The sequence below is a fragment of the Elgaria multicarinata genome, chromosome 11 (genome assembly GCF_023053635.1).
Source record: "Elgaria multicarinata webbii isolate HBS135686 ecotype San Diego chromosome 11, rElgMul1.1.pri, whole genome shotgun sequence".
Lineage (NCBI taxonomy): Eukaryota > Metazoa > Chordata > Lepidosauria > Squamata > Anguidae > Elgaria > Elgaria multicarinata.
In genome coordinates, this window is record NC_086181.1 from 39,244,410 (window position 1) to 39,316,150 (window position 71,741).

Consider the following 71,741-nt stretch of genomic DNA (forward strand, 5'->3'; position numbering starts at 1 on the left):
ATCTAAACTGAGCTTGTTTGAATGAAGCTAATTGTCAAGATGACTCTGTAGGGAGACATGGGAGAGGCGAATGCAAGATGGATGTTTGCCAGCCAGATGATGGCGACTATGATGGTGCTCTCACACAGGGCAATGGAAGTGCAAACTCTGAAGTGCACAGGAAATGACCCTCTTCATATTCCACATGAATGGTACCAGGCGGGTGAACTCCTTGTTGGTGGGACTGCATCTCTCGTTCATTACATGTTCCCTTACATTTTGTTTGACAAGCACCCTTCTCAGGAAGCCCTTACCTTCCCATTGTAAGGAATCCCATAAAATGAGATTTGATTACAGCTTAAGTATATTCCATGTTTCTGTGGCCGCAAGTTGCTTTCATCACTTGAAAAAGGGGGCATTATTATTATTATCATCATCATCATCATCAGTAGCAGTGGTAGTATTTTTACAAAATGGAATGTATGAACTTGATTTATAACAGAACAAAACATTTGTTCGGTTAACCTAGACTGATGTTTCCTCCAAATAGAAATTAAGGTTAGAAAAGGACCCATAGGTCCCAAGTAAAACTTTTCTCTAAAATTTAAGAATGCATAGCCATGCATCCTTAGTTAAGGTTCAACGGGAGGGGAGCATTTTACCATGATAAAGGGGATAATTGGGGGGTTGGTTATTCTAACAGTCATACAGTCAAAAATGTTTCACTAATCTTCCTAAAATGTACACATGGAAGGCAAGGGCGGAACCAAGGATAATCTTGCAAAATATTATTTGTATATTTGCACTTGGAATGTTGAGGGGGAGGAGGGATTACTGCCATCTGGATTAAAAGCAACAGCAGCAGCAGCAAGCAGCAGCTATGAATTTCTGGGACGTGTGTGTGTGTTTGTATGTATGTATGTGAACAAGCAATCCCCACAACATGACCAGACCCCACCTCAAGGAAGCTATGGAATTGAATGGAAGTGAAGCTTTAGTTCATAACTAGGCCTTTCCTTGAGTTTTGCCACCTGAAGTCTGAGAATCAGACTCAGCATAATTCTTGCCTCCCTTTTGAGAGAAGAAGAGTCCTCTTTTCTCTTTTGGAACATGTTTTACCTTGGCTTTGAGACTATTTTGGGCTATTTTTTTCCAAGGCTAGCTTCTCTGACCCAGGCACTTGGCCTGCCCCCAATTTGATGGTACTCACTGATGAAGGTTGTTCTTCTCAGCACTTTTCATTTTAAAATATTTTCTTCAAAAACGACCTGGATTAATTTTTCCTACCTGGACTTTGCTAAGTTCTACTACTCGGATTCCAGGAAAAAACTCTTTCAACCTTCCTCTCGGTCCATGATAACCTGATTTTCAGATCTATCCTCAGAATAAGTAGCTATACATTCTTTTTAATCCCCCACCCTCCCATACACACACAGACTGTTCCCTTCCTTTTTTCTAACGGTTTTGACCGTATTTATTAGATAACTAGCCTGATACCCATTGAAAAATCAACGGCTTTATTTATAGCCGTTTAATGTGTCCCTTTGGCATTTGTAGGATGATGATAGAAAAGGCTATCATTTTCACGGCTCTTGATATCAAGAAAGCGGTTTTCATTTGAAGAATCTTTACAGGAAATATTAACTGGATTGTAAGGAGGAAACTGCACTTCAATTAAATATTTCTGTATAAACAATATTTTTTGTAAATACTTTTTCATTTCCTAGTATATGGCCTTGTTCCTCACTGTCTTGAAAGAAAAGTTTTAAATTTTCTTGGAACTTTGTTCTGGTGCTGTCCATGGCAAAATACCTGCTCTCTGAGGAAAACACCCACATTGTTGAAGGATTGTCTTTGTGCTTTATTGATGGTAATAACAAAAGCTGGGATGATGGGGAACTGTCATCTTTTTAGTGCGAAAGGTAAGTCAATATCAGTGGGTGCGATGTCTATTCGGGGCAGAAACACTGTGTGACCTTTGTGAGTGCCAGTAAGGATTTGTGCTTTAATGAAATTTGTGCAGAGTTCCCTGATGATCAGATGTGTACCATTACACAAAACCATTTTGCCGTTCAAGTTCCTAATAAGCATAATTAGAGCGCCAACTTTCAAATGAAGAGCGTGAGGTGGCATTCCTGAGGGTGTCTGTGCGTTAAGGCACTCAATTTGATAAGTACTGTGGTTTTCTGGGTCGTCAGTAATGATGAAGTCAGCACTTTTGTAAATTTTTGTTTTTGTTGGAAGGAGGTCCAGTATGTGATTGTTGAGTGTCAGGGCATCTTTATTTTTGCTGGTAACAATAATCTTCTCGGACAGTCCTTCGACATCATCCACATTAATCGAGGATCCATAGATGGCATTGATGATGTCTATCTCTTCTAAAAATTCTGCTGGAATTTCCACATTGTTGTCAGTCGGTTTATTGTCAGTGGAAACTGTCCTGTCCCCAATTCTGAGAAACCATTCATTAAAATCGTCCTGTCCCTTTGACCTCATATTAGTTGACAGTTTTACCAACTTGAAATGACTCCACAGAGGGGAACTCTTGATGGAAGCACCAATAGTATCTGCTTTATTACCCCGCAGAACTACAAGAAGGGTCTGCTGGAAGTCACCACCCAGAACCAACACCTTCCTTCCAAAAGGTACCTTGCTACCCATCAGCTCCTGTAGGAGAAGGTCAATACACCATAGTGCATGGCACATTAGCATTGCTGCCTCATCAATTATGATGAGAGATGCTTCCTTCAGAATTTTTGCCTCCACCGATTGCAGTTTCATGTGGGACGTGGAAGTGTCTGTGATGGGAATTGGTAATTTGAACCCACTATGTACAGTTGTTCCTCCTTTCAATAAATCTGCTGGTATATTATTTGTTTTATTTATTTATTTTATTACACTTATATACCGCTCCCATAGCCAGGGCTCTCTGGGTGGCTCTGGTATACCGGTTGTGGCATAAGGTAAAGCAATCTTTTTCTTCCTGCACACATAGTTTATTAGTGTGTTGTACAGGTAGATTTTGCCACTTCCTCCGGGTCCTTCCAGAAAGAAGCATCTCAGTTGTCGTCCACTCTCGGTGTTTTCTACTGCAGCGACAATTTCATCAAACGCTTCTTTGTGAACTTCATTTAGACTAATTATCCTTTCCTTAGCCTCAGCAGCCTCTTGGTCCACTTCAAACTCCACCTCAACCAGGAGAGGGCCAGGGTCAGGCAAATCAAAGTCCTTGCATTTTAACCCATGACTGAGTAACTTTTTTGGATGTCTTGGAGCACAAGTAACTCCGCCATATCGTCCGTGTGCTGTCGCCTGTAATCTTCCGTCATATCTTCTTTGAACTTGGTCCATCAATTATATTGGTCCATCTTGGCCCTGGGGAAGAAGAAGAACCGAGGGGACAGGAGCAGGCAGAAGTAACATCGGGGCCTGCTTCTGCTGGACTCTTCCCCCCCCCCCACAGGGCAAACTGCCATCTTGGCCCTGTGGGGAAGAAGAACCGAGGGGACAGGAGCAGGCAGAAGTAACATCGGGGCCTGCTCCTGCTGGACTCTTCCCCCACAAACACAGGGCAAACTGCCATCTGGCCCTGTGGGGAAGAAGAACCGAGGGGACAGGAGCAGGCAGAAGTAACATCAAGGCCTGCTCCTGCTGGACTCTTCCCCCCCCACAGGGCAAACTGCCATCTTGGCCCTGTGGGGAAGAAGAAGGACCGAGGGGACAGGAGCAGGCAGAAGTAACATCGGGGCCTGCTCCTGCTGGACTCTTCCCCCACACACACAGGGCAAACTGCCATCTTGGCCCTGTGGGGAAAAAGAACCGAGGGGACAGGAGCAGGCAGAAGTAACATCAAGGCCTGCTCCTGCTGGACTCTTCCCCCCCCCCACAGGGCAAACTGCCATCTTGGCCCTGTGGGGAAGAAGAAGGACCGAGGGGACAGGAGCAGGCAGAAGTAACATCGGGGCCTGCTCCTGCTGGACTCTTCCCCCCGCCCCACAGGGCAAACTGCCATCTTGGCCCTGTGGGGAAGAAGAAGGACCGAGGGGACAGGAGCAGGCAGAAGTAACATCGGGGCCTGCTCCTGCTGGACTCTCTCTCTCTCTCTCTCTCTCTCTCTCTCTCTTTCTTTCTCTCTCCTCCCTCCCTCCCTCCTTCACTCCTTTTCCTTGTGTGTCATGTCTTTATTAGACTGTAAGCCTGAGGGCAGGGACTGTCTTTTTTCCTAAGTGTAAGCCGCTCTGAGAGCCTTTTTTGGCTGAGGAGCGGGGTATAAGTATGATAAATAAATAAATATAAATAAACTTCTCCCACAAAGTCAAGGCGTCTGCTGGCAAGTTCAACACACAAATAAAGGTGAAGATTTGGCATATAGCTGCTGGACCCTGAACAGCTGCAGCTTCTGTCAGACATCTCTCCCACTCGCAGTCATCGTCCAGCAAATGACATTGACTTGCTGCCTCCTTGAAACTTGAAGAAACCTGCCCACCAACTGTTTGAATGTCTTTAAAGCTTTTTGCTTCTTTCACGTTGAGGAGTAAGAGACGCAAATAAAAGTGCTCAGTATCTTTGGGACTAACGGCATACATTCTTGGGATGACCTTCTGTTTGCCTACCTTCCTCGGTTTCCACTGTCCTTTTGAAAAGATGTAATGGTATGGGAAGTCAGTATACAGAAGCTCCCTGGCACTGGGATTTTCCTTATTCAGCTCAAACCAAGCCTCAAGCGTTGTTTTTGTTGAAAAAGCTCACTGTAGAGCTTCTTGCTCCTGTCCAGGGACAAAGTACACAGGTTGTTGTTCGGGCAGATGGACAGCCAGCAGGATAATAGCATGTGAGCGGTCACGCATTTTGTTCTCTAACAATTACCACATGGCCTTGGGAGCACTTACACATCTAGCTTCCAAATAGTTCATGATCTCATCATAAATGAATGTTTCATCAGCTGATGTTATGGCAACATTGGCACAGTCGTACCCTTTGTACACATATTTAAAAATATACTTAATGGATTTAATTGATGTACATACTTCCACATTGATATGAGCGTTGTATCTAAGTGTGAGGAAGGGGTTGTATGGCACGATCCATCTGTTGTCAACTTTATGTTTCCCAACTTCCATCTCGGCTCCTGGCCTTCTCTGATACAAAGAGTACCCAGAAACATTCAGTAAGGTCCTCTCCTGAAAATTCTTTGGGAATTCCTTGGTACATTTGGCACCTTCCATGCAAGGTGCATAAGGATTCTCACTACCACAAGGCCCATGCACCATACACCATTTGACGATTTCACCCCTCTCTGCCTAATACTCTATAGCACTCAGGTAGTTGTCTTCACCGGGAGTGCAACTCAGGACATGGGATACATCCCAGCTGGAGCAGACATGGTCTACAATGAGCCCCCACACCATCTCATGTTCTGACTCTGTACCATGTGTACAGCGTGAGAGGGCTCTGAACAGACAGTTCCCATTGCCAGTCACAGAGACAATACAATGGAACACAACTCCCATTTCCATAAGTAGGCTCTCCATAGTAAGGGTGTAACTGAATCAAAATCAAGAATCAAGAATTAAATAGAAATGCCCAGTCAGTAACCAAATTAACCGTGTTTCTGCCTGAGCTCAACATGGCGTATACCTGCAACAAGTGCAAGCTGGTGGCACTTTTGGAAGAAAAAGTGAGAGGACTTGAGCGGTGAGTGTCCACCCTTCAAAGAATAAGAGAAGACGAGGAGTTCTTAGACCGAATGGTGGAACTGCAACAGCAACAAGAAGCACACGAGATTGAAGAGCAACAGCCAGCTGAAGCAGAAGTGGAGTATGCTGAGGGGAGGAAAGCCAATGAAGAAGAAACTCTCTGGAAAAGTGTGACAGGTAGGAGCAGAAGAACTAGAAGGCATTCTGCACCGGTGGAACCATTAGAGTTAAGCAACCACTTTCAGCTTCTGGAGGATGAGTCTGAAGGACAGTTTGCAGAGGAAGAAGTACAGCAGACACAGTGCAACAATGAACAAGAGGCAGAAGGTAGGTCAACCAAGAAGAAGAGAAGAGTAGTCATTGTGGGAGACTCCCTGCTGTGTGGGATTGAAACCCAAGTATGTCGTGAAGATCCATGGACTCACCAGGTGTGCTGTCTCCCTGGAGCACAGATTAGAGATGTGACTGAAGGGTTACCGAAGCTCATAAAGTCCACGGACACATACCCCTTTCTTCTCATCCATGTGGGAACAAATGATGTCACCAAGCAGAGCTACAAAGAAATCATTTCAGACTTTGAAGCTCTGGGGAGGAAACTGAAGAACTTTGGGGCCCAGGTAGTTTTCTCATCCATCCTCCCGGTTCTTGGAAGAGGATTAGAAAGGGAAAGAAAAATACTCCGGATGAACAACTGGCTATGAAGGTGGTGCCGACGTGAGAGTTTTGGATTCTGGGACCACGGGCTACGCTACTTGGAACATGGACTGCTGGCAATAGAAGGGTTGCACCTCACAAGGGCTGGAAAGAATGTGTTCAGCCACAGCATGAAGAACTTGATCAGGAGGGCTTTAAACTGAATCTTACGGGGGCGGGAGACGTAAACCTCGAGGCAAGGGATGAAGGCCAAGGCACCACAGTACAGAGAACAGCTCCAATAGTGCCCCAAAATAGTGTCCACAACAATGTAGGAACAAAGCCAGACTATAAAACACATGGTCTTCGATGTCTATATACTAATGCCCAGAGCATGGGAAACAAACAGAACGAACTTGAACTCTTATTACATGAAGGCAAATACGACTTGATAGGTATAACTGAAACATGGTGGGATGACTCCCATGACTGGAATATAGCAATTGAAGGATATAACTTGTTCAAAAAGAACAGAAGAAATAGAAAGGGAGGTGGAGTTGCATTATATGTTAAAAATACCTATCCCTGCACAGAAATACAGGCGGATGAGATTGGGAGCCCCGTCGAGAGCGTCTGGATTAAAATAAATGGGGCTAGGAATAAAAAGAATATGATAATCGGAGTCTACTACCGACCACCCAATCAAGGAGAAGACGAGGACGAAACTTTTGAGAAACAAATTACCAGTGTTTCAAGGAAGTGTGATGTAGTAGTGATGGGGGACTTCAATTACCCTGATATCTGTTGGGAGACCAATGCTGCCAAAAGCGGCCCTTCCAAGAAATTCCTGACATGTGTGGGTGATAACTTTCTCCTACAGAAAGTGGAGGAAGGAACTAGAGGATCAGCAATCCTTGACTTGATATTGACCAATAGGGATGACTTAGTGGATAAAGTGGCAGTTACGGGAACTCTGGGGGAAAGTGACCACATCATACTTGAATTCTTGATTATAAAGGAGACAAAAGTTGAGTGTAGGCATACACGTACTCTGGATTTTAGGAAAGCTGATTTTAATAAACTCAGAACTATGATAAGTAAGGTTCCATGGCAAATGAGATTAATGAGAAAAGGAGTGCAGGATGGGTGGGAGTATTTAAAAAAGGAAATTTTAAAGGCACGGTTACAAACAATTCCAACAAGGAGAAAAGATAGAAGACAACAGAGGAAACCAATGTGGCTCCACAAAAAGCTTAGAGATGACCTGAAAACAAAAAGGGATACATATAGGAAGTGGAAGGAAGGCCAGGCTACAAAAAAAGAGTACAGACAAGTGGCGCAGAAGTGCCAAAATGGCGTCAGGAAGGCAAAAGCTCAGAATGAGCTGAGATTAGCGAGGGATGCTAAAAGCAATAAAAAGGCTTTCTTCAGATATGTGAGTAGTAAAAGACAGAGGAAAGAAATGGTGGTTCAACTGCTTAATGCGGATGGCAATTGTTAACAGATGACAAAGAAAAGGCTGAAGTGCTCAATTCCTACTTTGCCTCAGTCTTCTCCCAAAAGCGGGTCTATGACCCCCCTGGAAAAAGTGAAGCAGAAGTTGAGGGGGCAGGATTGCAGTTTGAGATTGATAAACAAATGGTCAAAGAACAACTAATTTCCTTGAATGAGTTCAAATCTCCAGGGCCCAATGAACTGCATCCTAGAGTAATGAAGGAGCTAGCAGAAGAACTCTCAGAACCTTTGTCTATTATCTTTGCAAAATCATGGAAGATGGGTGAGGTGCCGGACGACTGCAGGAGGGCTAACGTTGTCCCTAACTTCAAAAAGGGCAAAAAGGAGGAACCTGGGAACTACAGACCAGTCAGTCTGACATCCATCCCTGGGAAAATTCTGGAGCAGATTATAAAGAAGTCAATCTGTAAACACCTGGAAATCAATGCGGTGATCACTAGAAGCCAACATGGATTTGTCAAGAACAAGTCCTGTCAGACTAATTTGATCTCATTTTTTGATCGGGTAACCTCCCTTGTGGACTGTGGGAATGCTGTGGACATCATATATCTTGACTTCAGCAAAGCTTTTGACAAAGTGCCCCATGATATTCTGATTAACAAACTAGCTAAAAGTGGGCTAGATGGAACAACTATTACGTGGATTCACAGTTGGTTACAGAATTGGACTCAAAGAGTACTTATCAATGGAACCTTCTCAAACTGGGGAGAGGCAATGAGTGGGGTACTGCAGGGCTCAGTCCTGGGCCCAGTGCTCTTCAACATTTTTATTAATGATTTGGACGAGGAGGTGCAGGGAACACTTATCAAATTGGCAGATGACACCAAATTGGGTGGGATAGCTAATTCCCTGGAAGACAGAAACAAACTTCAAAGTGATCTTGATAGGCTGGAGTGCTGGGCTGAAAACAGCAGGATGAAATTTAATAGGGATAATTGCCAAGTTCTACATTTAGGAAATAGAAACCAAATGCACAGTTACAAGATGGGGGATACTTGGCTCAGCAATACTACAAACAAGAAGGGTCTTGGAATTGTTGTAGACAGCAAGCTGAATATGAGCCAACAGTATGATATGGCTGCAAGAAAGGCAAATGCTATTTTGGGCTTCATTAATAGAAGTATAGCTTCCAAATCACGTGAGATACTGGTTCCTCACTATTTGGCCCTGGTTAGGCCTCATCAAGAGTATTGCGTCCAGTTCTGGGCTCCACAATTCAAGAAGGATGCAGACAAGCTGGAGCGTGTTCAGAGGAGGGCAACCAGGATGATCAGGGGTCTGGAAACAAAGCCCTATGAAGAGAGACTGAAAGAATTGGGCATGTTTAGCCTGGAGAAGAGAAGATTGAGGGGAGACATGATAGCACTCTTCAAATACTTAAAACGCTGCCAGACAGAGGAGGGACAGGATCTCTTCTCAATCCTCCCAGAGTGTAGGACATGGAGTAACAGGTTCAAGTTAAAGGAAGCCAGATTCCAGCTGGACATCAGGAAAAACTTCCTGACAGTTAGAGCAGTACGACAATGGAATCAGTTACCTAGGGAGGTTGTGGGCTCTCCCACACTTGAGGCCTTCAAGAGGCAGCTGGAGAAGCATCTGTCAGGGATGCTTTAGGGTGGATTCCTGCATTGAGCAGGGGATTGGACTTGATGGCCTTGTAGGCCCCTTCCAACTCTGCTATTCTATGATTCTGATTCTAAAGCCAAGTGAAAGCTCTTAATTAAGGGATGAGCATCAGTGAAACAAAGAAGCACTCTCGATGCGAGAGGACATCAAATGGACCTTGCTGGCAGGCTGATGAAATCAGGTGCATTATACAACTTGCGCAGTAGCAAGTATGCGCATTGTCGGCGAGACGCCACGTGCGTCGAGCCAGAAGCCCCCAGCTGTGCCTGGCATGACTTCATCATAAAAAAGTATGAACTCTTTATGACAATGGAAAGGACTTCTTTTGCCATTTCAGATTTTTTTTTTTTTGGAAAGCCCCCTTTTTTGGGACCTCCATGGGAATTTTCGGTCACCAAGTAGTCCTGCACCCATGCGGGTCAGGGGCTAACTGCCTGCAAACTTTCAGCTTCCTAGTCTTTGAGATATTTTGGTCTGGACAGAGGACAGAGGAACTGGCTATTATTAGATAGGATAATGACTGCTAAGTAGGGTAATTAACTAAAGACAGAATCATTAAATTTGGATTAGGATGTGGGTGTGGTTTGGAAATAAATTGGTGAATCTCCATTGTGGTGCAAATGTTCCCATTTTAGTATCTGTGTAAGAGGGGGGGGAGGGATCATGAAAAAACTACGAGCCGCTCTCTTTTTTGCATTTTTCACACCATTGCAAATATTAAATTAAATTGAAGGAGAAATACTGATTTGGGGGAAGTGAAAGACATGGAAAATTAATTTTATTTGAGGTGGTTTGGATGAGAAATTAATTGGCTTACTTTGTTTTCTCTGGAATTTCAACAAATCTAAAACCTGCATGCATAGATAAAAGTTAATGTGTTTTTAATTTATTTATCTACTACATTGATATACAGCTCAATATATTGATTCCAGAATGGTGTAGAATGAAAGATACAAATGGTTGATCTACACCAAGCAGGATATTCCACTATGAAAGCAGTATGAAAGCAGCATATAAAAGGCAGGAGCCACGCTACTGCTTTATAGTGGTAGAGAAGTGTGCTGACAACTGTTGGGGCACATGACACATACCATATACCACTTTCATACCACTTTCTAGTGTTATATCCTGCTTAATCTCTTGGGTCCTGAATCTCTTGGATGCCTAGCAATGCTCCTGCTGGCACTACAGTCCAGGAACTGTAAGCCATGACATATATTTATTTATTTATTTATTTATTTTATTACATTTTTATACCACCCAATAGCCTAAGCTCTTTGAGCGGTTCACATTTCCCCTGTTTCCTTGGGGACTTGGTCATGACTGACTTTTGCTAGACTCTGTCCTATCCTTGCAGTCAGTGACTAAATTCACAACAGAATTCTCCTGTCAAACTACAGAAAGACACTTTTTTTTTTCAGTGTGATGACAAAGTTCTACCAGTACATCTTGGCCTTGGTGTTTGCAATTAACGAGATCAATGAGAATCCCGAGATCTTGCCCAATGTCACTCTCGGGTTCCAGATCTATGACAGCTTATTTGATGGAATGATGACCTACCGTACCAGCCTGGATCTACTCTTCAAATCACAGAAGATGGTGCCCAACTACAAATGTGGCTTCCACAAAAATCTTATAGGAGTCATTGGTGGACTGAGTCTTGATATCTCTTCAAGCATGGCACATGTATTGGGTCTTTACAAGATTCCACAGGTAGGATCTCGGGATGTGGTCTTTCCTACACCCTTCTTCACACAGCAGCCAATGTAGCCTACTCCAATAATGCCTGGCCATCTGGACATTCTGTCTTGAGCTGATGGGAGTTGTAGTCCAAAATTTCTAGAGGGAACCAAGTTACCTCATCTTGATATAAACATTAGAGACGTTTGCCTTTAGGATAGATTATAGTGTAGTACTGAGTTTGGCCATTCAGAATTGATAGCGTCACTTTTCTTACTATCCAATTGAGTTTTCTTGTTTTCTTACTTGGAGTTGTGCTTCTGGATTCTTGACCAAATTAGGATTTGTTACATGAGCTGATACAGGATGTTTTTTCAGGATTTTCTTTTTGGGCAAGTTCTATATGTTTCATTTTACAGCGACTAGATGGCACTATGGTACCATAATGTAGTACTAAGTTTGCCCATTCAGAATTGATAGCATCTCTTTTCTTATGCCCCGATTGAGTTTTGCTTGTTTCCTTTCCTTCTTCTGCTTCTGGATTCTTTGCTAAATTGAGATTTGTTCCTTTACATGGCTGTTTTTTCAGGGTTTTATTTTTGGCAAGTTCTATAGGTTTTGTTTTACAGCCACTAGAGGGCAATATGGTATAGGGCAATTACGGAAGTACACCCAGCCAGTCAAGTCCTTCCTAGCACTTCCTAAAGATAAACCACACTTTCCCAAAGCTTTACAAAGCTGGGGTAAAGGTCCTTAAGCATGGGAAGTGCCTTGGAGGTTGACCTCATTGAATAAAGGACCTGCAAACATCTGTGAGTAACCAATCTTGATTGCAGGATATAAGTCCCATGTGGAGAAGACCATTTTCCACCCTAAAACAGAGAGAAAACAGGAAGATGATAATAAGATCCATATGTCTACACCAGTTCAATATCTTGGGGTAGTCCTAGGGTCATTCCTGTGCATATAAAAGATGTATAGCGGATTCCGGGGACAACCTCAGATGACCAAGGACTTTCCCCGGGACATAGGGTTACCGCACAAAACCTGATTTTTTCTGCAGTCCTGGGACCATCCCGCAAAGCGTGGGCCATGTGGTCACTGCTCCTGGGTCCTCCCATCATACCTATGTGTAGCGGGAACCATAAAGTGGGCACGGAGCTCGACGGGGACAGTCTGTGCCAATTGGGGTGGGGTGGGGAGTGGATTCAGGGGGTTGGTTTTTTACCTTTTTTGTGGAGGAGCACAATTGCGCTGCTTCTCCCTCTTCAGAAAAAAATGGCGGCTGCAACCTCCTTCCAGGATGTCGCACAGCCATCAAGATGCTAGGGAGTGGATCGCCAAAGCTGGTAAGTCTGCGACCTAACCCTCCCTCCCTCTACACCCTATGGTGTAGACATGCCCTATGTATGTTGCTTTGGGGTGTGCTCATAAGACTCTCATGAATAAAGAAGTCTGATTCCAAATCCTTTCTTTTTTTCTTTCTTCTCCCTCCCCCCCCTCTCTCTCTCTCTCTTTATCCCTTTCTTTCTTATATGTTTCTTTCATTGTTCCTTTAGATTTCTTATGGCTCATTTGAAACAGCAGTGAGTGATGAATCCCATTTCCCGTCCTTTTACCGCATGGTCCCCAATGAAGCCCTTCAGTACCAGGGAATTGTTGAACTGCTTCAGCATTTTGAGTGGAAATGGGTCGGGCTCATTACGCTGGATGATGTAGGTGGAGAATACTTCTTGCAGACCATAGAACCAATGTTTTCTCAGAATGGAATATGTTCAGAATTCACAGAAAAATTCCGAGCAAATTGGCAGTTCTTTGATGTGGCTGACATGCTCAATGTTGCAATGAGTCATCTTCCCATTTTCATGGAGACAAAAGCCACTGCAGTTATTATATATGGAGAAAGTACAACCATTCTATGGTTGGCTGCTATTATACTGATAATAACAGTTTTTCCTATAACAGAGCATGAGTATGAAGGGACAACCTCTTCAAGAAGAGTGTGGATTACTATAGCCCAAATTGATTTCACCTTACATAGCCTTCAAAAGGCTTTTGATATGCAAATGTTCCATGGTGCAATTTCCTTCACAATTCATTCCAAAGAGGTTCCAGGCTTCCAAAATTTTCTTCAAATTATCACACCTTCTGGGTCAAAAGCAGATGGTTTTATCAAAGATTTCTGGGAGCAAGCTTTTGAGTGTGAAATACCAAATTCTGATGCAAGAAGAGAAAACAATGAAACATGTACTGGGCAGGAATCGCTGCAAAGCCTCACTTCACCTTTCTTTGAAATGAGCATGACGGGGCACAGTTACAATATCTACAATGCTGTCTATGCTGTGGCACATGCCTTACACACCACATACATATCTCTGTCCAACCACAGACCAATGGAGGGAGGGATGAAGCAGGAACCTCAGAATATTGGATCCTGGCAGGTAATAATAATAATAATAATAATAATAATAATAATATTTCTTACCCACCTCTCCCTCTGGATCAAGGCAAGGAACAACACCAAATACAAAACACCATAAAGTACATAAAACTGATTAAAAACACATACAACTAATACGTTCTTAAAAGGCACCTTAAAATTCAACTGGGGGCATGTCTACACCAGCCATTTATCCCAGGATCGTCCTGGGATCATTCCTGTGCATCCATTGCCACATAAGGGATACCAGGATCAGGCAGGGACGATCCTTCCATTTTCCTAGGAAAACTCTTAGGTGTAGAAAGGGCCTGGGTAGGCCTGCCGGAAGAGTTCAGTCTTTATGGCTTTCTAAAATTCTGGAACACTGTTAAGTTGATGAATCTCTCCCTGCAGGCCATTCCGCAATCTGGGAGCAGCAGAAGAGAAGGCCCTCTGGGTAACAGTTGTGAGCCTAGTTTCTGCTGACTGAAGTAAATTCTTCCCAGAGGACCTAAGTGTGTGTGGTAGATTGTACGAGAGAAAGCAATCCCATGGGTAACTTGAACCCAAAACAGGCAGGGCTTTAAAGGTAATGTATACTTTATACTATAACCTCACAACTATACAATGGTGTAACCTGCAGCACTCAGGATGCTATTGAGCACTCAATTTCTATAGAACCTGAACACCCACCCCTTGTCTGGCTCAGTTTCTTTATTTTCTTCCTTCCATTGAAAACTTTTGCTGCCATACAACCATAACGTTTAGAACCTTATCTCCCTTCCACGATTTCATTTGCAAGTTTTCTCAACACCAATTGATGATGACACACTTTTTGTGATTTGCGTTGGTTTCCCCATAAGTGGTGTGTAAAACACAGAATACTATCTATTTTTCTAGGGAGGTAGTGGGCTCTCCCTCACTAGAGATATTCAAGATGCAACTGGACAGCCATCTGTCAGCTATGCTTAAAGGTGAACTCCTTCACTGAGCAAGGTGTTTGATTTGATGGCCTTATATGCCCCATCCATCTCTACTATTCTCTCTAATGTAAAAGGGATCTTCCTCAAATGGTTTCTGTTGTAGAGGAAAATAATCTCAATTCATCAGCACAGTTAATCCAAACGTAGGGACTTGCTGAGCCGGCCTGGAGGCGGGGCTACAGCGCACTAACTTTAACGCATGCCACCCAGCCTCCTAGACAGCCGACGCGCAGGGACGACGGAAGCCCTGCAGCGTCGGCCATTTTTTTTGTTTTGTTTTAAAGGGGCCACGTGGGGCCCGAAGCCGCTGGAGAAGGTAAGGGTTTTATTTACTTAAGCTCCCCCATCCGCCCTCCGTCGCCGTCGCTGTCGTCGCCCTCTGCCATCCCCTCGCCATCCCCGTCATCACCCTCCGCCATCCCCTCGCCATCTCCCGTGTGTCGCCCTCCGCCATCCCCTCGCCGTCTCCCGTGTATCGCCCTCCGCCCCCCCTCGCCGTCTCCCGTGTGTCGCCCTCCGTCCCCCCTCGCCGTCTCCCGTATGTCGCCCTCCGCCATCCCCTCGCCGTCTCCCGTGTGTCGCCCTCTGCCCCCCCCCTCTCCTGCCGGTCCAGCTTTCCCTCCCCCATCTCCCCCCCGGGATCAACCCCCCCTGGCGTGATGGGCACAGCACTCGTATGAGCGCTGTGCCAAGTCCATGGCTTTTTGCGGCTACTCGTGAGTAAGCGAGTAGCCACAAAAAGCCAAGGACCTTCCTAGACTTATGGCGTGAGAAAAAGGCATGCCATAAGCGACTTCGCTTATGGCGCGTTAGAGGAGGCCTCAGTGCGGCCTGGGCCCGGATACCCCTGTGCGTCATCTGGACGCACAGCAGGGAAACCGGGTCTCAAAGCACGCTAAGGCCTCATCTAGCAACGCCCGTAGTATACTTTCACTAACTCTCTTTCTCTCTCCACCTAGCTCCACTCCTTGATTCAAAGGATCTCATTCAACAACAGCGCTGGAGATGAAATTATGTTTAATGAACGTGGGAAAGTAGCAGGTAGATTTGATGTGACAAACCTGATCACTTTCCCAAATAACTCCTATATCAGGGTGAAAGTGGGAAGGCTGGATCCTCACGCTCCTCCAGGGGAAGTATTGACCATAGCTAAAGACAAAATCAACTGGCACAGAACCATGACTCAGGTTGGAAAATAATATCACTCCAATATTAATATTGATTTCTATCCAATGAAACAAGAATGGCAATATATGTAAAGATAACAAGGGAAGCATTTCTTCACACAAGGCATAATTATATTTGAAGCTCACTGGAATTCTTTGCTGTGTGTTTAAAAAAGAGTAATTTAATAAGTGGATGATGGGTCTTCCAGTGGAGACAAGCCATGGTAATGAAAAGGCAATATCCAGAAAGGACATTTCAGACTACAATGGAACACTGCCTAACACTTTCTTGTACGATCTCTGTGACAAATGTCCTGACTTTGAATGCTAAGCTTGAATGCAAAGCTTTAATAAGGAAAATTAAGGAAAATCTAATCCTCTAGATTTTGTATCATGCTTACTACATCAAATTTCTAATCTTCTAGACTACATGTAATGTACAACAAGGATTCCTTCCACTGAATGTGACATCTGTGTACTTACACATCCAATGTTCTTTCACCTTGCTGTTTATTAGTAGATCAATGGATATGAGATTGTTGGCCAAACATGTTCGTCATACTAAGCTCTTGTGATTTTTCTGTACAGGTGCCACCTCTTTCTCTCTGTAATGACAACTGCCAACCTGGTTACAGCAAGAAAAAGAAAGAGGGGGTGAAATTTTGCTGCTATGATTGTGCTCCATGTCCAGATGGGATGTTCTCAAAAGAACAGGGTAGGACAGATTATGTTGAGCTTTGTAAAAGATACATCTTATTTCATGAAACAAACTTTTCTGCAGGGTCTGTAGTCAATTACTACCTTGAGCATTTTCAAAAACGATGTCTTTATTTTCTTTTTACTGTTTATACATTAACATTATTTTATTTCCATTTCCACTTGATTATCTTGAAGAAAAGACCTTGCGAAACACAAGTAATAAATTTTAGCAATAATAAACAAAAACAGCATCCCACATAATTCTGTGATTTTAGCTACTTCAATTGTGTCTGCCCCTTCCAGCTAATGAAACCCTTCACTGTCTATTCTTCTTATCCTTTCCATGAAGGTGCGGATTGAGAGACTAGCTCTGGTACCGATAAAAGTGATTAAAATCTTTAATAATTCTTGTCTGTGTCCAGAATGCTCAACGTTTCAGATTAAAAATAATCCTTCCTCAGGAGCTGACGCTGGAAACGTTATTCTTATATGTTAAATATTTTCTGGAGCCTTTTTCCTTTTTGAGCGTTCGTCTGAACTGCTTCTAATCAAAGAGTTCTGGCTCGTAGCTACAAGTCAGGAACAAAATCCCTCCCCAACCTCCCAAAATGTGGGGCAAGTACATACATTCTCCATTCAGCACATACTCCTGTTAATTTCAGAGGCTGGTTTAATCATATTTAGTAAAGGGAAATACATTCCATATATCACATAACTGGTATGAATATAAAAGTGAACTATTAGCTCACATAGCGTGAACGAACTTGAAAGAAGGTGAATTGCTAGAATAGGACGAGACAAAAAAGATTGCTTCTATATGAAAGGGATTGTTTGGGGACAGGTTGGTATTTCTCATCAAAATCGCTGTGGTTAAGGCAATGCAGTAATGACGATAGTTTTGTTTCTTATTAAATTGACATATGTTTGTTTATTTTCAGACATGGAAACTTGTGTCAATTGTCCAGAGGGTCACTATCCAAACAAATTCCAGGACAGATGCATTCCTAAGATTCCAAATTTCCTAGCTTTTGAAGAAACGTTAGCCATCATTTCCATTTCTTCAGGACTTCTATTGTCTCTGATCACAGCTCTGGTGCTTGGCATCTTCATTAGGCAACGGGACACTGCCATGGTCAAAGCAAACAATCGAAGCCTCACCTACATTCTCCTCATTTCCCTCCTCTTGTGTTTCCTCTGTTCCTTCCTGTTCTTCGGAAAGCCTAAGAAGGGGACCTGCCTTCTTCGACAAACTGCTTTTGGCATTGTCTTCTCTGTGTCGCTCTCAACCATCTTGGCAAAAACTGTGTCTGTGGTTTTGGCATTCATGGCTACAAAACCAGGATCATGGATGAGGAAGTGGGTGGGGAAAAAATTGGCATATGCCATTGTCCTCTCCTGCTCAAGTATTCAATCCAGCATTTGTGCTCTGTGGCTGGCAATGTCTCCTCCATTCCCAGATGTTGACATGACCTCAATGACAGAAGAAATTGTACTACTATGTAATGAAGGGTCCATCCTCATGTTCTGTTGTGTTTTGGGCTACATGGGTCTCCTGGCCACTGTCAGCTTCACTGTGGCCTTCGTGGCCAGGAAGTTGCCTGATAGTTTTAATGAAGCCAAGTTCATCACCTTCAGCATGTTAGTTTTTTGCAGTGTGTGGGTGTCCTTTGTTCCAACTTACCTCAGTACAAGAGGAAAGTACATGGTGGCTGTGGAGATCTTCTCCATCTTGGCCTCTAGTGCTGGGTTACTCAGCTGCATCTTTTTCCCCAAATGCTACATAATTGTGGTGAGACCTGAGTTGAACAACAGAGAGCAGCTAATGCGAAGAAAGATGTAAATAACAGCATTCATCCTTTCATTAATCTTTCTTACCACCTACAAGAACATAAAATGGTGTAAATGAATTGTGACTGAAAAGCCTTTCTAAATTTACCAATTCAATCTTTTTCCTTGTGGATACAAATATTAATAAATAATAATTAACCACTCCATGTGGCTATTTATTCTCTTCTAAATTTATGATAATACAATTTTTTGAATGCGGTTATGATGATTGCTTTGTGACATCTTTATTTAATAAACATCACAACCTGTTTTCTATGTTTGAGGAATCAGCCTCTCTGGAGCAGTGGATATTTGTGGGAACTGGAGTACTTCTCAAAAAACTTTCTTTAGGTGGCCCCTTCCTTTGCTTCTGCCACAGGACAGGTTGCAATTGATGTGGTAGAGCAGGCCCAGAAACAGGGACATTTTACCAAATATACAAGAGTACAACATTGGCATAATGCAAAAGAAGCTCTATACAAAGGGAAATGACTGAAAGGATGACAGTTATGCTACAGTGATGGCTATCCAAGTAAGGACAGTGGATGGGCATGGGAAATGGTACCAAGCCAAGACTAGCTGTGCAGAAAGATATGTAAAAGGGTAGGTTGGATCGGTTACCATATCAGTCTGATGAGATGACTGCAGCAAGGGGACAAGGCCAACCCTGCCATTAGGCAAAGTGAAACAACTCCCTTAGGGAGAAGATGCTTGAAGGGAGGCCTGAGCTATCCTGCTGTCCTCCGGGGGTGGGGGATCCCAATTCTGATGACAAAATAGGATTCATCTGCAAATCCAATAATCCTATTTACACAAAATGGGGAGGCTCCATTATTTCGTTTGCTTCGGGTAGCAAAATGTTCTTCACCAGCTGTGCAAGAGAGAGCTGGGAAAAATTTGCTTCTGGAGAAGTTGAAAAATGCTACAGCTGCCATGTTGATATGTGTATCACAGTGATTGGTATTGGGAACAATTCTTTTCAACTTATTCATAAATGATCTGGAATTAGGAGTGAGCAGTGAAGTGGCCAACTTTGCCAACAACAACAAATTAGTTAAGGTTGTTAAAACACAAAGGGAAAGTGAAGAGCTCCAAAGGGATCTCTCCAAGATGGGAGAGAGGGCATCCAAATGGCAGATGAGGTTCAATGTAAGCAAGGCCATAGCTAGACCTAAGGTTTATCCCAGGATCATCCCAGGTTCATCCATGCCTGAGCGATGGATGCCCTGTGTGGAACTTAGATTAGCAGGTTTGACCCCAGAACAACCCTGGGATAAACCTTAGGTCTATCTATGGCCCAAGTGTAAGGTGATGCATGTTGGGGCAAAAAAACCAACTTCAAGTATAACATAATGGGATCTGAGATGGCAGTGACTGAACAGAAAAAGATCTTGGGATTGTGGTGGACAGCTCAATGAAAATGTCCACCCAGTGTGTGGCCGCTGTAAAGAAGGCCAACTCCATGTTAGGCATTATAAGAAAAGGAATTGAGAATAAAATGGCCAGTGTCACACTGCTGTTATACAAATAGATGGTGCGATCACACTTAGTACAGTTCTGGGTCACCACACCTAAAAAAAGATATTATAGAGCTGGAAAAAGTGCGGAAAAGGGCAACAAATGATTTAAGGGGCTGAAGCATCTCCACTATGAGGGAAGGTTACATCAACTGGGATTGTTTAGCTTGGAAAAAGAGGGCTAAGGGGAGATATGATAGAGGTGTACAAAATTATGCATGGTATGGAGAATGTGGATAGGAATACGTTTTTCTCCCTCTCTCAAAATACTAGAACCTGGGGTCATCCAATGAAGCTTACTGGTAGGAGATCCAAGGCAAATAAAAGGAAGTACTTCTTCACACAGTGCATAGTTAAATTATAGAACTCACTACCACAAGATGTAGTGCCACCAACTTGGATGGCTTTAAAAATGGGTTGGATAAATTCCTGGAGGTGAAGTCTATCAATGGCTACTAGCCCTGATGGTTGTGTGCTATCTCCAGTATTCAAGGCAGTAAGCCTGTATGCACCAGTTGCTGGGGAACATAGGTGGGAGGGTGCTGTTGCACCATGTCCTGCTTTGTTGGTCACTGGTTAATGGCTGGTTGGCCATTGTGTGAACAGAGTGCTGAACTAGATGGACCCTTGGTCTGATCCAGCATGACACTTCTTATATTCTTATGTACACAGCTGGGTTTTGATATGTATCTACTCAGCTTTCAAGTTCAGTCACCATACTGTCAATCTGTACACCTACATCACTGGGAAAACTTAAAGAGTGGGGTAAATCCAGCACTAGAGCTCGCTGTGGGTCAATCTGAAGTTACCCCACAGTGTTGTTGTTCCACTGCAGAGCAGCAGAAAATTATTGCAATATTTGACAAACTTATTTGTTTCACCAGTAGTGATAATGGAGATACCACACAGAGTCCAAAGTTATTATTCTCTCTGTAATTATTGGAGTTACTGTAATTAATTCCCCAGGTTACATCTCCAGTGTTTTTAAGAAGGCAGTAGAGAAAGATATTTAACATTCAAGTCTTAAATGGGTTTTTAAAAAACTCTACCATGTCATTCACACCATAGACTAGGGGCTAGAGTCAGCCAGGAAACTCTCACTCTGAACACTTCCCCTTCTTCGTATGGGTCAGGCTTCAAGGCAGTGACTTTCAATGGACACTGCAACACTTGGGGATAATTAAGGGTAATTTCTAACCTTAAGGAGTGTATGGGCAGAACTAGCAGCCATCTAAACCCAGCTTGTTTGAATGGCTGGTGGAAGAGATTATTCCAAAGAGGAACATGGGAGGGACAAGATGGATGTTTGCCAGCCAGATTTTGATGTTGATGACAACTGTGATGGTGCTCCTACACATGGCAATTGAAGTGCAAACTCTGAAGTGCTCTGGAAATAATCCTCTTCACATTCCACATGAATGGTACCAAGCGGGTGAATTCCTCATTGGTGGGATTGCATCTCATGTTCATTACATATTCCCTTACATTGGGTTCAACAGGCACCCTTCTGAGGAAACAATTAACTTCCAATTGTAAGGAATCCCATAAAGTCAGGTTTGATTATAGTTTAAGTTTAAGTTAAATTAAGAAAAATATTTCATGTTTCTGTGACTGCAAATTGCTTTCATCATTTAAATAAAGGTGTCATATTAGTAGTAGTAGTATGTGACAAAAGAATGGAATGTAGGAACCTGATTTATAACATGACAAAATATTTGGCCATTTCGCATATGACTGATGTGCTGTGATTCCTCAAAATGTCTCTTCCAAATGGCAATTAAGCTTAGTAAAAGAATGGTTAGTGTAGAGGAAAACTTTTCTTTAAGGTTTATTACACTGCATGGGAGTGATTGTCCTCCAGGAAAGGGTGAGACATAGAAGGGAGACAGGGAGACAGGGAGACAGACAGACAGACAGAGATTTCCCTCCTAAAAGATTAAATCTTGTGAGCAGAAAGTCCTTCTCCAGGCACCTCTAGTATGTGTTAGAGTGTGTGCTGCTCCTGATCATTATATGTCCTGGATTATGGTGCACAGAGAGGTGGGACGTGTTGTGGGGCTTCCTAGTCTATTCTGGTTGAGTCTTCCTCTGTTAGCGTATACGTCTGTGCTGGTGTTTGGAAGAAAAGCCAAAAGCCCCACCACGTGGAGAGACAACACTAGAAAACGCAGAGCAGAGAAAGGGAACAAAAGAGCCCACTCCTCCATGCCTCTTTTGCCTCTTCTCCTTCCTACTTCTAAGCGCCCTCTGTCTCCACCATGGTGTCCTTCTCCTTATTCTGATCCCCACCCACAAACCTGCCTGTTCCTTCCTGCCAACCTTCCCATCTTCCACCCTTTTTCTAATCTTCTTCTTCGCTTGGTCATGACTATCTTTGCTAGATTGTGTCCTGTCCTTGCAGTCAGTGACTAAATTCACAGCACAATTCTCCTGTCAAACTACAGAAAGTCCCTTTATTTGCAGCGTGTTGACAAAGTTCTACCAGCACATCTTGGCCTTGGTGTTTGCCATTAATGAGATCAATGAGAATCCTGAGATCTTGCCCAATGTCACTCTCGGATTCCAGATCTATGAGAGCTTTCATGATGCAATGATGACCTACCGTGCCAGCCTGGATCTACTCTTCAAATCACAGAAGATGATGCCCAACTACAAATGTGGCTTCCACGAAAATCTTATAGGAGTCATTGGTGGACTGAGTGCTGATATCTCTTCAAGCATGGCACATGTCTTGGGTCTTTACAAGATTCCACAGGTAGGATCTCGGGATGTGGTCTTTCCCACACCCTTCTTCATACAGCAGCCAATGTAGCCTACTCCCATAATGCCTGACCATCTGGCCATTTTGTCTTGAGCTGATAGGAGTTGTAGTCCAAAATTTCTAGAGGGAATCAAGTTACAAACCCTGATATATTTTATTCTCCCATTCCGACAATGTTGTGTATACTATGAAACCATACCAATCTTGATTAAATGTATCTTTGAATCTTGTTCCTCTTACTAATCTTAATTTATTTGTCAGTTTCTCCACTGAGGCTACATGCCAAACCTTACTGTACCAATTTGTTAGCGTAGCGCCAACCAAATCTTTCCAATAGCTGACTATAACCAATCTGGCAGCAACTAAAAGAAATCCTATCAATTGTTTAGATTCAACTTTTTTATTCTCCTCCTGAAATACTCCTAACAATGCTAATTCTGGTAATTTAATAAACTCATAGTCTTGGTTTTATATTTGACTCCTCACCCTCCTTTACGCCTCATATTGAGGCAGGAGCTAAATCCTGTCATATAATATTGTCAGGATCAGATTGTTTTTGTCTGTCTCTTCTGCCAAGACTCTTGTTCATGCATTGGTTATTTCTCGGCTGGACTATTGAAACCTCTGACTGGCCTTCCTTCTTCTCACATCAGTTCGTTGGTTTCTAGTCATCACTCTGCTGCTAAGATCATCTTCTTGGCTCATTGCTCTGATCATGTTACTCCATTTCTGAAATCTCTTCATTGGCTTCCAATTCACCACAGAATCCAATATAAGGGGGATTCTACACGTCGTACTGAGGGCGCTTGCATGCACCCCCAGTGCGCCCCCAAAGTGATCATGTAGCTTGCCTGTTCGAAGAGACGAGGAAGAGGCGGAGCAGGAGGAAGCTGGGGAATCCGACCGCCCACCTACCTTCTCGCCAGCCGGGTCGGAGAGCTCGGCGGAAGAAGGCGAGGCGGAGAGCGGAAGAAGCTCTCCGACCCGGCTGGCTCTTTCGCCGGCAGCAGGAGGCCGGCGGGGAGGTGGGCGGCGGCAAGGACATGGCCGGATTCCCCAGCCGCCTCCTGCTCCGCCTCTTCCTCGTCTCTTCGAACAGGCAAGCTACACGATCGCTTTGGGGGAGCACTGGGGGCGCATGCAAGCGCCCTCAGTATGACGTGTAGAATCCCTCTAAGTTTCTCCGGTTGACTTTCAAAGCTTCTCACAATCTAGCTCCTTCCTCTCTTTCTTCTCTCATCTCACATTATTTCCCCGCTCGTCCGCTTCGCTCATCAAATGCATCGTTTCTTACCTGCCCAAGGGTCTCTACTTCTCTTGCTCGGCTTTGTTCATTTTCTCTCTCTACCCCTCATGGCTGGAATTCTCTAACAGAGTATTTGCGGAACACGAGCTCAATTACTGTTTTTAAAGCTCAATTGAAAACTTTTCTTTTTTCTATATCTCTTAGAATTTTTGCCCCATTATCTTTTCAATTTCTTTAAAAATTAAGTCCCCAAAAAACTTTTATTTTATCACCATGCCACCACTTATGCTGAAAAGAGCCTACCTCTCCACATCCCCTCCAACAGTATTGTGAATTAGATTTATTAAATCGTGCCACCCTTACTGGAGTTAAATAACATTTTTGCAAAATCTTTAACATTGTTTCCTTTGTTGACATTGAAACTGATTTGAATGGGAATTTGCTCAGCAAATTTGAACAATCTGTATCCCCTACCTTGATGGACCAGTTCAACTCCCATATTTTCTTTAGACCTTCAGAACTTCCCATCTTTAAACTAGGGATGTGCTCCACTCCGATTAGGAGCGTAGAAGCAGTAGCGGATTGGCCTGCTCCGCCTTACCCAGAGGCGGAGTAGGAGCGGACCGCGGACCCCCTAGAAGCAAGGCGAAGAGAAGCGGCCATTTTTCGGAGCTCCGAGTTCAGGCGGAGCGCTCCGGTCGCCATCTTGAAAACATTTCGCCATAGGATTGCATTGCGGCAAATAATCGCGCATAACTACGTTGTTTTTGAAGCTATCATTCTGAAAATTCTTGTGCACAGAGAGTCGTGGATGGGGGTCATTTTGAGACCACTCTCACCTCTCTGCATCGTACGGGTCACGGGCTATATTTTTGTGAAAATCGGGTCAACCGCGCGGCTCAAACTGCGTTTTCGGCTTTTCGCCCATAGGATTGCATTGAGGGAAAGAATCGGGGATAACTGGGGGGGGGTTTAAGCTATCATTCTGAAAATTCTTGTGCACAGAGAGTCATGGATGGGGGTCATTTTGAGACCACTCTCAACTTTCTGCATCGTACGGGTCGCGGGCTATATTTTTGTGAAAATCGGGTCAACCGCGCGGCTCAAACTGCGTTTTCGGCTTTTCGTCCATAGGATTGCATTGAGGGAAAGAATCGGGGATAACTGGGGGGGTGTTTAAGCTATCATTCTGAAAATTCTTGTGCACAGAGAGTCGTGGATGGGGGTCATTTTGAGACCACTCTCAACTTTCTGCATCGTACGGGTCGCGGGCTATATTTTTGTGAAAATCGGGTCAACCGCGCGGCTCAAACTGCGTTTTCGGCTTTTCGCCCATAGGATTGCATTGAGGGAAAGAATCGGGGATAACTGGGGGGGGGGTTAAGCTATCATTCTGAAAATTCTTGTGCACAGAGAGTCGTGGATGGGGGTCATTTTGAGACCACTCTCAACTTTCTGCATCGTACGGGTCGCGGGCTATATTTTTGTGAAAATCGGGTCAACCGCGCGGCTCAAACTGCGTTTTCGGCTTTTCGCCCATAGGATTGCATTGAGGGAAAGAATCGGGGATAACTGGGGGGCGGTTTAAGCTATCATTCTGAAAATTCTTGTGCACAGAGAGTCGTGGATGGGGGTCATTTTGAGACCACTCTCAACTTTCTGCATCGTACGGGTCGCGGGCTATATTTTTGTGAAAATCGGGTCAACCGCGCGGCTCAAACTGCGTTTTCGGCTTTTTGCCCATAGGATTGCATTGAGGGAAAGAATCGGGGATAACTGGGGGGGGTTTAAGCTATCATTCTGAAAATTCTTGTGCACAGAGAGTCGTGGATGGGGGTCATTTTGAGACCACTCTCAACTTTCTGCATCGTACGGGTCGTGGGCTAGAAGTTTTTAAAAAATCGGCGGGAAAAATACCTTTTTCAAAGGGCTGAGGGGCAGAGTCAGCTCCCGGTCATGATGATCCCAAAGTTGGAGGAGGGCATAGGCAAAACAGGTAACTTGGGATTCTGGGAAACTTCTCTTTCTTCATCTGAATGGGCTTTTCCCCGTGTTTTTTAACACACCTCGCAGGGATGTTGTGTGTGGGGTGCCCGATTTTGAAAAATTCGCCAAAAATCAGGGGATGATGGGATTGCTTTGAAACTTGGCGTGCGTGTGTATATCCCCATGAGGTGTCATGGTGCCAAACATGAGGTTTCTAACTTGAACAGAAAAAAAGTTGTATAATTTTTTAGCTTTCAATGCAAGCCTATGGGGGGGGGGAAACGGAGCTCCGGATCCGGAAACGGAGCTCCGGATCCGGATCCGGAGCTCCGGGCGGAGCGGAGCAGAAGTGGGTGGAGCGGGGGCGGGGCGGAGCGGCCCGATCCGGAAAATGGCGGATCTGCAAGTGAAGCGGAGCGGGGGGTCCGTGCACACCCCTACTTTAAACTAAGAAGGATGGAATATAGTTGAGACACCAAACCTGTTAGTGCCTGTAGTGGACTTGATTAAAAGTTCCAACTGTGTAAGAGGGTTGATGCCATTCCACCTGGCACCACTCCAACCATGTAATATTGAAGGCCTTCAGATGGGTTCTGCATGAATCCCTAGAGAGAAGAGCGTTACCATAATAAAAATCCTGGATTTTATACAGCCCTGCTCTCTTGAATGCATCTACCCTAATTTGCATAATTTAGTTGAACTTCTGCTTCTGCATTCTTTGCCAAATTATGAACAGTCGCTTTACATAGCAGTTTTTTCAGGGTTTTCTTTTTCGCAAGTTCTATAAGTTTCATTTTACAGCCACCAGATGGTGCTATGGTGTAGGGCAAGTATGGACGTACAACCAGCCAGTTAAGTGCTTCTTAGCACTTCCTAGAGCTGAATCTCACTTACTAGAAGCTTTACAAAGCTGGGATGAAGGTCCTAAAGCACAGGAAGAGCCCTGCAGGTTGACCATATTGTGGAACGGTCCTCCAAATGTCCATGAGTAACCATGCTTGATCACAGGATATAAGGCCAATGTGGAGAAGACCAGAATTACTTTTCCTTAAAGAGAGAAAAAACAGGAAGGTGATGGCAAGATTAAAACTACCTGGTAAACTGAATGATTTTAAAGTTTTTCATATTTAGGCTGTGATAAATATCACAGAGATATGCAAGCATTCCCTGGTCCACTGGCACTATTGACATTTTGGGGGTGCCTTATGCATATTTGGCGGGCTTTTATGAATTCTCAGTTTCCTCCCCCTTTCCCATATCTGAATGTTCATTTTTCTATTTCTCACACACTTCTCCAGACTCTTAATTTTCTTACCCCCTTCTATTGCTTCCTGGTTTTCTGCATTCCCTTCACTAACTTCTCACTTCTCACACCCTTCCCCCCCTCTCTCTCTTACATTTCTTCTTTCTTTAGTTTTCATATGGCTCATTTGAAACAGCAGTGAGTGATGAATCCCGTTTCCCTTCCTTTTACCGCATGGTCCCCAATGAAGCCCTTCAGTACCAAGGAATTGTCGAACTGCTTCAGCATTTTGGGTGGAAATGGGTTGGGCTCATTACTACAGATAATGAAGCTGGAGAACGTTTCTTGCAGACCATGGAGTCAATGTTTTCTCAGAATGGAATCTGTTCAGAATTCACAGAAAGACTCCATGCAAATTGGCAGTTCTTTGACGTGGCTGACTCGCTCAATATTGCACTGAGTCATCTTCCGATTTTCATAGAGAAAAAAGCCACAGCAGTTCTTATATATGGAGAAAGTATAACTGTTCTGTGGTTGGTTACTATTAGATTGATAATAACGCTTTTTCCTATAACAGACCATGAGTATAAAGGGACAACCTCTTCAAGAAGAGTGTGGATTACAACAGCACAAATTGATTTCACCTTACATATCATTCAAAAGGCTTTTGATATGCAAATGTTCCATGGTGCAATTTCCTTCACAATTCATTCCAAAGAGGTACCCGGTTTCCAAAAATTTCTTCAGCTTCTCAAACCTTCTGGGGCAAGAGCAGATGGTTTTATCACAGATGTCTGGGAGCAAGCTTTTGAGTGTGAAATGCCAAATTCTGATCCAACGAGGGAAAACAATGAAGCATGTACTGGGCAGGAATCGCTGCAAAGCCTCACTTCACCTTTCTTTGAAATGAGCATGACGGGGCACAGCTACAATATCTACAATGCTGTCTATGCTGTGGCACATGCCTTACACACCACTGACATATCTCTGTCCAACAACAGACCAATGGAGGGAGGGAGGAAGCTGGAACCTCAGAATATTGGACCCTGGCAGGTAACAACAACAACAAAAACAACAACAACTTTAATTCTTACTCACCTCTCCCTCTGGATCAAGGCGAGGAACAACACCAAATACAAAACACCATAAAGTACATAAAACTGATTAAAACACATAAAACTAAATCATTATTAAAAGGCAGCTTAAAATTCAACTGGGGGCATGTCTACACCAGCCATTTATCCCAGGATTGTCCTGGGATCATCCCTGTGCAACCAAACGCCACACGGGATACCGGGATCAGGCAGGGATGATCCCCCCATTTTCCTAGGATAACTCTAAGGGCCTTGCTAGACGAGGCCTTAGCACGCTTTGTGGGCCGGTTTCCCTGCTGTGCGTCCAGATGACACACAGGGGAATCCGGCGCCAGGCCGCACTGAGGCCTCCTCTAACGCACCATAAGCGAAGTCGCTTATGGCGTGCCTTTTTCACAGCCCCAGCCTCAGGCCGGGGCTGAGAAACATCTAGGAAGGTCCGTGGCTTTTTGCGGCTACTCGCTTAGTAGCCGCGAAAAGCCACGGACCTGGCACAGCGCTCATACGAGCGCTGTGCCCATCGTGCTGGGGGGGGTGATCCAGGGGGTGGGAGATGGGGGAGGGAGGGCGGAGGGCGACGAACAGGAGATGGCGAGGGAGGGCGGGGGGCGACGAACAGGAGATGGCGAGGGAGAGCGGGGGGTGACAAACAGGAGATGGCGAGGGAGGGTGGGGGGCGACGAACAGGAGATGGCAAGGGAGGGCAGGGGCGACGAACAGGAGATGGCGAGGGGGGACGGAGGGCGACGAATAGGAGATGGCGAGGGAGGGCGGGGGCGATGAACAGGAGATGGCGAGGGAGGACGGATGGGGGGGTTAACTAAAAAAAAACCTTACCTTCTCCAGAGTCTTTGGGCCGCAAGTGGCCCCTTTAAACTAAAAAAAAAAATGGCGGACGCTGCAGGGCTTGCATCGTCCCTGCGCGTCCGGCGTCTGGAAGCTGAGGCAGCACGCGCTAATGTTAGCACACCTTGGCCCTGCCTCCCTTCCGGCTTATCCCGGCAGGTCTAGCAAAGCCCTAAGTTGTAGAAAGAGCCTGGGTAGGCCTGCCGGAAGAGTTCAGTCTTAATGGCTTTCTTAAATTCCAAAAGACTGTTAAGTTGATGAATCTCTTCCTGTAGGCCATTCCACAGTCTGGGAGCAGCAGAAGAGAAGGTCCTCTGGGTAAAGGTTGTGAGCCTAGTTTTTGCTGACTGAAGTAAATTCTTCCCAGAGGACCTGAGTGTGTGGGTTGGATTGTATGGGAGAAGGCAATCCCGCAGGTAACTTATAACCAAAACATGAAGGGCTTTAAAGGAAATAACCAATATTTTATACTTTATGCTATAACCTCAGAACTATACAATGGTATAACCTGCAGCACTCAGTATTCTCTTGAGCACTCAATTTCTATAGAACCTGAACACCCACCTCTTGTCTAGCTCATCTTCTTTAATTTCTTCCTTCCATTGAAAACTTTTGCTGCCATACAACCATAATGTGGAAGGGAAATAAGGTTCTAAACTATTTCATTTGCAGGTTTACTCAACATCAAATGATGATGACATACTTTTTGTGATTTGCTTTGGTTTCCCCATACGTGATGTATAAAACACAGAATACGATCTATTTACCTAGGGAGGTAGTGGGCTCCCCCACATTAGAAACATTCACGATGCAGCTGGACAGCCATCTGTCAGCTATGCTTTAAGGTGAACTCCTTCATTGAGCAGAGCATTGGATTTGATGGTCTTATAGGCCCCTTCCATCTCTACTATTCTATGATTCTCTGAAATGTAAAAGGATTGCATTCCAAATGTTTTTTGTTGTAGAGGAAAACAATCTCAATTCATCAACACAGTTACTCCAAATATAGTATACTCTCTTTCTCTCTCCACCTAGCTCCACTCGTTGATTCGAAGGATCTGCTTCAACAACAGCGCCGAAGGTGAAATTATGTTTAATGAACAGGGGGAATTAGAAGGCGGATTTGATGTTACAAACTTGATCACTTTCCCAAATAACTCCTATACCAGGGTCAAAGTGGGAAGGCTGGATCCTCATGCTTCTCCAGGCAATGTATTGACCGTTACTGAGGACAAAATCAACTGGCAGATAAATTTGACTCAGGTTGGGAAATAATAATTTCACTCAGATGTTAATATTGATTGCTATCCAATGAAATATGAAGGGCAATATATGTAAAGATAACAAGGGAAGCATTTCTTCAGAAGAAGCATATTAAGTCTGAAGTTCACTGGAATTCTCTGTTGTGTTTTTAAATAGGGTGTCTAAAAAGAAGAAAATTAATAAATCAATGGTGGGTATATTTATTTGTTTGTTTATTACATTTATATTCCGCCCCTTAGCTGAAGCTCTCTGGGCGGTTTACAGTGGAGACAAGCAATGATCATGAAAAGGCAATATCCAGAGAGGAGATTTCAGACTAGCATGGAACACTACTTAACAGAGCATAAATAAGTGTATCCTCCATCACGTTCTTGTACAATCTGAGACACATGTCTAGTTACTGGCCTTACTTTGAATGCTAAGTTCATTATACAAGTGATAGTGCTAATTAAGGAAAGTCTAGTTGACTAGAGTTTGTATGAGGCTTTGTACATCAGGTTCTAGACTACAAATGTTCTGGAGTCTTATAATATTTAGAACGAGTATTCCTCCCACTGAACATGTCATCTGTGCACTTACATAACCAATATTCCATGTTTTTCACCTTGCTATTTACTAATAGAACCACTGATATAAGTTGGTCTTCCCAAACATGCTCTTAATACTAAGTTCTTGCCATGTTTTTGGACAGGTGCCACCACTTTCTCTTTGCAATGACCCCTGCCATCCAGGTTACAGCAAGAAAAAGAAGGAGGGAGTGAAATTTTGTTGCCATGATTGTACTTCATGTCCAGATGGGATGTTCTCAAACCAGAAGGGTATTATTATGTTATGTTAAGCTTTGTAAAAGACATATTTTATTTTAAAAAATAAATTCTCCTGCAGGATCTGTAGTCAATAACATTCTGGAGAGTTTTGAAAAACTATGGCATTGTATATTCTTACTGTTAGTACAGTAACTTGATAGATATAATTTTATTGGTATTTGCTTTTGGCCGTCTTGAAGAGAAAACATTCAAAAACACAAGAAATACAAACGCAAAAAAATTAAAAAAGAAACCAGTTTCCCACATAATTCTTTGATTTTAAGTAGGGGTGTCCATGGACCCCTCTGAACCACTTCACGGCCTGATCCGGAACTCTGGATCGGGCCTGAACCGCTTTGGGTCGATCCAACCCTCCCCCAACCCGCTCCATGGAGTGAGATCCGGAGGGCCGGATCAAGATTCAGCCCCCATTTTGCTCCCCTTCCCCAATTACTTGCCTCCACGGTGCACAGCGAAGGCAGGTAAGTGGGGAAGGGGGGACAAAATGGGGGCAAATAAGTCCCCTTCCCCACTTACCTGGCTCAACCGTCCGCCACCACACAGAACACGGTGGTGGTGGAGCCAGGAAAGACCCCCTTCCCACACTTACCTGGTGCCACCAGCGCTGCATGGACAGCGGCGGCACCAGGTAAGCCCCCCTCCCCTCAGCCCCCTTACCTGGCTCTGCCACCATCGCCATATGGATTGTGCCACCGCTGCCAGGTATGCCCCCCTGCCCCCTTACCTGGCTCTGCTGCCATCGCTGCACAGACTGCAGCAGCAGAGCCAGATAAGCCCCCTCCCCCACACTTAGGTGTCTCCGTCGCGGTCCAGCACTGGCTTCAACTGAGGCCCAGGCCTCAAGCCAGAAGAGGCCGCAGCCTGCTTCTGGCTTGAGGCCTGGGCCTCAGTTGAAGCCGTCGCCGGACCACAAAAGGGGCAGGTAAGCCCCCCTCTCCCCTGCCCCCTAACCTGGCTCTGCTGCCATCATCACACAGACTGCAGCACCAGGTAAGCCCCCCTCTCCCCCACTTTACCTGCATCCAGAGCTCCGGATTGAGGCGAACTACTTCACCTCAATCCGCAGCTCCCCCGACCCGATTCGAATCCGCACTTAGCACAGGCGGATCGGGTCGCTTCGCTCCCGATTCAGGGATCTGAATCAGAGTGGAGCACAGCCCTAATTTTAAGCTGCTTTGACATTCTTCTCTCCTTCCAGCTCATGTCACCCTTCACCGTCCAGTCCTCTCATCACTCCCCAGCATCCAACTATGTAGGAGAAGTAGCTACATTCTCCATTCAGCAACTACTGCTGTTAATTTCAGAGGTTTGTTTCATCATATTTATTAAAGGGAAATACTCAGAGACTTTTAAAGCAGAGTACATTCCATACATCATGTGACTTGTATGGATGTAAAACTGGGTATGTATGAACTATTAGCCAACATAAGATAAAAGAGCTTAAAGGAAAGGTGAATTGCTAGGATGGGATGGAACAAAAATGATTTTTTTCTATAGGAAAGAGATTGCTTGTAGAGAGATAGCCATGTATCATCAAAATCACTGTTGGACACATGTTTATGGACTAGTGCTGTAATTATTGTGGTGCGTAGGTTGATAAATAATGAGACGAGACAACAACAGCTGGATTTAAACAGGGCCACATTTATTAAATGATCTGCAAAGGGGGTGAAAACCTACCGGGCAACCAGTATGGCCTGTTGCCAGGCCCCTGAAGTTGGGCAAGCCATTTCTGGCCCTAGAGGAGGCGCTTTACCTTTCGCCTTAGAATCATAGAATAGCAGAGTTGGAAGGGGCCTACAAGGCCATCGAGTCCAACCCCCTGCTCAATGCAGGAATCCACCCTAAAGTTTCCCTGACAGATGGTTGTCCAGCTGCCTCTTGAATGACTCTAGTGTGGGAGAGACCACAACCTCCCTAGGTAACTGATTCCATTGTCATACTGCTCTAACAGTCAGGAAGTTTTTCCTGATGTCCAGCTAGAATCTGGCTTCCTTTAACTTGAGCCTGTTATTCTGTGTCTTGCACTCTGGGAGGATCGAGAAGAGATCCTGGCCCTCCTCTGTGTGACAACCTTTTAAGTATTTGAAGAGTGCCTTCCCCTGGGCCTGCCCCTTGTGGGGTAGGGGGACCTTCCTTTGTCACACCCTACCTCCGGCTGCCTGGCTCAGAGTGGGTGAGTACGGTTGGCCCCAAAGGTAAGTCTTTTCTCCCAGGTAGGTCATGGGGCTGAAAGCTAGGAGCCTCAGATTGTACCAGTCCCTGAGAACAGTGCCATGTGAATGCTCACCATTCCTACTTCAGATGCCCATACCTAACGCCAAGTAGCGAATGTGACCAAATTAAATAACAGATTAACCTAATTAATACACCCAAGCTGTCTCACAGCAAAAAAACCAGCACAATTTAGTACAGGAGTAAAAAATCCTCCTCAGGAACCAGCAAGCCCATACTGTCTTCAGGGAGGGAGGGAGCTGGGCAGCAAAGAGGGGGCAGGGAGGGAGAGTCACACCATACCAGCACCCAACCAATACCAGGTGGGCACGTCTCGGCTCTCCCCCGCCCACAAACCCCTCCCCACACCCAGGCTAAGCTGGGCATGGCAGAATGGCCATTGTGTTACATAGAATTCATGATTTTAAGAGAAGGATGAAGACAAAGACCACCAGAACACCATATGTCATTCATGGAGGGAATGAAATGTACAATATTTAATACAAAACAGATAAATTTAAAATAACAGTATTTTTACATAGGAGTACTCGTGGTTCCAAATTTTACATCCAATGAATTTCTTTTTCAAAAAAAAGTGCTCTCTTTCAAGGGGCCAGACACATTTTGACCAGGAAGTCTTCTTCAGTGGCCAAACATCTGGCATGGAAAGATATGGAAATACAAACAGTATCCATTAGTGCCTTAGGGAGCCATTTCTTTATTTATTGTATATACAAGAAATGATATTTACAAATACCTACGCTTGTGTGCACAGGAAAAAATTATCAAATGCGGCTGATTGCTTTATATCTTCCTCAAGTTAATTTATCAGTATAGAGACTGAAATACAAAATAAAAATTCTGGTCATAACATTACTAATTTAGTGTGTACACACATATAGATAAACAAGTAAAAATGACTTACAGTAAAACATTTCAATCCAGTCATGTCTCAACTTCAGTAAACCATAGGATAAGGAGTATCAAAGGAAACTCAGTTTATATGGCCAGTCAGCCTAGTAATAATCATTAACACCAGCTGTACTTTCAAAGTACAGAGAGAAACTTTAAAGAGATATCTCACAGCTGTAGATACAACATAACCACTTCTAAGGCACCAATGGTACAGAAACCAATTTGACACATATGGTTAAAACCAAGATGAACAATTAAGTAAGACCAGATACTACATAACAATGTAAAAAAATACCTTTGTCTCTATTACAAAGCACGAGACCTATTTCATTCTACATTTGACAATGATGTTTTGAGCATAAAGAGTCAGAATAGTTTGCTCTTTTTCAATCTGTTTTCCAGTTGTTTTCCAGATCCAACTAGCTTCTCCAAAGCCCAGAATTTCACATCCTTCTCAGAGTGTCCCAGTTCAATAAAATGTCTCACTATGGGGGCATGCAGTCTACAATTTCTAATACAGCTTTTGTGCTCACAAACTCTCCTTTTTATCTTCCTGGTGGTCATTCCAACATACAGAAGTTTGCAAGGACACTGGATTGCATCTACGACCCCCACCTTCAGTCACAATTATTATAAACAAAGACGGGTTGGGTTCCAAAACCAAGTACAGTATGTCAGCCAGAAAATCCCAGTGCTTAATTATAGGCTTTTATATTAACACATTATAGCCATTATAAGTCAAATTCTTTTAAGGCTAGGGCATTTTTGTTTGTGCATTCATGGAGGGAATACCAGAACTCATCAATGGCATTTCTTTTGATGCATCTAATAAGAAATTTTTGAAAACGACCATGGAGAAAAATATAAGACTCTGGGGGAGGCAATGTGTAGTCATGACAATAGTTTTGTTGCTTTTTAAATTGACATACTTTTTTAAAAAAAATTTCAGACATGGAAACTTGTGTCAGTTGTCCAGAAGGTCACTATCCAAACAAATTCCAGGACGGATGCATTCCTAAGATTCCGAATTTCCTAGCTTTTGAAGAAACATTAGCCATCATTTCCATTTCTTCAGGACTTCTATTGTCTCTGATCACAGCTCTGGTGCTTGGCATTTTCATTAGGAAGAGGGATAGTGCCATTGTCAAAGCAAACAATCGAAGCCTCACCTACATTCTCCTCATCTCCCTCCTCTTGTGTTTCCTCTGTTCCTTCCTGTTCATTGGAAAGCCTAAGAAGGTCACCTGCCTTCTTCGACAAACTGCTTTTGGCATCGTCTTCTCTGTGTCGCTCTCAACCATCTTGGCAAAAACTGTGTCTGTGGTTTTGGCCTTCATGGCTACCAAACCAGGATCACGGATGAGGAAGTGGGTTGGGAAAGGATTGGGGTATTCCATTGTCTTCTCCTGCTCCAATATTCAAGCAGGAATCTCTTCTCTGTGGCTGGCAATGTTTCCTCCATTCCCAGATATAGACATGACCTCAATGATGGAAGAAATTGTACTGCTATGTAATGAAGGTTCTGTCCTCATGTTCTATTGTGTTTTGGGATACATGGGTCTCCTGGCCATTGTCAGCTTCACTGTGGCCTTCCTGGCCAGGAAGTTGCCTGACAGTTTTAATGAAGCCAAATTCATCACCTTCAGCATGTTGGTCTTTTGCAGTGTTTGGGTATCTTTTATTCCAACCTACCTCAGTGCAAGAGGAAAGTACATGGTGGCTGTGGAGATCTTCTCCATATTGGCCTCCGGTGCTGGGTTACTCATCTGCATCTTTTTCCCCAAATGCTATATTATTGTGGTGAGACCTGAGTTAAACAACAGAGGGCAAATAATGCAAAGAAAGATGTAAATAATTTAGGGTGACCATATGAAAAGAAGGACAGGGCTCCTGTATCTTTAACAGTTGCATCGAAAAGGGGATTTGGGGGACTGCTGGAAGTGTGAAGAGCAAGAAGGAACATTTTACCACATGTGGTGGTCTTGGAAAAGGGCAAAGGCATACTGGGTCAAAATACATGCATTAATGCAAAAAAAATTAAAAGTAAATGTAGAAATGAATCCAGAAATGTTTTTGCTTGGACTGATGGATGGTCAATTAAAAGAGAAAGGATTGTTATTCCAATATATGACAACGGTGGCAAGATTGTTATATATGCAATATTGGGAAAAACACAAGTACCATCAATGGAAGAATGGCTCCTCAAGTTGTTGGAATTGGCGGAAATGGCAAAATTAACGGCGTTAGTAAAAGAAAGAACAATAGCTTCATATGTAATGGACTGGAAACCTCTTATTGAATATATAAAAGAACTGCAAAAGGATGATTTATTTGTATGTGGATTTTATATATAACTTGTATTCTTGCATTTGTTAAATATACTTGCTTGCTGTTATGAAATCCTGATCTGGTAAACTAGAAATATGATACTTGCCGTCTGACATGAAGATCGCTTTAAATGGAATATAGCCTTATGTATTTGTGACCATTTTAGTAGTTGTTGATGTTGTGATGTAGTTTGTATAGTTTGTATTGTTGTTTTATCCTTCCTTATGTGTTCTGTTTATGTGGAAAATTAATAAAAGTATTAATGTTCAAAAAAAAGGAGGGATTTCAGCAGGTGTCATTTGTATATATGCAGAACCTGGTGAAATTCCCTCTTAATCACAACACTTAAAGATGCAGAAGCTATACTAGAGTGACCAGATTTAAAAGAGGGCAGGGCACCAGCAGCATTAACTGTTGTGATGAAGAGGAAATTTCACCAGGTTCAAATGACACCTGCTGAAATTCTCTTTTCAATACAACTGTCAAAGATACAGGAGCCCTGTCCTCCTTTTCATATGGTCAGCCTAAATAATTGCATTCATCATTTTATTTATCTTATTGCAACCTACAAGAACATTAAATGGTGTAAATTAATTGTGACTAAAGAAGCCTTTCTAAATTTACTAGTTCAAAGTTTTCCCTCACCTATACAAATAAATATAAATAATAAGTAATCAATCCATGCGGCTATTTATTCTGTTTAAAATGTGCAATAAATACTACAATTATTTCAATGTAGTTAAAATGATTGCTTCATGGAATGTGTACTAAATAAACATCACAACCTGTTTTCCATGTTTGAGGAATCAGCCTCTCTAGAGCAGTGGGTATTTGGGAGAAATAGAGAACGTCGCAATAAACCCTTCCCTTAAGTGGCCCCTTCTTTTGCTTCTGCCACAGGACAGATTTCTATTGATGTGGTAGAGCTGGCCCAAAACAGAAACATTTTACCAAATATACAAGAATAGAACATGGGAAATGTCAGGAACTTTGTCCAGATGGTGGAGCATCACCATCATGCTCCCAGGAGTTGCTGTGCAAAGGGCTTGGTTGGATTGTTTACCATATCAGTCTGATGATATGGCTGCAGCAAGGGGACAAGGCCAACCCTAACATTGGGCAAAGTGAAACCACTGCCTTAGGGAGAAGGTGCTTGAAGGGAGGCCTAAGCTACCTGCTGTCCTCCAGGGGGTGTTTTCCCAACTCTGATGACAAAATAGGATTCATCTGCGAATCTGATACTCCTAATTACATGAAATGGGGAAGCTCCATTAATTCATTTGCCTCAGGTGTCAAAATGTCCTTCACCAGCTCTGCAAGAGACAGCAGGGAAAAATCTGCTTCTGGAGAAATTGAAAAATGCTAGAGCTGCCCTGTTGATCTGTATCTACTCAGCTTCTTGGGAGTGTCATAATGAGAGCTTTCAAGATTATTATTATTATTATTATTATTATTATTATTATTTATTTATTTATTTATATAGCACCATCAATGTACATGGTGCTGTACAGAGTAAAACAATAAAATAGCAAGACCCTGCCGTATAGGCTTACATTCTAATAAAAACATAATCAAACAATAAGGAGGGGAAGAGAATGCACCAAACGGGCACAGGGTAGAGTAAAACTAACAGTATAAAAGTCAGAGCAAAATCAAGTTTTAAAAGCTTTAGGTAAAAGAAAAGTTTTTAGCTGAGCTTTAAAAGCTGCGATTGAACTTGTAGTTCTCAAATGTTCTGAAAGAGCGTTCCAGGCGTAAGGGGCAGCAGAAGAAAATGGACGAAGCCGAGCAAGGGAAGTAGAGACCCTTGGGCAGGTGAGAAACAAGGCATTAGAGGAGCGAAGAGCACGAGCGGGGCAATAGTGTGAGATGAGAGAGGAAAGATAGGAAGGAGCTAGACAGTGAAAAGCTTTGTAGGTCAACAAGAGAAGTTTATATTGGATTCTGAAGTGAATTGGAAGCCAATGAAGAAATTTCAGAAGTGGAGTAACATGGTCAGAGCGGCGAGCCAAGAAGATGATCTTAGCAGCAGAGTGGTGAACAGAAACCAACGGACTTATGTGAGAAGAAGGAAGGCCAGTGAGAAGAAGGTTGCAGTAGTCCAACCGAGAAATCACCAATGCATGAACAAGAGTCTTGGCAGAAGAGACAGACAAAAATGATTGAATCCTGGCAATAATATACAGGAAAAAACGACAGGATTTAGCTACTGCCTCAATATGAGGAATAAAGGAATTTCAGGACTGATATTCCTAATTACATGAAATGGGGAAGCTCCATTAATTCATTTGCCTCAGGTGGCAAAATGTCCTTCACCAGCTCTGCAAGAGACGGCAGGGAAAAATCTGCTTCTGGAGAAATTGAAAAATGCTAGAGCTGCCCTGTTGATCTGTATCTACTCAGCTCCTTGGGAGTGTCATTATGAGAGCTTTCAAGATCAGCACCATATTGCCAATCATGGGCTCCTGTATCTTTAACCGTTGTATTAAAAAGGGAATTTCAGCAGGTGAAATTTCCTCTTCATCACAACAGTTAAAGCTGCAGGTACCCTGCCCTCTTTTAAATCTGGTCACTCTAGTATAGCTCCTGCAGCTTTAACTGTTGTGATGAAGAGGGAATTTCACCAGGTTCTGGATATATACAAATGACACCTGCTGAAATTCCCTTTTCTATGCAACTGCTAAAGATACAGGAGCCCTGTCCTCCTTTTCATATGGTCACCCTAAATAATTGTATTCATCCTTTCATTTATCTTATTGCAACCTACAAGAACATTAAATGGTGCAATGTCCTCCTTTACATATGGTCACCCTAATACCACTGCATCACTAGGAAAACCAAAAGGGTACGGTGAATCTAGCACTTGAGCTCATTGTGGGTCAATCTTAAGTTACCTCACAGTTGTTGTTTCACCACAGAGAAGCAGAAAATTATTGTAACATTTGACAATTATTATTTTTTTTGCTTCACCGGTAGTGATAGCAGAGATACCACACAGAGTCCAAAGTTATTATTGTCCCTATAATTATTGGAGTTACTGTAATTAATTCACCAGATCAAATCTCCAGTGGTTTTGAGAAGGCAGTAGAGAAGGAAATCTAACGTTCAACTTTTAAATGGATATAAAAAACTGTACTGTGTCATTCACTGCATAGATTAGGGACTAGGCCTCACACTCTGAACACTTTCCCCTTTGTTATATAGAGCAGGCTTCAAAGCAGTGACTTTTAGTGGACACTGCAACACGTGAGGCTATCATATCATCGGTTAATTTCCAACCTTAAGGAGTGTATGGGCAGAACTGGCAACCATTTAAACTGAGCTTGTTTGAATGAAGCTAATTGTCAAGATGACTCTGTAGGGAGACATGGGAGAGGCGAATGCAAGATGGATGTTTGCCAGCCAGATGATGGCGACTATGATGGTGCTCTCACACAGGGCAATCAAAGTGCAAACTCTGAAGTGCACAGGAAATGACCCTCTTCATATTCCACATGAATGGTACCAGGCGGGTGAACTCCTTGTTGGTGGGACTGCATCTCTCGTTCATTACATGTTCCCTTACATTTTGTTTGACAAGCACCCTTCTCAGGAAGCCCTTACCTTCCCATTGTAAGGAATCCCATAAAGTGAGATTTGATTACAGCTTAAGTATATTCCATGTTTCTGAGACTGCACGTTGCTTTCATTAGTTGAAAAAGGGTGCCTTATCCTCCTCATCATCATCATCATCAGTAGTAGTGGTAGTAATATTTTAACAAATGGAATGTTGGAACCTGATTTATAACAGGACAAAGTACTTGTTCAGTTAGCCTATGACTGATGTTTCCTCCAAACAGAAATTAAGGTTAGAAAAGCACTCATAGCTCTCAAGGAAAACTTTTCTCTAAAATTTAAGAATGCATAGCCATGCATCCTTAGTTAAGGTTCAACGGGAGGGAAAGCATTCTACTATCATAAAGGGGTAATTGGGCAGTTGGTCATTCTAACATACGTATAATCAAAAATGTTTCACCAGTCTTCCTAAAATGTACATGTGCCAGAAAAAAAAAATGTTGGTTTTACATAACCTGAACATTTCTAGAAGATTGGTGAAAGATTGAAGGAAGGAGACAAGTTTAAATTAGAAAAGGGAGATGAACTCCTTCCGCCAAAGTGTTTAAAAAAATGGCAATTTTTTTGGTCCACCCTTTGTGATCATATGGGGACTTATCTAATTAAAATTCTGATGATTTCCTTTTGCTTTGACCTTATATTTGATGGAATCACTGTTCTTTTTTTGTTGTTTAATTCAATTTTCTTTTTTTAAAGTAATTATTTATTGCTACAGAAAGGCTATGGAAGCTAATAACACAGCACTTGGAATTATTATTATTATTATTATTATTATTTATTTATATAGCACCATCAATGTACATGGTGCTGTACAGAGTAAAACAGTAAATAGCAAGACCCTGCCGCATAGGCTTACAATCTAATAAAATCATAGTAAAACAATAAGGAGGGGAAGAGAATGCAAACAGGCACAGGGAAGGGTAAGCAGGCACATGGTAGGGAAAAATGTTATGGGGGAGGAGGGAATAGCTGCCATCTGGATTAAAAGCAGAAGCAGCAGCTATGAATTTCTGGAGTGTGTGTATATATATATATATATATATATATATATATATATATATATATATATATATATGTATATGAATAAGCAATCCCCGCAACATGACCAGACCCAACCTCAAGGAAGCTATGGAATTGAATGGAAGTGAAACTTTAGTTCATAAGTAGGCCTTTCCTTAAGGGCACAGAGTTTTGCCACCTGAAGTCTGAGTAGCAGACTCAGCCTGGTTCTTGCCTCCCTTTTGAGAGAAGAGGAGTCCTCTTTTCTTTTTTGAAACATGTTTTCCCTTGGCTTTGAGACTATTTTGGGCTGTTTTTTCCAAGGCCACCTTGTCTGACCCAGGCACTTGGCCTGCCCCGAACTTGATTCTGCTCACTGATGAAGGTTGGGCTTCTCAGCACTTTTCATTTTAAAATATTTTCTTCACTCTCTACCTGGATGAATTTTCCCTACCTGGACTTTGCTGAGTTCTACACCTTAGATTCTAGGAGAAATCTCTTTCAACCTTCCTCTGGGTCCATGATAACCTGGTTTTCAGATCTATACTCAGAATATGTAGCTATACATTCCTTTTAATCCACCACCCTCCCATACACATACACATACACACACACACACACTGCTCCCTTCCTTTTTTCTAACAATTTCAACCATATTTAATTAATTAGGTAATAATGTCTGTTAAGTAGGGTACTTGACTAAAAACAGAAAGATTACATTTTGGATTAGGATGTGGGTGTGAATTGGAAAACAATTGATGAATCTCCATTGTGGTGCAAATATTGCCATTTTTAGGTGTGAATCTGTGTGAGTGAGAGAGAGGGGCAAGGGATCATGAAAAAACCTATGAGCCAGTCTTTTTGGCATTTTTCACACCATTGCAAATATTAATTTAAATTGAAGGGGAAATACTGATTTGGGCAAAGTGAAAGCAATGGAAAATTAATTGTTTTTGAGGTGATTTGGATGAGAAATTAATTGGCTCACTTTGTTTTCTCTGGAATTTCAATAAATCGAAGTAATTACTTCGAAACTTGCATATGCAGATAAAAGTTAACATGTTTTTAATTTATTTATCTACTACATTGATATACAGCTCAACATCTAGAATCCAGAGTGGTGAAGAATGAAAGATACAAAGGCTTCCTCTACACCAAGCAGGATTTTCCACTATGAAAGCAGTATGAAAGCGGCATATAAAAGGCAGGAGCCACACTACTGCTTTATAGAGGTATAGAACTGCACTGACAACTGTTGGGGCCCATTGACACATACCATATACCACTTTCATACCACTTGCATAGTGTTATATCCTGCTGAATCTTTTGGGTCCTGAATCTCTTGGATGCCTAGCAATGCTCCTGCTCGCAGTACAATAAGCCATGACATTTCCTCTGTTTCCATAGGGACTTGGTCATGACTATCTTTGCTAGACTGTGTCCTGTCCTTGCAGTCAGTGACTAAATTCACAGCACAATTCTCCTGTCAAACTACAGAAAGTTACTTTATTTGCAGCATGATGACAAAGTTCTACCAGCACATCTTGGCCTTAGTGTTTGCCATTAACGAGATCAATGAGAATCCTGAGATCTTGCCCAATGTCACTCTCGGGTTCCAGATCTATGACAGCTTATTTGATAGAATGATGACCTACCGTACCAGCCTGGATCTACTCTTCAAATCACAGAAGATGGTACCCAACTATAAATGTGGCTTCCACGAAAATCTTATAGGAGTTATTGGTGGACTGAGTGCTGATATCTCTTCAAGCATGGCGCATATCTTTGGTCTTTACAAGATTCCACAGGTAGGAGCTCACAATGTGGTCTTTCCTACCCTCTTCTTCATACAGCAGCCAATGTAGCCTACTCCAATAATGCCTGACCATCTGGCCATTCCGTCTTGAGCTGATGGGAGTTGTAGTCCAAAATTTCGAGAGGGAACCAAGTTACCTAACCTTGATATAAACATTAGAGATACTGTATTTTCTGGCGTATAAGACTACTTTTTAACCCAGGAAAATCTTCTCAAAAGTTGGGGGTCGTCTTATACGCCCAGTCGTCTTATACGCCGGAAAATATGGTATTTGCCTTTAGGGTAGATTATAGTAGGACTGTGCTCTGCTTCACTTAGGGTCGTAGAAGTGGCATCAGAGCGGCCTGATTCGCCTCTGGTAAGGGCGGAGGGGGATCGGTTCGGGGGGGCAGCGGAGTGACATGGAGCAGGTCACTGATTTGCAGAGTGCTCCACTTGTTTTTGGCACTCCGCACACCATTTTAGGTTTTTTCCCCATAGGATTGCATTGGCCGAAAATACAACTATAACTTTAAAAAAGAAAAAAAAAAAAAGATAGAGCCCTGAAACTTACTGTGCATAGACATTGATGATTGAGGGTCATTTGTGTTGATTTTCAGAAGTTGTTCTTGTGCGGTTTGCTTGCTATAATTTTTATAGAATGGCTAAAACGGGAGGGGGGAAGCGCTTTTTTCCCACCTTGATGATTGACAGATTCAATGCCCAATCGTAACAAGTGATCACCTGGTGTGAAGCATCCTCCAATCCCAATGTTGGAGGGGGGGAATAAGCAAAACAGGATACTTAGTAACTTGGGATACTAGTAACTTTGATTTCTTTGTCTTTCAATCGGACTTTTTCCAGTGTTTTGAAGCAGTAGCCCCAGTAAACTCACACACATAACCTTAAATCATATACTAAGTAAAATAAGAGATAGGCAACACACCACTGCAAGGTACCCACCATAACCTTGGGGAACAACTAAATAGATGTGGTGCAAAAGGATGATGTCCATACAGCATGTGGACGTGCCCAGTGCACACTGCCCTGCTTTGGAGGGTCATCAGAACTCTCCAAAGGGTAGCCATTGGATGTCACTTCTCAAAGGCACGTACCTAGACAGGACTGGCCAAATCAGTGGTGAATCCCGTCCCGCTGGGAACGTCCACTTTCCCTTTACTGGTAATAAAGTCAGACAAAGACTTTTTTAAAAAAAATCTTGTTGTGATGATTATTACTAGATTCAGCAGCACTACTTCTTTTAATTCCACCCCTCCTTTATTTGTTTGTTTGTTTATTAAATTTAAATACCACCCCATAGCCAAAGCTCTCCTGGCTTTCCTTCTTCAGTGAAGTCAGGCAGGCTTTCATTGTGGTTGAAGTTCTTATTGTAGTGATTACTATTAATATTAGTACTGCAATTATTAACATTATTATTGTTGTTTAATAACGGCTGTGATCACAGTGCAATCAATCAACTCTGATGCAAGGAAGACAAAGGTTTACTCTTATCCTCCTAGCCCCCTTTAGTTATGGGATGCAAAAGGCATCTCTCTGTATTGTTCCCGCCTCACATGGCTGGTTTGCATTACTGGCTTTGAATGTAGACATGCCCTATGTATGTTGCTTTGGGGTGTCTTCAGAAGACGCTCATGGATAAAGAAGTCTGATTCTCACTTCTTTCTCTCTCTCTCTCTCTCTCTCTCTCTCTCTCTCTCTCTCTTTCTCTCTTATATTTCTTTTTCTCTTAAGTTTTCATATGGTTCATTTGAAACAGCAGTCAGTGATGAATCCCATTTACCACCCTTTTACCACATGGTCCCCAATGAAGCACTTCAATACCAGGGGATTGTCCAACTGCTTCAGCATTTTGGATGGAAATGGGTCGGGCTCATTACTATAGATAATGAAGCTGGAGAACATTTCTTGCAGACCATAGAACCAATGTTTTCTCAGAATGGAATTTGTTCAGAATTCACAGAAAGATTCCGAGCAAATTGGCAGTTCTTTGACGTGGCTGACATACTCAATGTTGCACTGAGTCATCTTCCCATTTTCATGGAGACAAAAGCCACTGCAATTGTTATATATGGAGAAAGTACAACCATTCTAGGGTTGGCTGCTTTTATACTGATAATAACAGTTTTTCCTCTAACAGAGCATGAATATAAAGGGACAACCTCTTCAGGAAAAGTATGGATTACGACAGCCCAAATTGATTTCACCTTACATAGCCTTCAAAAGGCTTTTGATATGCAAATGTTCCATGGCGCAATTTCCTTCACAATTCATTCCAAAGAGATTCCAGGCTTCCAAAAATTTCTTCAGATTATCACACCTTCTGGGTCAAAAGCAGATGGTTTTATCAAAGATTTCTGGGAGCAAGCTTTTGAGTGTGATATACCAAATTCTGATCCAACGAGGGAAAAGAACGAGGCATGTACTGGGCAAGAAACACTGCAGAGCCTAACTTCACCTTTCTTTGAAATGTGCATGATGGGGCACAGTTACAATATCTACAATGCTGTCTATGCTGTGGCACATGCCTTACACACCACATACATATCTCTGTCCAACCACAGACCAATGGAGGAAGGGAGGAAGCTGGAACTTCAGAATGTTGGACCCTGGCAGGTAATAACCTCAAAAGTATACAGTGGTGTAACATGCAGTATTCAGTATGCTATTGAGCACTCAGTTTCAACAGAACCAGAACACCCAACTCTTGTCTTGCTCATCCTTGTAAATTTCTTCATTTCATTGCATTTTTTCTTCCTTACAATCATAATGTTTAGAATCTTATTTCCCTTCCATGATTATGTTTGAAAATTTCCTCAACACTTAACACCAATTTATGATGCTGACGCACTTTTTGTGATTTGCATTGGGTTCTCCATTTGCGGTCCTAAAACACACTATGCTAACTATCATCAAATATAAAAGCCTTGCATTCCCAAGTGCTTTCCCTTGTTGAGGAATATAATCTCAGTTCAGAAACACAGTTACTCCAAATATAGTATACTCTCTTTGATTCTCTTTCTCTCTCCACCCAGCTCCACATCTTAATTCAAAGGATCTCATTCAACAACAGCGCTGGAGATGAAATTATGTTTAATGAACTCGGGAAAGTAGCAGGTAGATTTGATGTGACAAACCTGATCACTTTCCCAAATAACTCCTATATCAGGGTGAAAGTGGGAAAGCTGGAGCCCCATGCTTCTCCGGGCAATGTATTGACCATTACTGAGGAGAAAATCAACTGGCAGATAAATTTGACTCAGGTTGGGAAACAATAATTTCACTCAGATATTAATATTGATTTCTATCCAAGGAAACAAGAATGGTAATATATGTAAAGATAACATGGGAAGCATTTCTTCACACAAGGCATGATTATATTTGAAGCTCACTGGAATTCTTTGTTGTGTGTTTAAAAAGGAGTAAATTAATAAGTGGATGATGGGTCTTCCAGTGGAGACAAGCCATGGTAATGAAAAGGCAATATCCAGAAAGGACATTTCAGACTACAATGAAACACTGCCTAACAGAGGATGAATAATGTTTCTCCCCCTCACTTTCTTGTACAAACTCTGAGACACATGTCCTTACTTTGAATGCTAAGCTTGAATGCTAAGATTTGGCAAGGAAAATTAAGGAAAATCTAATTTTCTAGATTTTGTATCATGCTTACTACATCAAATTTCTAATCTTCTAGACTACATGTAATGTACAACAAGGATTCCCTCCACCGAATGTGACATCTGTTTACTTACACATCCAATGTTCTTTCACCTTGCTGTTTATTAATAATGAAAGAGAATTTTTTTTGCAAAACATGTTCGTCATGCTAAGCTCTGGCAATGTTTCTGTACAGGTGCCACCTCTTTCCCTCTGTAATGACAACTGCCAACCTGGTTGCAGCAAGAAAAAGAAAGAGGGGGTGAAATTTTGCTGCTATGATTGTGCTCCATGTCCAGATGGGATGTTCTCAAACCAGCAGGGTAGGACAGATTATGTTGAGCTTTGTAAAAGATACATTTTATTTCATGAAACAAACTTTTCTGCAGGTTCTGTTGTCAATTACATCCTAAAGCATTTTCAAAAACTTTGGCTTTTTTTTCTTTTTACTGTTTATAGTACATTAATATTATTTTATTGGCATTTCTGCTTGTTTATCTTGAGGAAAAGACCTTGAGAAACACAAGTAATACATTTTAGCAATAATAAACAAAAACAGTATCCCACATAATTCTGTGATTTTTGCTGCTTGATTGTCTCCACCCCTTCCAGCTAATGAAACCCTTCACTGTCTATTCCTCTCATCCTTTCAATGAAGGCCAGGAACAAAATCACTCCCCAATCTCCCACAATGTGGGGCAAGAAGATACATTCCCCATTCAGCACATACTCCTGTTAATTTCAGAGGCTGGTTTAATCATATTTAGTAAAGGGAGCTAAATTCCATATATCGCACAACTGATATGAATATAAAAGTGGGAATGAATGAACTATTAGCTTTCATAACATGAACGAGCTTGAAGGAAAGGTGAATTGCTAGGATGGGACAAGACAGAAAAGATTGCTCCTATAAGAAAGGGTTTTCCTTGTGGACAGGTTGATATTTCTCATCAAAATCGCTGTAGTTAAGGCAATGCAGTCATGACGATCATTTTGTTTCTTATTAAATTGACATAGGTTTGTTTATTTTCAGACATGGAAACTTGTGTCAATTGTCCAGAAGGTCAATATCCAAACAAATTCCAGGATGGATGCATTCTTAAGATTCCAAATTTCCTAGCTTTTGAAGAAACATTAGCCATCATTTCCATTTCTTCAGGACTTCTATTGTCTCTGATCACAGCTCTGGTGCTTGGCATCTTCATTAGACAACGGGACACAGCCATGGTCAAAGCAAACAATCGAAGCCTCACCTACATTCTCCTCATCTCCCTCCTCTTGTGTTTCCTCTGTTCCTTCCTGTTCATTGGAAAGCCTAAGAAGGTCACCTGCCTTCTTCGACAAACTGCTTTTGGCATCGTCTTCTCTGTGTCGCTCTCAACCATCTTGGCAAAAACTGTGTCTGTGGTTTTGGCCTTCATGGCTACCAAACCAGGATCACGGATGAGGAAGTGGGTTGGAAAAAAATTGGGGTATTCCATTGTCCTCTCCTGCTCAAATATTCAAGTAGGAATCTCTTCCCTGTGGCTGGCAATGTCTCCTCCATTCCCAGACTTTGACATGACCTCAATGATGGAAGAAATTGTATTGCTATGTAATGAAGGTTCTGTCCTCATGTTCTATTGTGTTTTGGGCTACATGGGTCTGCTGGCCATTGTCAGCTTCACTGTGGCCTTCCTGGCCAGGAAGTTGCCTGATAGTTTTAATGAAGCCAAGTTCATCACCTTCAGCATGTTGGTCTTTTGCAGTGTGTGGGTGTCCTTTGTTCCAACCTACCTCAGCACAAGAGGAAAGTACATGGTGGCTGTGGAGATCTTCTCCATCTTGGCCTCTAGTGCTGGGTTACTCTGCTGCATCTTTTTCCCCAAATGCTACATAATTGTGGTGAGACCCGAGTTGAACAACAGAGAGCAGCTAATGCGAAGAAAGATGTAAATAACAGCATTCATCCTTTCATTAATCTTTCTTACCACCTACAAGAACATAAAATGGTGTAAATGAATTGTGACTGAAAAGCCTTTCTAAATTTACCAAATCAATCTTTTTCCTTGTGGATACAAATATTTATAAATAATAATTAACCACTCCATGTGGCTATTTATTCTCTTTTAAATTTATGATATATAATACAATTTTTTGAATGCGGTTATGATGATTGCTAATAAACATCCCAACCTGCTTTCCATGTTTGAGTAATCAGCTCCTCTGGAGCTGTGGATATTTGGGGGAACTGGAGTACTTCTCAAAAATACTTCCCTTAGGTGGTTCCTTCTTTTGCTTCTGCCACAGGACAGGTTGCTGTTGATGTGGTAGAGCTGGCCCAGGAACAGGAACATTTTGCCAAATATACAAGAATAGAACATGGGAAACTTCAGGAACTTTGACCAGATGGTGGAGCATCACCACAATGATCCCAGGAAGGGGAAGCTGAGTTGAGAGCTCTGGACACAATGCAGAAAGGAGCTCTATACTAAGGAAATGATTGACAGGATGACAGATATGCTACATTGATTGCTATCCAAATAAGGACAGTGGATGGGCCTGGGAAATGGTACCAAGCCAAGAGTAGCTGTGCAGAGAGATATGCAAAGGGGCAGGTTGGATTAGTTACCATATCAGTCTGATGAGATGACTGCAGCAAGGGGGCAAGACCAACCCTACCATTGGGCAAAGTAAAACAACTGCCTTAGGGAGAAGGTGCTGTAAGGGAGGCCTAAGCTATCCCGCTGTCCTCAGGTGGGGGTGTTTGCCCCTCTGGTGTCAAAATAAGATTCATCTGTGAGTCTGATAATCCATTTTACACAAAATGGGGGGACTCCATTATTTCTATTGCTCTAGGTAGCAAGATGTCCTTCACCAGCTGTGCAAGACAGAGCAGGGAACAATCTGCTCCTGGAGATGTTGAAAAATGCTACAGCTGCCATGTTGATATGTATCTCACAGGGATTGATATTGGGACCAATTCTTTTCAATTTATTCATAAATGATCTGGAATTAGGAGTGAGCAGTGAAATGGCCAACTTTGCCAACAACAACAAGTTATTTAGGGTTGTTAAAACACAAAGGGATTGGGAAGAGCTCCAAAGGGATCTCTCTAAGATGGGAGAGGGGGCATCCAAATGGCAGATGTGGTAGAATGTAAGCAAGCGTAAAGTGATGCACGTTGGGGCAAAAAATAAATCAACTTCAAGTATAACATAATGGGGTCTGGGAAGGTTTTGAACGAACAAGGAAGAGATCTTGGGATTGTTGTGGACAGCTCAATGAAAATGTCCACCCAGTGTGCAGCCACTGTAGAGAAGGCAAAGTCCATGTTAGGCATCATAAGAAAAGGAATTGAGAATGATACGGCCAGTATCATACTGCCCTTATATAAATCGATGTTGTGAAAACACTTATAATACTGTGTACAATTCCGGTCACCACAACTTAAAAAGGATACTACAGATCTGGAAAAAGTGCAGAAAAGGGCAAATAAAATGATTAAGGAGCTGGAGCATCTCCCCTATCAGGGAATGTTAGATAAACTGGGATTATTTAGCTTAGAAAAAAGAAGGTTAAGGGGAGACATGATAGAAGTGTACAAAATTATGCATGGTATGGAGTAGTGGATATGGAAACATTCTTCTCCCTCTCTCAAAATACTAGGGCTGTGCATCACCACCCCGAACTGGTTTGGGTCAATCTGACCCACCCACCCCCCAATCCACTCCAGAACTGGATACAGAGCGAGACGTGGAGGGCCGGATTGAGATTTGGCCCCCTTTTTGCCCCCCCCCTTCCCCACTTACTTGCCGTGGCGGATGGTGGAGGCAGGTAAGGGGGAAGGGGGTCAAAATGGGGGCTGAATAGGTCCCCCCTCCCCCCTTACCTGGCTTCACCACCTGCTGCTGTATGGACCACGGCAGCGGCAGAGCCAGTTAACTCCCCCATCCCCCACTTACCTGGCGCCGCGGCTGCCGTCGCCACATGGACAGTGGCAGCAGGGGCTCAAGGTAAGCCCCCTTCCCCCCCACTTACCTGCACCCGTAGAGGTCCGGACGGTGGCTTCAACTGGCTCCACCGCTGTCACCGCATGGACTGTGGTGGCGGCAGCGGCAGCAGCAGATAAGCCCCCCTCCCCCTCCGCTTATCTGCGTCCAGAACTTCGGAAAGGTCCGAATCGCTTCAGACTGTTCCAAACTGCTCTGTGCCGATCCACACCTCCCCCGATCTGCTTCGGAACCGGGCTTCAGAGGTGTGGATTGGCCCGCTCCGCTTCGGATTCGGGGATCTGAACTGGAGCGGAGCACAGCCCTACAAAATACTAGCACCCAGGGTCATCCAATGAAGTTGATTGGTGGGAGATCTAGGACAAATAAAAGGAAGTACTTCTTCACACAGTGCATAGTTAAATGATGGAACTCACGACCACAAGATGTAGCGACGGCCACCAATTTCGGTGGCTTTAAAAGGGGGTTGGATAAATTCCTGGAGGCGAAGGCTATCAATGGCTGCTAACCCTGATGGTTGTGTGCTATCTCCAGTATTTGAGGCAATAAGCCTGTGTGCACCAGTTCCTGGGGAACATGGGTGGGAGGGTGCAGTTGCACCATTTCCTGCTTTGTTGGTCCCTGGTCAACGGCTGGTTGGCCACTGTGTGAACAGAGTGCTGGACTAGATGGACCCTTGGTCTGATCCAGCATGACACTTCTTATGTTCTTATGTTCTTATATACATAACTGGGTTTTGATATGTATCCACTAAGCTTTCAAGATCAGTACCATACTGTCAGTCTGTACCACTGCATCACTGGGAAAACCTAAAGTGTGGGGTAAATCCAGCACTAGAGCTCACTGTGGGTCAATTTGAAGTTACCTCACAGTTGTTGTTCCACTGCAGAGCAGCAGAAAATTATTGCAACATTTGATAAATTTGTTTATTTCACCAGTAGTGATAATGGAGATACCACACAGAGTCCAGTCATTATTCCCATGTAATTATTGGAGTTCCTGTAATTAATTCCCCAGGTCAAATCTCCAGCGGTTTTAAGAAGGCAGTAGAGAAAGATATTTAACATTCAAGTCTTAAATGGGTTTTTAAAAAACTCTATAATGTCATTCACACCATAGACTAGGGGCTAGAGTCAGCCAGGAAACTCTCGCTCTGAACACTTCCCCTTCTTTGTATGAGTCAGGCTTCAAAGCAGTGACTTTCAATGGACACTGCAACACTTGGGGATAATTAAGGGTAATTTCTAACCTTAAGGAGTGTATGGGCAGAACTAGCAGCCATCTAAACCCAGCTTGTTTGAATGATGCTGGTGGGAGAGATTATTCCAAAGAGGAACATGGGAGAGACGAATGCAAGGTGGATGTTTGCCGGCCAGATTTTGATGTTGATGACAACTGTGATGGTGTTTCTACACATGGCAATCAAAGTGCAAACTCTGAAATGCACTGGAAATGACCCTCTTCGTATTCCACATGAATGGTACCAGGCGGGTGAACTCCTCGTTGGTGGGATTGCATCTCATGTTTATTACATGTTTCCTTACATTTGGTTCAACAGGCACCCTTCTGAGGAAACAATTAACTTCCAATTGTAAGGAATCCCGTAAAATGAGGTTTGGTTATCATTTAAGTATAATTCATGTTTCTGTGACTGCAAATTGGTTTCATCATTTAAATAAAGACATCATATTAATAGTACTAGTAGTAGTATTCTGACAAAGGAATGGAACGTAGGAACCTGATCTATAACATGACAAAATATTTGGCCATTTGGCATATGACTGATGTGCTGTGATTCCTCAAAATGTCTCCTCCAAATGGCAATTAAGCTTAGTAAAAGACCCATTAGTGTCAAGGAAAACCATTTCTTATAAGGTTTATTACATTGCGTGGGACTGGAAAGGGTGAGACATAGAAGGGAGACAGACAGACAGACATTTTCCTCCTAAAAGATTAAACCATCTGAGCAGAAAGTCCTTCTCCAGGCACCTCAAGTGTGTGTGTATGTGTGCGTGTGTGTGGTTTGGCTGCTCCTGATCGTTATATGTCCTGGATTATGGTGCATAAAGAGGTGGGACATAGTGTGGGGCTTCCTAGTCTATTCTGGTTGAGTCTTCCTCTGTTAGCGTATATGTCTGTGCTGGTGTTTGGAGGAAAAGTCAGAAGACCCACCACATGGAGAGACAACACTAGAAAATGCAGAGCAGAGAAAGGGAACAACAGAGCCCACTCCTCCATGCCTCTTTTGCCTCTTCTCCTTCCTACTTCTAAGCACCCTCTGTCTCCACCATGGTGTCCTTCTCCTTATTCTGATCCCCACCCACAAACCTGCCTGTTCCTTCCTGCCAACCTTCCCCTCTTCCACCCTTTTTCTAATCCTCTTCTTCACTTGGTCATGACTATCTTTGCTAGATTGTGCCCTGTCCTTGCAGTCAGTGACTAAATTCACAGCACAATTTTCCTGTCAAACTACAGAAAGACACTTTATTTGCAGTGTGATGACAAAGTTCTACCAGCACATCTTGGCCTTGGTGTTTGCCATTAATGAGATCAATGAGAATCCCAAGATATTGCCCAATGTCACTCTCGGATTCCAGATCTATGAGAGCTTTCATGATGCAATGATGACCTACCGTACCAGCCTGGATCTACTCTTCAAATCACAGAAGATGGTGCCCAACTACAAATGTGGCTTCCACAAAAATCTCATCCGGGTCATTGGTGGACTGAGTCTTGATATCTCTTCAAGCATGGCACATGTATTGGGTCTTTACAAGATTCCACAGGTAGGACCTCGGGATGTGGTCTTTCCTACACCCTTCTTCACACAGCAGCCAATGTAGCCTACTCCAATAATGCCTGGCCATCTGGACATTCTGTCTTGAGCTGATGGGAGTTGCAGTCCAAAATTTCTAGAGGGAACCAAGTTACCTCATCTTGATATAAACATTAGAGACGTTTGCCTTTAGGACAGATTATAGTGTAGTACTGAGTTTGGCCATTCAGAATTGATAGCGTCACTTTTCTTACTATCCAATTGAGTTTTCTTGTTTTCTTACTTGGAGTTGTGCTTCTAGATTCTTGGCCAAATTAGGATTTGTTACATGAGCTGATACAGGATGTTTTTTCAGGATTTTCTTTTTTGGCAAGTTCTATATGTTTCATTTTACAGCGACTAGATGGCACTATGGTACCATAGTGTAGTACTAAGTTTGCCCATTCAGAATTGATAGCATCTCTTTTCTTATGCCCCGATTTGCTTGTTTCCTTTCCTTCTTCTGCTTCTGGATTCTTTGCTAAATTGAGATTTGTTCCTTTACATGGCTGTTTTTTCAGGGTTTTATTTTTGACAAGTTCTATAGGTTTTGTTTTACAACCACTAGATGGCAATATGGTATAGGGCAATTACGGAAGTACACCCAGCCAGTCAAATCCTTCCTAGCACTTCCTAAAGATAAACCACACTTTCCCAAAGCTTTACAAAGCTGGGGTAAAGGTCCTTAAGCATGGGAAGTGCCTTGGAGGTTGACCTCATTGAGTAAAGGACCTGCAAACATCTGTGAGTAACCAATCTTGATTGCAGGATATAAGTCCCATGTGGAGAAGACCATTTTCCACCCTAAAACAGAGAGAAAACAGGAAGATGATAATAAGATCCACACCAGTTCAATATCTTGGGGTAGTCCTAGGGTCATTCCTGTGCATATAAATGATGTATAGCGGATTCCGGGGACAACCTCAGATGACCAAGGACTTTCCCCGGGACATAGGGAACCGCACAAAACTTGATCTTTTATTTATTTATTTATTATTTATTTAAGGATTTTTATGCCGCCATTCAGCCAAAAAATTTTCTGCAGTCCTGGGACCATCCTGCAAAGTGTGGGCCATGTGGTCCCTGCTCCTGGGTCCTCCCATCATACCTATGTGTAGCGGGAACCATAAAGTGGGCACGGAGCTCGACGGGGACAGTCTGTGCCAATTGGGGTGGGGTGGGGAGTGGATTCAGGGGGTTGGTTTTTTACCTTTTTTGTGGAGGAGCACAATTGCGCTGCTTCTCCCTCTTCAGAAAAAAATGGCGGCTGCAACCTCCTTCCAGGATGTCACACAGCCATCAAGATGCTAGGGAGTGGATCGCCAAAGCTGGTAAGTCTGCGACCTAACCCTCCCTCCCTCTACACCCTATGGTGTAGACATGCCCTATGTATGTTGCTTTGGGGTGTGCTCATAAGACTCTCATGAATAAAGAAGTCTGATTCCAAATCCTTTCTTTTTTTCTTTCTTCTCCCTCCCCCCCCCTCTCTCTCTCTCTCTTTATCCCTTTCTTTCTTATATGTTTCTTTCATTGTTCCTTTAGATTTCTTATGGCTCATTTGAAACAGCAGTGAGTGATGAATCCCATTTCCCGTCCTTTTACCGCATGGTCCCCAATGAAGCCCTTCAGTACCAGGGAATTGTCCAACTGCTGCAGCATTTTGAGTGGAAATGGGTCGGGCTTATTACTCTGGATGATGAAGGTGGAGAATATTTCTTGCAGACCATAGAACCAATGTTTTCTCAGAATGGAATATGTTCAGAATTCACAGAAAAATTCCTAGCAAATTGGCTGTTCTTTGATGTGGCTGACATGCTCAATGTTGCAATGAGTCATCTTCCCATTTTCATGGAGACAAAAGCCACTGCAGTTATTATATATGGAGAAAGTACAACCATTCTATGGTTGGCTGCTATTATATTGTTAACAACAGTTTTTCCTATAACAGAGCACGAGTATGAAGGGACAACCTCTTCAAGAAGAGTGTGGATTACTACAGCACAAATTGATTTCACCTTACATAGCCTTCAAAAGGCTTTTGATATGCAAATATTCCATGGTGCAATTTCCTTCACAATTCTTTCCAAAGAGGTTCCAGGCTTCCAAAATTTTCTTCAAATTATCACACCTTCTGGGTCAAAAGCAGATGGTTTTATCAAAGATTTCTGGGAGCAAGCTTTTGAGTGTGAAATACCAAATTCTGATCCAACGAGGGAAAACAATGAAGCATGTACTGGGCAGGAATCGCTGCAAAGCCTCACTTCACCTTTCTTTGAAATGAGCATGACAGGGCACAGTTACAATATCTACAATGCTGTCTATGCTGTGGCACATGCCTTACACACCACTTACATATCTCTGTCCAACAACAGACCAATGGAGGGAAGGAGGAAGCTGGAACCTCAGAATATTGGACCCTGGCAGGTAATAATAATAATAATAATAATAATAATAATAATAATAATAATAATAATAATAATAATATTTCTTACCCACTTCTCCCTCTGGATCAAGGCAAGGAACAACACCAAATACAAAACACCATAAAGTACATAAAACTGATTAAAAACACATACAACTAATACGTTATTAAAAGGCACCTTAAAATTCAACTGGGGGCATGTCTACACCAGCCATTTATCCCAGGATCGTCCTGGGATCATTCCTGTGCATCCATTGCCACATAAGGGATACCAGGATCAGGCAGGGACAATCCTTCCATTTTCCTAGGAAAACTCTTAGGTGTAGAAAGGGCCTGAGTAGGCCTTCCGGAAGAGTTCAGTCTTTATGGCTTTCTAAAATTCTGGAACACTGTTAAGTTGGTGAATCTCTCCCTGCAGGCCATTCCGCAATCTGGGAGCAGCAGAAGAGAAGGCCCTCTGGGTAATTTATTTATTTATTTATTTATTTATTTATTTATTTATTACATTTTTATACCGCCCAATAGCCGAAGCTCTTAACAGTTGTGAGCCTAGTTTCTGCTGACTGAAGTAAATTCTTCCCAGAGGACCTAAGTGTGTGTGGTAGATTGTATGAGAGAAGGCAATCCCATGGGTAACTTGAACCCAAAACAGGCAGGGCTTTAAAGGTAATGTATACTTTATACTATAACCTCACAACTATACAATGGTGTAACCTGCAGCACTCAGTATGCTATTGAGCACTCAATTTCTATAGAACCTGAACACCCACCTCTTGTCTGGCTCAGTTTCTTTATTTTCTTCCTTCCATTGAAAACTTTTGCTGCCATACAACCATAACGTTTAGAACCTTATCTCCCTTCCACGATTTCATTTGCAAGTTTTCTCAACACCAATTGATGATGACACACTTTTTGTAATTTGCGTTGGTTTCCCCATAAGTGGTGTGTAAAACACAGAATACTATCTATTTGTCTAGGGAGGTAGTGGGCTCTCCCTCACTAGAGATATTCAAGATGCAACTGGACAGCCATCTGTCAGCTATGCTTAAAGGTGAACTCCTTCACTGAGCAAGGTGTTGGATTTGATGGCCTTATATGCCCCGTCCATCTCTACTATTCTTTGATTCTCTCTAATGTAAAAGGGATCTTCCTCAAATGGTTTCTGTTGTAGAGGAAAATAATCTCAATTCATCAGCACAGTTAATCCAAACGTAGGGACTTGCTGAGCCGGCCTGGAGGCGGGGCTACAGCGCACTAACTTTAACGCATGCCACCCAGCCTCCTAGACAGCCGACGCGCAGGGACGACGGAAGCCCTGCAGCGTCGGCCATTTTTTTTGTTTTATTTTAAAGGGGCCACGTGGGGCCCGAAGCCGCTGGAGAAGGTAAGGGTTTTACTTACTTAAGCTCCCCCATCCACCCTCCATCGCCGTCCCCGTCGTCGCCCTCTGCCATCCCCTCGCCATCCCCGTCATCACCCTCCGCCATCCCCTCGCCATCTCCCATGTGTCGCCCTCCGCCATCCCCTCGCCGTCTCCCATGTGTCGCCCTCCACCCCCCCTCGCCACTCCCGTGTGTCGCCCTCCGCCATCCCCTCGCCGTCTCCCGTGTATCGCCCTCCGCCCCCCCTCGCCGTCTCCCGTGTGTCGCCCTCCGTCCCCCCTCGCCATCTCCCGTATGTCGCCCTCCGCCATCCCCTCGCCGTCTCCCATGTGTCGCCCTCTGCCCCCCCTCTCCTGCCGGTCCAGCTTTCCCTCCCCCATCTCCCCCCCGGGATCAACTCCCCCTGGCGTGATGGGCACAGCACTCGTATGAGCGCTGTGCCAAGTCCATGGCTTTTCGCGGCTACTCGTGAGTAAGCGAGTAGCCGCAAAAAGCCAAGGACCTTCCTAGACTTATGGCGTGAGAAAAAGGCATGCCATAAGCGACTTCGCTTATGGCGCGTTAGAGGAGGCCTCAGTGCGGCCTGGGCCCGGATACCCCTGTGCGTCATCTGGACGCACAGCAGGGAAACCGGGTCTCAAAGCACGCTAAGGCCTCGTCTAGCAACGCCCGTAGTATACTTTCACTAACTCTCTTTCTCTCTCCACCTAGCTCCACTCCTTGATTCAAAGGATCTCATTCAACAACAGCGCTGGAGATGAAATTATGTTTAATGAACGTGGGAAAGTAGCAGGTAGATTTGATGTGACAAACCTGATCACTTTCCCAAATAACTCCTATATCAGGGTGAAAGTGGGAAGGCTGGATCCTCACGCTCCTCCAGGGGAAGTATTGACCATAGCTAAAGACAAAATCAACTGGCACAGAACCATGACTCAGGTTGGAAAATAATATCACTCCAATATTAATATTGATTTCTATCCAATGAAACAAGAATGGCAATATATGTAAAGATAACAAGGGAAGCATTTCTTCACACAAGGCATAATTATATTTGAAGCTCACTGGAATTCTTTGCTGTGTGTTTAAAAAAGAGTAATTTAATAAGTGGATCATGGGTCTTCCAGTGGAGACAAGCCATGGTAATGAAAAGGCAATATCCAGAAAGGACATTTCAGACTACAATGGAACACTGCCTAACACTTTCTTGTACGATCTCTGGGACAAATGTCCTGACTTTGAATGCTAAGCTTGAATGCAAAGCTTTGATAAGGAAAATTAAGGAAAATCTAATCCTTTAGATTTTGTATCATGCTTACTACATCAAATTTCTAATCTTCTAGACTACATGTAATGTACAACAAGGATTCCTTCCACTGAATGTGACATCTGTGTACTTACACATCCAATGTTCTTTCACCTTGCTGTTTATTAGTAGATCAATGGATATGAGATTGTTGGCCAAACATATTCGTCATACTAAGCTCTTGTGATGTTTCTGTACAGGTGCCACCTCTTTCTCTCTGTAATGACAACTGCCAACCCGGTTGCAGCAAGAAAAAGAAAGAGGGGGTGAAATTTTGCTGCTATGATTGTGCTCCATGTCCAGATGGGATGTTCTCAAAAGAACAGGGTAGGACAGATTATGTTGAGCTTTGTAAAAGATACATTTTATTTCATGAAACAAACTTTTCTGCAGCTTCCCTAGCTTTTGAAGAAACGTTAGCCATCATTTCCATTTCTTCAGGACTTCTATTGTCTCTGATCACAGCTCTGGTGCTTGGCATCTTCATTAGGCAACGGGACACTGCCATGGTCAAAGCAAACAATCGAAGCCTCACCTACATTCTCCTCATTTCCCTCCTCTTGTGTTTCCTCTGTTCCTTCCTGTTCTTCGGAAAGCCTAAGAAGGGGACCTGCCTTCTTCGACAAACTGCTTTTGGCATTGTCTTCTCTGTGTCGCTCTCAACCATCTTGGCAAAAACTGTGTCTGTGGTTTTGGCATTCATGGCTACAAAACCAGGATCATGGATGAGGAAGTGGGTGGGGAAAAAATTGGCATATGCCATTGTCCTCTCCTGCTCAAGTATTCAATCCAGCATTTGTGCTCTGTGGCTGGCAATGTCTCCTCCATTCCCAGATGTTGACATGACCTCAATGACAGAAGAAATTGTACTACTATGTAATGAAGGGTCCATCCTCATGTTCTGTTGTGTTTTGGGCTACATGGGTCTCCTGGCCACTGTCAGCTTCACTGTGGCCTTCGTGGCCAGGAAGTTGCCTGATAGTTTTAATGAAGCCAAGTTCATCACCTTCAGCATGTTAGTTTTTTGCAGTGTGTGGGTGTCCTTTGTTCCAACTTACCTCAGTACAAGAGGAAAGTACATGGTGGCTGTGGAGATCTTCTCCATCTTGGCCTCTAGTGCTGGGTTACTCAGCTGCATCTTTTTCCCCAAATGCTACATAATTGTGGTGAGACCTGAGTTGAACAACAGAGAGCAGCTAATGCGAAGAAAGATGTAAATAACAGCATTCATCCTTTCATTAATCTTTCTTACCACCTACAAGAACATAAAATGGTGTAAATGAATTGTGACTGAAAAGCCTTTCTAAATTTACCAGTTCAATCTTTTTCCTCGTGGATACAAATATTAATAAATAATAATTAACCACTCCATGTGGCTATTTATTCTCTTCTAAATTTATGATAATACAATTTTTTGAATGCGGTTACGATGATTGCTTTGTGACATCTTTATTTAATAAACATCACAACCTGTTTTCTATGTTTGAGGAATCAGCCTCTCTGGAGCAGTGGATATTTGTGGGAACTGGAGTACTTCTCAAAAAACTTTCTTTAGGTGGCCCCTTCCTTTGCTTCTGCCACAGGACAGGTTGCTATTGATGTGGTAGAGCAGGCCCAGAAACAGGGACATTTTACCAAATATACAAGAGTACAACATTGGCATAATGCAAAAGAAGCTCTATACAAAGGGAAATGACTGAAAGGATGACAGTTATGCTACAGTGATGGCTATCCAAGTAAGGACAGTGGATGGGCATGGGAAATGGTACCAAGCCAAGACTAGCTGTGCAGAAAGATATGTAAAAGGGTAGGTTGGATCGGTTACCATATCAGTCTGATGAGATGACTGCAGCAAGGGGGCAAGGCCAACCCTGCCATTAGGCAAAGTGAAACAACTCCCTTAGGGAGAAGATGCTTGAAGGGAGGCCTGAGCTATCCTGCTTTCCTCCGGGGGTGGGGGATCCCAATTCTGATGACAAAATAGGATTCATCTGCAAATCCAATAATCCTATTTACACAAAATGGGGAGGCTCCATTATTTCGTTTGCTTCGGGTAGCAAAATGTTCTTCACTAGCTGTGCAAGAGAGAGCTGGGGAAAATTTGCTTCTGGAGAAGTTGAAAAATGCTACAGCTGCCATGTTATACACTGCTGTTATACAAATAGATGGTGCGATCACACTTAGTACAGTTCTGGGTCACCACACCTAAAAAAAGATATTATAGAGCTGGAAAAAGTGCGGAAAAGGGCAACAAATGATTTAAGGGGCTGGAGCATCTCCACTATGAGGGAAGGTTACATCAACTGGGATTGTTTAGCTTGGAAAAAGAGGGCTAGGGGGAGATATGATAGAGGTGTACAAAATTATGCATGGTATGGAGAATGTGGATAGGAATACGTTTTTCTCCCTCTCTCAAAATACTAGAACCTGGGGTCATCCAATGAAGCTTACTGGTAGGAGATCCAAGACAAATAAAAGGAAGTACTTCTTCACACAGTGCATAGTTAAATTATAGAACTCACTACCACAAGATGTAGTGCCACCAACTTGGATGGCTTTAAAAATGGGTTGGATAAATTCCTGGAGGGGAAGTCTATCAATGGCTACTAGCCCTGATGGTTGTGTGCTATCTCCAGTATTCAAGGCAGTAAGCCTGTATGAACCAGTTGCTGGGGAACATAGGTGGGAGGGTGCTGTTGCACCATGTCCTGCTTTGTTGGTCCCTGGTTGATGGCTGGTTGGCCATTGTGTGAACAGAGTGCTGAACTAGATGGACCCTTGGTCTGATCCAGCATGACACTTCTTATATTCTTATGTACACAGCTGGGTTTTGATATGTATCTACTCAGCTTTCAAGTTCAGTCACCATACTGTCAATCTGTACACCTACATCACTGGGAAAACTTAAAGAGTGGGGTAAATCCAGCACTAGAGCTCGCTGTGGGTCAATCTGAAGTTACCCCACAGTGTTGTTGTTCCACTGCAGAGCAGCAGAAAATTATTGCAATATTTGACAAACTTGTTTGTTTCACCAGTAGTGATAATGGAGATACCACACAGAGTCCAAAGTTATTATTCTCTCTGTAATTACTGGAGTTACTGTAATTAATTCCCCAGGTTACACCTCCAGTGTTTTTAAGAAGGCAGTAGAGAAAGATATTTAACATTCAAGTCTTAAATGGGTTTTTAAAAAACTCTACCATGTCATTCACACCATAGACTAGGGGCTAGAGTCAGCCAGGAAACTCTCGCTCTGAACACTTCCCCTTCTTCGTATGGGTCAGGCTTCAAGGCAGTGACTTTCAATGGACACTGCAACACTTGGGGATAATTAAGGGTAATTTCTAACCTTAAGGAGTGTATGGGCAGAACTAGCAGCCATCTAAACCCAGCTTGTTTGAATGGCTGGTGGAAGAGATTATTCCAAAGAGGAACATGGGAGGGACAAGATGGATGTTTGCCAGCCAGATTTTGATGTTGATGACAACTGTGATGGTGCTCCTACACATGGCAATTGAAGTGCAAACTCTGAAGTGCTCTGGAAATAATCCTCTTCACATTCCACATGAATGGTACCAAGCGGGTGAATTCCTCATTGGTGGGATTGCATCTCATGTTCATAACATATTCCCTTACATTGGGTTCAACAGGCACCCTTCTGAGGAAACAATTAACTTCCAATTGTAAGGAATCCCATAAAGTCAGGTTTGATTATAGTTTAAGTTTAAGTTAAATTAAGAAAAATATTTCATGTTTCTGTGACTGCAAATTGCTTTCATCATTTAAATAAAGGTGTCATATTAGTAGTAGTAGTATGTGACAAAAGAATGGAATGTAGGAACCTGATTTATAACATGACAAAATATTTGGCCATTTCGCATATGACTGATGTGCTGTGATTCCTCAAAATGTGTCTTCCAAATGGCAATTAAGCTTAGTAAAAGAATGGTTAGTGTAGAGGAAAACTTTTCTTTAAGGTTTATTACACTGCATGGGAGTGATTGTCCTCCAGGAAAGGGTGAGACATAGAAGGGAGACAGGGAGACAGAGAGACAGACAGACAGACAGAGATTTCCCTCCTAAAAGATTAAATCTTGTGAGCAGAAAGTCCTTCTCCAGGCACCTCTAGTATGTGTTAGAGTGTGTGCTGCTCCTGATCATTATATGTCCTGGATTATGGTGCACAGAGAGGTGGGACGTGTTGTGGGGCTTCCTAGTCTATTCTGGTTGAGTCTTCCTCTGTTAGCGTATACGTCTGTGCTGGTGTTTGGAAGAAAAGCCAAAAGCCCCACCACGTGGAGAGACAACACTAGAAAACGCAGAGCAGAGAAAGGGAACAAGAGAGCCCACTCCTCCATGCCTCTTTTGCCTCTTCTCCTTCCTACTTCTAAGCGCCCTCTGTCTCCACCATGGTGTCCTTCTCCTTATTCTGATCCCCACCCACAAACCTGCCTGTTCCTTCCTGCCATCCTTCCCATCTTCCACCCTTTTTCTAATCTTCTTCTTCGCTTGGTCATGACTATCTTTGCTAGATTGTGTCCTGTCCTTGCAGTCAGTGACTAAATTCACAGCACAATTCTCCTGTCAAACTACAGAAAGTCCCTTTATTTGCAGCGTGTTGACAAAGTTCTACCAGCACATCTTGGCCTTGGTGTTTGCCATTAACGAGATCAATGAGAATCCTGAGATCTTGCCCAATGTCACTCTCGGATTCCAGATCTATGAGAGCTTTCATGATGCAATGATGACCTACCGTGCCAGCCTGGATCTACTCTTCAAATCACAGAAGATGATGCCCAACTACAAATGTGGCTTCCACGAAAATCTTATAGGAGTCATTGGTGGACTGAGTGCTGATATCTCTTCAAGCATGGCACATGTCTTGGGTCTTTACAAGATTCCACAGGTAGGATCTCGGGATGTGGTCTTTCCCACACCCTTCTTCACACAGCAGCCAATGTAGCCTACTCCCATAATGCCTGACCATCTGGCCATTTTGTCTTGAGCTGATAGGAGTTGTAGTCCAAAATTTCTAGAGGGAATCAAGTTACAAACCCTGATATATTTTATTCTCCCATTCCGACAATGTTGTGTATACTATGAAACCATACCAATCTTGATTAAATGTATCTTTGAATCTTGTTCCTCTTACTAATCTTAATTTATTTGTCAGTTTCTCCACTGAGGCTACATGCCAAACCTTACTGTACCAATTTGTTAGCGTAGCGCCAACCAAATCTTTCCAATATCTGACTATAACCAATCTGGCAGCAACTAAAAGAAATCCTATCAATTGTTTAGATTCAACTTTTTTATTCTCCTCCTGAAATAATCCTAACAATGCTAATTCTGGTAATTTAATAAACTCGTAGTCTTGGTTTTATATTTGACTCCTCACCCTCCTTTACGCCTCATATTGAGGCAGGAGCTAAATCCTGTCATATAATATTGTCAGGATCAGATTGTTTTTGTCTGTCTCTTCTGCCAAGACTCTTGTTCATGCATTGGTTATTTCTCGGCTGGACTATTGAAACCTCTGACTGGCCTTCCTTCTTCTCACATCAGTTCGTTGGTTTCTAGTCATCACTCTGCTGCTAAGATCATCTTCTTGGCTCATTGCTCTGATCATGTTACTCCATTTCTGAAATCTCTTCATTGGCTTCCAATTCACCACAGAATCCAATATAAGGGGGATTCTACACGTCGTACTGAGGGCGCTTGCATGCGCCCCCAGTGCGCTCCCAAAGTGATCGTGTAGCTTGCCTGTTCGAAGAGACGAGGAAGAGGCGGAGCAGGAGGCGGCTGGGGAATCCGGCCGCCCACCTACCTTCTCGCCAGCCGGGTCGGAGAGCTCGGCGGAAGAAGGCGAGGCGGAGAGCGGAAGAAGCTCTCCGACCCGGCTGGCTCTTTCGCCGGCAGAAGGAGGCCGGCGGGGAGGTGGGCGGCGGCAAGGACACGGCCGGATTCCCCAGCCGCCTCCTGCTCTGCCTCTTCCTCGTCTCTTCGAACAGGCAAGCTACACGATCGCTTTGGGGGAGCACTGGGGGCGCATGCAAGCGCCCTCAGTATGACGTGTAGAATCCCTCTAAGTTTCTCCGGTTGACTTTCAAAGCTTCTCACAATCTAGCTCCTTCCTCTCTTTCTTCTCTCATCTCACATTATTTCCCCACTCGTCCGCTTCGCTCATCAAATGCATCGTTTCTTACCTGCCCAAGGGTCTCTACTTCTCTTGCTCGGCTTTGTTCATTTTCTCTCGCTACCCCTTATGGCTGGAATTCTCTAACAGAGTATTTGCGGAACACGAGCTCAATTACTGTTTTTAAAGCTCAATTGAAAACTTTTCTTTTTTCTATATCTCTTAGAATTTTTGCCCCATTATCTTTTCAATTTCTTTAAAAATTAAGTCCCCAAAAAACTTTTATTTTATCACAATGCCACCACTTATGCTGAAAAGAGCCTACCTCTCCACATCCCCTCCAACAGTATTGTGAATTAGATTTATTAAATCATGCCACCTTTACTGGAGTTAAATAACATTTTTGCAAAATCTTTATCATTGTTTCCTTTGTTGACATTGAAACTGATTTGAATGGGAATTTGCTCAGCAAATTTGAACAATCTGTATCCCCTACCTTGATGGACCAGTTCAACTCCCATATTTTCTTTAGACCTTCAGAACTTCCCATCTTTAAACTAAGAAGGATGGAATATAGTTGAGACACCAAACCTGTTAGTGCCTGTAGTGGACTTGATTAAAAGTTCCAACTGTGTAAGAGGGTTGATGCCATTCCACCTGGCACCACTCCAACCATGTAATATTGAAGGCCTTCAGATGGGTTCTGCATGAATCCCTAGAGAGAAGAGCGTTACCATAATAAAAATCCTGGATTTTATACAGCCCTGCTCTCTTGAATGCATCTACCCTAATTTGCATAATTTAGTTGAACTTCTGCTTCTGCATTCTTTGCCAAATTATGAACAGTCGCTTTACATAGCAGTTTTTTCAGGGTTTTCTTTTTCGCAAGTTCTATAAGTTTCATTTTACAGCCACCAGATGGTGCTATGGTGTAGGGCAAGTATGGACGTACAACCAGCCAGTTAAGTGCTTCTTAGCACTTCCTAGAGCTGAATCTCACTTACTAGAAGCTTTACAAAGCTGGGATGAAGGTCCTAAAGCACAGGAAGAGCCCTGCAGGTTGACCATATTGTGGAACGGTCCTCCAAATGTCCATGAGTAACCATGCTTGATCACAGGATATAAGGCCAATGTGGAGAAGACCAGAATTACTTTTCCTTAAAGAGAGAAAAAACAGGAAGGTGATGGCAAGATTAAAACTACCTGGTAAACTGAATGATTTTAAAGTTTTTCATATTTAGGCTGTGATAAATATCACAGAGATATGCAAGCATTCCCTGGTCCACTGGCACTATTGACATTTTGGGGGTGCCTTATGCATATTTGGCGGGCTTTTATGAATTCTCAGTTTCCTCCCCCTTTCCCATATCTGAATGTTCATTTTTCTATTTCTCACACACTTCTCCAGACTCTTAATTTTCTTACCCCCTTCTATTGCTTCCTGGTTTTCTGCATTCCCTTCACTAACTTCTCACTTCTCACACCCTTCCCCCCCTCTCTCTCTTACATTTCTTCTTTCTTTAGTTTTCATATGGTTCATTTGAAACAGCAGTGAGTGATGAATCCCGTTTCCCTTCCTTTTACTGCATGGTCCCCAATGAAGCCCTTCAGAACCAAGGAATTGTCGAACTGCTTCAGCATTTTGGGTGGAAATGGGTTGGGCTCATTACTACAGATAATGAAGCTGGAGAACGTTTCTTGCAGACCATGGAGTCAATGTTTTCTCAGAATGGAATCTGTTCAGAATTCACAGAAAGACTCCATGCAAATTGGCAGTTCTTTGACGTGGCTGACATACTCAATGTTGCACTGAGTCATCTTCCCATTTTCATGGAGACAAAAGCCACTGCAGTTGTTATATATGGAGAAAGTACAACCATTCTAGGGTTGGCTGCTTTTATACTGATAATAACAGCTTTTCCTCTAATAGAGCATGAATATAAAGGGACAACCTCTTCAGGAAAAGTATGGATTACGACAGCCCAAATTGATTTCACCTTACATAGCCTTCAAAAGGCTTTTGATATGCAAATGTTCCATGGCGCAATTTCCTTCACAATTCATTCCAAAGAGATTCCAGGCTTCCAAAAATTTCTTCAGATTATCACACCTTCTGGGTCAAAAGCAGATGGTTTTATCAAAGATTTCTGGGAGCAAGCTTTTGAGTGTGAAATACCAAATTCTGATCCAACGAGGGAAAAGAACGAGGCATGTACTGGGCAAGAAACACTGCAGAGCCTAACTTCACCTTTCTTTGAAATGTGCATGATGGGACACAGTTACAATATCTACAATGCTGTCTATGCTGTGGCACATGCCTTACACACCACATACATATCTCTGTCCAACCACAGACCAATGGAGGAAGGGAGGAAGCTGGAACTTCAGAATGTTGGACCCTGGCAGGTAATAACCTCAAAAGTATACAGTGGTGTAACCTGCAGTATTCAGTATGCTATTGAGCACTCAGTTTCAACAGAACCAGAACACCCAACTCTTGTCTTCCTCATCCTTGTAAATTTCTTCATTTCATTGCATTTTTTCTTCCTTACAATCATAATGTTTAGAATCTTATTTCCCTTCCATGATTATGTTTGAAAATTTCCTCAACACTTAACACCAATTGATGCTGACGCACTTTTTGTGATTTGCATTGGGTTCTCCATTTGCGGTCCTAAAACACACAATGCTAACTATCATCAAATATAAAAGTCTTGCATTCCCAAGTGCTTTCCCTTGTTGAGGAATATAATCTCAGTTCAGAAACACAGTTACTCCAAATATAGTATACTCTCTTTGATTCTCTTTCTCTCTCCACCCAGCTCCACATCTTAATTCAAAGGATCTCATTCAACAACAGCGCTGGAGATGAAATTATGTTTAATGAACTCGGGAAAGTAGCAGGTAGATTTGATGTGACAAACCTGATCACTTTCCCAAATAACTCCTATATCAGGGTGAAAGTGGGAAAGCTGGAGCCCCATGCTTCTCCGGGCAATGTATTGACCATTACTGAGGAGAAAATCAACTGGCAGATAAATTTGACTCAGGTTGGGAAACAATAATTTCACTCAGATATTAATATTGATTTCTATCCAAGGAAACAAGAATGGTAATATATGTAAAGATAACATGGGAAGCATTTCTTCACACAAGGCATGATTATATTTGAAGCTCACTGGAATTCTTTGTTGTGTCTTTAAAAAGGAGTAAATTAATAAGTGGATGATGGGTCTTCCAGTGGAGACAAGCCATGGTAATGAAAAGGCAATATCCAGAAAGGACATTTCAGACTACAATGAAACACTGCCTAACAGAGGATGAATAATGTTTCTCCCCCTCACTTTCTTGTACAAACTCTGAGACACATGTCCTTACTTTGAATGCTAAGCTTGAATGCTAAGATTTGGCAAGGAAAATTAAGGAAAATCTAATTTTCTAGATTTTGTATCATGCTTACTACATCAAATTTCTAATCTTCTAGACTACATGTAATGTACAACAAGGATTCCTTCCACCGAATGTGACATCTGTGTACTTACACATCCAATGTTCTTTCACCGTGCTGTTTCTTAGTAGATCAATGAAAGAGAGATTTTTTTTGCAAAACACGTTCGTCATGCTAAGCTCTTGCAATGTTTCTGTACAGGTGCCACCTCTTTCCCTCTGTAATGACAACTGCCAACCTGGTTACAGCAAGAAAAAGAAAGAGGGGGTGAAATTTTGCTGCTATGATTGTGCTCCATGTCCAGATGGGATGTTCTCAAAAGAACAGGGTAGGACAGATTATGTTGAGCTTTGTAAAAGATACATTTTATTTCATGAAACAAACTTTTCTGCAGGTTCTGTTGTCAATTACATCCTAAAGCATTTTCAAAAACTTTGGCTTTTTTTTCTTTTAACTGTTTATAGTACATTAATATTATTTTATTGGCATTTCTGCTTGTTTATCTTGAGGGAAAGAGTTTCAGAAACACAAAATAATGCATTTTAGCAATAATAAACAAAAAAAGTATCCCACATAATTCTGTGATTTTTGCTGCTTGATTGTCTCCACCCCTTCCAGCTAATGAAACCCTTCACTGTCTATTCCTCTCATCCTTTCAATGAAGGCCAGGAACAAAATCACTCCCCAATCTCCCACAATGTGGGGCAAGAAGATACATTCCCCATTCAGCACATACTCCAGTTAATTTCAGAGGCTGGTTTAATCATATTTAGTACAGCGAGCTATGTTCCACATATCACATAACTGATATGAATATAAAAGTGGGAATGAATGAACTATTAGCTCTCATAACATGAACGAGCTTGAAGGAAAGGTGAATTGCTAGGATGGGACGAGACAGAGAAGATTGCTCCTATAAGAAAGGGTTTTCCTTGTGGACAGGTTGATATTTCTCATAAAAATCGCTGTGGTTAAGGCAATGCAGTCATGACGATCATTTTGTTTCTTATTAAATTGACATAAGTTTGTTTATTTTCAGACATGGAAACTTGTGTCAATTGTCCAGAAGGTCAATATCCAAACAAATTCCAGGACGGATGCATTCCTAAGATTCTGAATTTCCTAGCTTTTGAAGAAACATTAGCCATCATTTCCATTTCTTCAGGACTTCTATTGTCTCTGATCACAGCTCTGGTGCTTGGCATCTTCATTAGGCAACGTGACACAGCCATGGTCAAAGCAAACAATCGAAGCCTCACCTACATTCTCCTCATCTCCCTCCTCTTGTGTTTCCTCTGTTCCTTCCTGTTCATCGGAAAACCTAAGAAGGTCACCTGCCTTCTTCGACAAACTGCTTTTGGAATAGTCTTCTCTGTGTCGCTCTCAACCATCTTGGCAAAAACTGTGTCTGTGGTTTTGGCCTTCATGGCTACCAAACCAGGATCACGGATGAGGAAGTGGGTTGGAAAAAAATTGGGCTATTCCATTGTCCTCTCCTGCTCAAATATTCAAGCAGGAATCTCTTCCCTGTGGCTGGCAATGTCTCCTCCATTCCCAGATGTCGACATGACCTCAATGATGGAAGAAATTGTATTGCTATGTAATGAAGGTTCTGTCCTCATGTTCTATTGTGTTTTGGGCTACATGGGTCTGCTGGCCATTGTCAGCTTCACTGTGGCCTTCCTGGCCAGGAAGTTGCCTGATAGTTTTAATGAAGCCAAGTTCATCACCTTCAGCATGTTGGTCTTTTGCAGTGTGTGGGTGTCCTTTGTTCCAACTTACCTCAGCACAAGAGGAAAGTACATGGTGGCTGTGGAGATCTTCTCCATCTTGGCCTCTAGTGCTGGGTTACTCTGCTGCATCTTTTTCCCCAAATGCTACATAATTGTGGTGAGACCCGAGTTGAACAACAGAGAGCAGCTAATGCGAAGAAAGATGTAAATAATAGAGTTCATCTTGTCATTAATCTTTCTTGCAACATACAAGAACATAAAATGGTGTAAATGAATTGTGAATTTCTAATTTTCTAAATTGTGTATTTCTAAATTTACCAATTCAATCTTTTTCCTCATGGATACAAATATTTATAAATAATAATTAACCACTCCATGTGGCTATTTATTCTCTTTTAAATTTATGATATATAATACAATTTTTTGAATGCGGTTATGATGATTGCTAATAAACATCCCAACCTGCTTTCCATGTTTGAGTAATCAGCTCCTCTGGAGCTGTGGATATTTGGGGGAACTGGAGTACTTCTCAAAAATACTTCCCTTAGGTGGTTCCTTCTTTTGCTTCTGCCACAGGACAGGTTGCTGTTGATGTGGTAGAGCTGGCCCAGGAACAGGAAAATTTTGCCAAATATACAAGAATAGAACATGGGAAACTTCAGGAACTTTGACCAGATGGTGGAGCATCACCACAATGATCCCAGGAAGGGGAAGCTGAGTTGAGAGCTCTGGACACAATGCAGAAAGGAGCTCTATACTAAGGAAATGATTGACAGGATGACAGATATGCTACATTGATTGCTATCCAAATAAGGACAGTGGATGGGCCTGGGAAATGGTACCAAGCCAAGAGTAGCTGTGCAGAGAGATATGCAAAGGGGCAGGTTGGATTAGTTACCATATCAGTCTGATGAGATGACTGCAGCAAGGGGGCAAGACCAACCCTACCATTGGGCAAAGTAAAACAACTGCCTTAGGGAGAAGGTGCTGTAAGGGAGGCCTAAGCTATCCCGCTGTCCTCAGGTGGGGGTGTTTTCCCCTCTGGTGTCAAAATAAGATTCATCTGTGAGTCTGATCATCCATTTTACACAAAATGGGGGGACTCCATTATTTCTATTGCTCTAGGTAGCAAGATGTCCTTCACCAGCTGTGCAAGACAGAGCAGGGAACAATCTGCTCCTGGAGATGTTGAAAAATGCTACAGCTGCCATGTTGATATGTATCTCACAGGGATTGATATTGGGACCAATTCTTTTCAATTTATTCATAAATGATCTGGAATTAGGAGTGAGCAGTGAAGTGGCCAACTTTGCCAACAACAACAAGTTATTTAGGGTTGTTAAAACACAAAGGGATTGGGAAGAGCTCCAAAGGGATCTCTCTAAGATGGGAGAGGGGGCATCCAAATGGCAGATGTGGTAGAATGTAAGCAAGTGTAAAGTGATGCACGTTGGGGCAAAAAATAAATCAACTTCAAGTATAACCTAATGGGGTCTGGGAAGGTTTTGAACTAACAAGAAAGAGATCTTGGGATTGTTGTGGACAGCTCAATGAAAATGTCCACCCAGTGTGCAGCCACTGTAGAGAAGGCAAAGTCCATGTTAGGCATCATAAGAAAAGGAATTGCGAATGATATGGCCAGTATCATACTGCCCTTATATAAATCGATGTTGTGAAAACACTTATAATACTGTGTACAATTCCGGTCACCACAACTTAAAAAGGATATTACAGATCTGGAAAAAGTGCAGAAAAGGGCAAATAAAATGATTAAGGAGCTGGAGCATCTCCCCTATCAGGGAATGTTAGATAAACTGAGATTATTTAGCTTAGAAAAAAGGTTAAGGGGAGACATGATAGAAGTGTACAAAATTATGCATGGTATGGAGAAAGTTGATACGGAAACATTCTTCTCCCTCTCTCAAAATACTAGGGCTGTGCATCACCACCCCGAACT

General features: G+C 42.9%; 4 protein-coding genes across 4 annotated transcripts in view; all 4 read left to right on the forward strand.

Annotated features, from left to right (window-relative positions):
- Positions 1-10,874: 10,874 nt before the first annotated feature.
- LOC134405828 (vomeronasal type-2 receptor 26-like) lies at positions 10,875-22,552 on the forward strand. The gene is made up of 6 exons (XM_063137081.1): positions 10,875-11,162; positions 12,689-13,570; positions 15,491-15,718; positions 16,286-16,412; positions 17,335-18,232; positions 22,204-22,552. The coding sequence occupies exons 1-6, from the start codon at positions 10,875-10,877 to the stop codon at positions 22,550-22,552; spliced, it is 2,772 nt and encodes a 923-aa protein (XP_062993151.1).
- Positions 22,553-27,210: 4,658 nt separating this feature from the next.
- On the forward strand, positions 27,211-35,986 carry LOC134405829 (vomeronasal type-2 receptor 26-like). Its single transcript, XM_063137082.1, has 4 exons — positions 27,211-28,029; positions 29,952-30,179; positions 30,871-30,997; positions 35,085-35,986. The coding sequence occupies exons 1-4, from the start codon at positions 27,211-27,213 to the stop codon at positions 35,984-35,986; spliced, it is 2,076 nt and encodes a 691-aa protein (XP_062993152.1).
- Positions 35,987-44,687: 8,701 nt separating this feature from the next.
- On the forward strand, positions 44,688-48,485 carry LOC134405830 (vomeronasal type-2 receptor 26-like). Its single transcript, XM_063137083.1, has 4 exons — positions 44,688-45,506; positions 45,926-46,153; positions 46,747-46,873; positions 47,584-48,485. The coding sequence occupies exons 1-4, from the start codon at positions 44,688-44,690 to the stop codon at positions 48,483-48,485; spliced, it is 2,076 nt and encodes a 691-aa protein (XP_062993153.1).
- Positions 48,486-66,190: 17,705 nt separating this feature from the next.
- LOC134405831 (vomeronasal type-2 receptor 26-like) overlaps positions 66,191-71,741 on the forward strand; it is an 8,832-nt gene continuing 3,281 nt past the window's right edge. Inside the window, exons 1-4 of the mRNA XM_063137085.1 lie at positions 66,191-67,009; positions 67,426-67,653; positions 68,253-68,379; positions 69,091-69,988. Coding sequence (XP_062993155.1) covers positions 66,191-67,009; positions 67,426-67,653; positions 68,253-68,379; positions 69,091-69,988 — 2,072 coding nt within the window. The remainder of the gene's footprint in view (positions 67,010-67,425; positions 67,654-68,252; positions 68,380-69,090; positions 69,989-71,741) is intronic.

Excerpts from the sequence above, each read along its gene's own strand:
- LOC134405828 (XM_063137081.1), top strand. The coding sequence starts at position 10,875 with ATGACAAAGTTCTACCAGTACATCTTGGCCTTGGTGTTTGCAATTAAC. Across the intron at positions 11,163-12,688 it reads GTCTTTACAAGATTCCACAG|ATTTCTTATGGCTCATTTGA; the intron begins GTAGGATCTCGG and ends TTGTTCCTTTAG. Across the intron at positions 13,571-15,490 it reads AGAATATTGGATCCTGGCAG|CTCCACTCCTTGATTCAAAG; the intron begins GTAATAATAATA and ends CTCTCCACCTAG.
- LOC134405829 (XM_063137082.1), top strand. The coding sequence starts at position 27,211 with ATGGTCCCCAATGAAGCCCTTCAGTACCAAGGAATTGTCGAACTGCTT. Across the intron at positions 28,030-29,951 it reads AGAATATTGGACCCTGGCAG|CTCCACTCGTTGATTCGAAG; the intron begins GTAACAACAACA and ends CTCTCCACCTAG. Across the intron at positions 30,998-35,084 it reads GATGTTCTCAAACCAGAAGG|ACATGGAAACTTGTGTCAGT; the intron begins GTATTATTATGT and ends AAAAAATTTCAG.
- LOC134405830 (XM_063137083.1), top strand. The coding sequence starts at position 44,688 with ATGGTCCCCAATGAAGCACTTCAATACCAGGGGATTGTCCAACTGCTT. Across the intron at positions 45,507-45,925 it reads AGAATGTTGGACCCTGGCAG|CTCCACATCTTAATTCAAAG; the intron begins GTAATAACCTCA and ends CTCTCCACCCAG. Across the intron at positions 46,874-47,583 it reads GATGTTCTCAAACCAGCAGG|ACATGGAAACTTGTGTCAAT; the intron begins GTAGGACAGATT and ends GTTTATTTTCAG.